This window comes from Ursus maritimus, unplaced genomic scaffold (genome assembly GCF_017311325.1).
Source record: "Ursus maritimus isolate PB19 unplaced genomic scaffold, ASM1731132v1 scaffold_18, whole genome shotgun sequence".
NCBI lineage: Eukaryota > Metazoa > Chordata > Mammalia > Carnivora > Ursidae > Ursus > Ursus maritimus.
This window is the reverse complement of record NW_024424230.1, coordinates 12,508,502-12,580,590: the sequence shown is the minus strand read 5'-3', so window position 1 is coordinate 12,580,590 and position 72,089 is coordinate 12,508,502. Positions and strand designations below refer to the sequence as shown.

General features: G+C 39.8%; 1 protein-coding gene across 2 annotated transcripts; it reads left to right on the top strand.

The window, feature by feature from the left end:
- The first annotated feature begins 36,539 nt into the window (after nucleotides 1-36,539).
- SERPINB7 (serpin family B member 7) lies at nucleotides 36,540-58,564 on the top strand. 2 transcript variants are annotated; one of them, XM_008704882.1, is made up of 7 exons: nucleotides 36,540-36,707; nucleotides 42,873-42,923; nucleotides 43,490-43,606; nucleotides 50,430-50,547; nucleotides 54,169-54,311; nucleotides 55,884-56,030; nucleotides 58,166-58,564. In XM_008704882.1, the coding sequence occupies exons 1-7, from the start codon at nucleotides 36,540-36,542 to the stop codon at nucleotides 58,562-58,564; spliced, it is 1,143 nt and encodes a 380-aa protein (XP_008703104.1). The 2 variants fall into 2 exon arrangements, with proteins under 2 accessions (XP_008703104.1, XP_008703113.1); XM_008704891.1 differs by lacking the exon at nucleotides 42,873-42,923.
- Nucleotides 58,565-72,089: the final 13,525 nt, after the last annotated feature.

The window sequence follows — 72,089 nt, the reverse complement described above, 5'->3', positions numbered from 1 at the left end:
TGATCCCCACAAGTGTATGTGATGACACTCGGTCACTTGGACTGAGACTTAGAGAATGTCAGTAACTTGCCTAAGGTCCCATTGTTGGTGGTAGAGCCAAGATTTGAGCCCAAGCAGCTTGACTTCAGAGTCTCTGTTTTATCCTCTGCACCATTGTTATAATGGTACTTGGTACATTTGTGAAAGTTGGAGGGAGGGTTGGATTGGCAATTTAGAGGCCTGGGTTCTAACTCTGCTTCTGCCACAGCTCCTCTTAAAATCGGTAGTCCCTAAACACTGAGCTAACGGACACTTGCTTAAGGGCTGTGGATGTGTTGCTGCAGCTCCCCGTCCCATCACTAGATGGCAGACTTGGTGGCGGGAGGGAGCAGAGGGTGTGGTAGGTATACAGTATTTAGTTTGTAAATCTGGTCTTGTATCCTACTAGTAAAATAGTTTATGGGCTATTTCAGTCATGCAATATAAATATTTATTAAATTTATACTCACTAAATTTGTTTCAGTTTGTATTTAATAGTTCCATTTGTTCTCTCTATTTGTTCAATGTATACAGTAGCTACAAAAGAAATATAATAAATCAGATAGCAGGGAATTTGGCTGCCTTCGTGACAATGACTAGAACAGTGTCTGGCCTACAGTCAGGACTCAACAATATTTGAGATTTTCTTTTCTTTTTTTCATGTTGTAAGGGTTTCATTTTCCTTTTGGTTTGAACAAATGTTAATGTTATAGAAAAGTTACAAACGTATTACAAAGAGTTGCCTTATATCCCTCACTCCATTTCCTGTGCTGTTAACATCTTATATCACCTTAGTAGAGATATCACGAATAAAAAATTGACATTGGTACAGCCTTATTAACTAAAGTAAAAACCTTATTTGAATTTTACCCCTTTTTTCCACTAATGTCCTCTTTCTGTTCTGGGACCATACTTAGGGTTTCGCCTTGCATTTAGTTATTATTTTTTTTTAGTCTCCTCCAGTCTGTAAAAGTTCCTTGGTTTTTCTTGGTATTTCGTGACCTTGACAGTTTTTATTGATCCATTATTTTACAGACTGCCCCTTAGTTTGGATCTGTCCAATGTATTCTCCTAATTGGAGTGAGATGATGTATTTTGGGCAAGAACACCAGAAGAATGATGTTGTGTCCTCGTCTGTGCACCACATCTGGGTGTTCATGATATTGATATGTCTTATTGCTGGTGACGTTTACCTCAATCACTTGGGTGATGCGATGATTGCTAGGTTTTTCTATTGTAAAGTAACTTTTTTACACCTTTGTAGTTAATAAATACCTTTGAGGAGAGTTTTTGGAGATAATGCGAATCTTGTATCTCCTCAAACTTTGCCCACAAACTTTAGTGTCTTTTTCTGCTTTACATTACTCTCTTATCCATTTGGCCAAATCACTATACTCTGGGCTCTATTCTTCATTCTTATATGACTCCATAGTCCTTACACTGAAGTGTGGATAAGAGACAGTGGAATGTGCATATGCTCTACAACTACTACTTATTGACTGGTTCAGATAAAGGTTTTTTACTGATCTATAATTAAATTCCTGAACTGGACCTCTCTGGACCCCACTTTGGATATTTTTAAAGTGAGAAACTGTGCTCTGAAAAAAAAAATATTGGAAGCAAATTTCAACAGTAATTAATGGAATAGGATCTACCCTCTTAAATCCATTGCAATTGTAAAGAGATGTTGTATTTATAAAAATTTGCCCAGTTGAATAAACATTAAAAATTATAGATAATTATAAAGAAAAAAATTCATTAATTCTTCCCTTAACTCTAATGTTTGTTAAGATTATGCCAATATCCTTCAGAATTTTCCCATATATATATATATACACACACACACACACATATTTTAATTTCTATTTTAGAAAGGATTATATTGCATATGTCATGTTAAGCTTGATTTGTGTACTTACTATGTTAAATAATTCTTAAGAGCAGTACAGTATTCATTTACAGGACATAGCAGTATTTATATAAATAATTCCTTATTATTGTATATTTTCAGTTGGCTTAGTTTTTAAATTTTAAGTGTGTCAGATGATAATTGGAGATACTATTTGAGGGTTACTTGTCCCCTTGATGTCTCATATCCACCTTCTAGACTTTCTGCGTACACTACCTTCATTAGGAAAGAGTATGCTATTGGACAGCGCTGAGGTTCCTCAATGGATTTTTTAGATAATAGCCTTGAAAGTCAAGCTTTTGCTTGCATATACCTGAATCTGGGAGACTAGGCTCTTTAAATTTCCAAGATTTGGCACAAAAAATGCAGGGTGCAAACTATGAGAGAAGCAGAATATGCAGTTAATTTGACACGTGTGTGTACACATTTCTGTTAAGTATGTATGTGGGTCTGAAACAGCTTATTCACAGACTTATAATCAGTTTCAGTAGTTTTTCCACTTTATACTTCCACCAGCAGTGTCTGAGAAGTACCTGTTCAAGTCTTTTGCACATTTTTCTATTGGGTTGTCTTTCCTTTTATTATTGATATATAGAACTACTTTATGTATTTGCATAACATTTTAATGGGAGGGGATGAGGAAAAGGGATGTACTTATACCCTCAGTCTAGCCTTGGCAATGAGTCTAATTTTCCTTTATCCATAGGGTGTGTGTGTGTGTGTGTGTGTGTGTGGTGAGGGCATGCGTGGGATGTTGTTTCTATGAAGGACTAGTGACCTTCTGATAGTTTATTATATTGTGCCATGCTCCCTACCTTTCTTATCATTTCTAACCTGGCAGTTAATCCATAGGCCAAGGCATCCAGTAAGATGGAGGCTGAGTATCCCCAACCCAGATAAATGGAAATAGAGAGTAGAAGTGGTTCTATAAATCAGTGATGCTGGCTGGCTTTATTTAACACGAACAGGGAGGTGTCCTTATTTCAGCACACAGATGTTACATTTCTATGCTCCACTGTCATGGGGCCATGGCTGTATTTAACAACAAAGGCAAAGTGACAATAATTTTGTGATGTAGATAGGATTTTCATTTTCCATACAGGTCATGGTGAAATGCAAACATGAAAAGTCTTTTTGTAAAACATAATTTAGAAAATGTCCAGGTGTGTATGAAGGATGTTTATAGTCATGGCCAATCAGAAATACTACTCGGGGGGCGCCTGGGTGGCACAGCGGTTAGGCGTCTGCCTTCGGCTCAGGGCGTGATCCTGGCGTTGTGGGATCGAGCCCCACATCAGGCTCCTCCGCTATGAGCCTGCTTCTTCCTCTCCCACTCCCCCTGCTTGTATTCCCTCTCTCACTGACTGTCTCTATCTCTGTTGAATAAATAAATAAAATCTTAACAAAAAAAAAAAAAAGAAATACTACTTGGACCACAATTAAGTACATATTTCTCAAGTGCTTACCAGGTTTCTTACAGTGTATTAAATCTTTGGGATTTTAAGGCAACATGGCTTGCTTTCTGTGCACAGGAAAAGGTCTTGCAGGAGTGACTTAGAAGTGACAATATAAAATTATATATAAAAAGTGGAAAATTCAGTAAAATACATGACGAAAGCATATTATCAAGAAAGGAAGAAATAAATATGGGCTCATGATAATATGGAAGACGGTGAAAATGGGGGATTTGAGGTGGACCTTGAGTAATACAAGAATCTTATAGGTACAGTTCTCATACATCCTAGATTTTCCAGGGCTGTCTCAGTCAGTTATTATAATAATAACTACATTTATTAAATACCTACTATCTACTAAGTACTTTCTATATGCTACTTATAATCCTCTCAATCATAAATTTTGTAAAATTCTCCCCATTTTTCAAACAAGCAAAGCAAGATATACAGAGCTTGCCAAAGGTCGCGTGGGTACAAGTTGAGGAGCTGGAATTTCCAGTACACCACACCCTTCCATATTCTGCCACCAGAAGCGTGCTTCTGAGAAGACGTATCCTGATGTTGGTTCTGAATATATGGTCTCTGCTATGTATTGGGCTGTCAGCATTTCTCCAGAGTTGCACATTGCCATCTGTTATTGGCAAGAACTATTCATGTGTTGCAAGCTTTTCCTGAGATCCAGGACTTGAGTTACTGCATCTTTCAGGGATACTATTCGAGCTCTAGATAACGACTGTTGTGGGAATGGCTGAAGCCCAGGCATTGGGTCAGTCCCGGGCAGATAACAGGATTGTCTACGTGTGCTTGGCCCCTCTTGGCTCTGGCTGACCCTTATGTTTCTCCCCTCCCTGTGTTCTATTCTGCTGACTCTGATTCTTGGCTCTTAACTGATAACCTGCTCTAAGTCCAAGTACACACAGTTTAGATGGGAATGTGAAAGGAGAGTCTTTAGAATGTTTTCTTTCTGTGGCTGGTTTGGTTTGCTTGCTCATGATTAAATGGTAGCATGAATAACAGACACCAAAGCACTGCTGTAGGCTTGCTGCTGAGCAGGGGGATGCCATGTGCCTTCCTGAGCTGGACAGGGAAGACTATTTGGTGTGCCTCCTTGGTGTCCCTTCCATGATTTTCTTTGTAGAGCGTCTGGGAGAGGGGAGGGGCTTCAGTGCTTTGCTGTCACCACTGCTGCTATTGTCACCAGCCTCTCCCTCAAGGGTTGAGCCAGTGGGAATTCTGGGGAACTTTCCCTGGGCCTTGGCAGAGATGATGCGGGAGGAGTGAGGACTCAGGAGGGAGGAGGCAGGAGGAACCTGAGCCCAGCAGTGCAGGTGGCAGATCAGCAGTGGGAGGAGGTAAGTGGCATTCTTATGCATGCTGGTTTATTCTAGAGTATTCTCAGACACCCTAAAAAGGATCAACAACCCTGAGGGCTGTCTGTGTGAGCATTCATCTGCCTTCAGAGTAACAGCTTTGCCTCCAGTATCTGGGCTTCTGGCAGTCAGACAATGCCTTGCTTGGTAAAACCGTAGTCTCCTGCGCTTCCCTGAAGGCATCATAAACTCCCCTATTCACTCTCTATTCTCTACAGGGTTGTAGAGTGATTTTAAGATTAGAATGACAGTGGATGGCAGCTTCTATCACGTTGGCCAACATTTAGATATAAGAAAATTAGCATTGTTCTTTACTGTATGTGAAAAATGCCTACCACCTGCTGGATAAATCCAAGCTTATAAGAGATAATTTAAACATTGAATATACTTAATGCTTGTGTCTGGGCTTCCTATCCCCTGGGCGTAACAACAGTACTTAATAAATGTGTGAATGAATGAGTGGATATTCACAAACTAGTCTTTTCTACCTTTTTTTTTTTAAATAACAAATGATCTAAGACCCTGATGTCAAGTTGCATGTCAGCTCCCCGATCCAAAACAAAAGCTAGAAACAATAATACATGATGATAAAAATTCCCCCCAAAATTTGCTAGGTGTTAGACACTCTCTGTTGGTGATATTTTCATTATTATCAATGATATTTGGCAACTTCAGCAACAGTGGGGAGAGGCTTGAGCTTGATGTTGTTTTTAGAAATGTTTTTGAGTACTTGATAAACTTATTTAGAATCAAAAGTTCTCAAAAAAAAAAAAAAAAGTCCAAAGCTGGGTGCAGCTGAGCTTTAGAATATCTCTGTGCTTTAAATGTTGTCTTCTATAGTAGTGTATAGCCTGGACCTCTCTGCTCATAAAGATGAACTAGAGCGTGGGCTTCTTATTGGGCCCCCTATAAGGCATGACACAGAGGAGAGGAAGGACAAGGACTATTTATATTTTGTGAGGCCCTAACATCTGTGGTGAGAATAGAAATGGTAGCAACAGGAAACCTTGCATTTAATCACAGTTGTGGCTGGAAGATTTTGATTCAAAGTCTGTGGTAGGGTTTTCAATGCTAATATATTAGTAGAGAAGCTTATATTTATGTTGATAAATAAAATAGCATTGATTCCTCAACAGGGATGAAGTAAAACTGTTCTGGAAGTTTTTCTTAAAAAAGAGGTATTAAGTCTCCCGTTTGTCTGAAAAGTGCTTAGAGATCTACATGGGGTGGAATGAAACCTAAGTTTCATAGTAGGGAAGTGTGCTGTTTTATTCATGTTTCATGAGTGAAGATGGGGTCTGGGTTTGCCCCAAAGCAAACACAGATTTCCTCCTTTATTCTTTGAGAACTAATCAGATTATGTTTTCCTGTCTGAACTGGGTTGTGTTGCCACGGGTGATGCTGCCTAGAACACCAGCAAAGAGATAAGAGCTTCACAAGTGACGTTTTATAGGGACAAGCCCTATAGTCTTAGAATGTTCCCCAGAGGAGCAAAGACAGGGATAGGTTGGTCTTCAGGGCCGTCCAGAGAGAGGCTGAAGCCCCAAGGACGGTGATTCTCTACGCCTGAGCCCTGCCCTCCAACTCAGTCGACCTCACTGGCTTCTCTCCTCACTTCTGTCAGAAAGAGTTTGAGCAGCATTTCTCCTGCAAAGCCTCCTGCAGCCACACCCGCTCCCCCAAAGCTCTTTCCAAGTATCTTTCGCCATCACAGAGCATGGACTACTAGGGGAGAGGCAGGGAAAATGTCTTAGGTTTCCTCCTGCCCACAGTGTTTAAACTGAAGTGTTGAATTGAGATGGCATTTCATGCCATAGTTAGAGGCTTTCTGTTTTTTTTTTTTTTTCTACTTCGGAAATGATGAAAAACACTTTTTTCTTTACTGCTTCTTTTCTTCTCATTGCTGCCCCCCCCCCTTTTTTTTTTTTCAATTTTTCTTTCCCTGTGAGAAGTCAGGATTTTTCTTTACTGCTTCTTTTCTTCTCATTGCTGCCCCCCCCCCTTTTTTTTTTTTCAATTTTTCTTTCCCTGTGAGAAGTCAGGAAATTTTTGGATGGGAAGAGGCATGAATAGGGATAAAAATCAGGGATGAGATGAGAAGGATCCGAGTTTCTTTCTACTGGTCCCCTTGGTATATAATTAGCCTGTTCTCGTGGCAGACATTGGAGTTTGCGGGGACAGACACTGAACAAAATTCACTGGCAGTAGTATCATTTTAAAGGTGAGTTAGTGTGGTGCCTGGGTGGCTCAGTTAGTTAAGTGTCTGCCTTCAGCTCAGGTCATGATGCCAGGGCTCTGGGATCGAGCCCCATGTTGGGCTCTCTGCTCAGTGGGAAGTCTGCTTCTCCCTCTCCCACTCTCCCTGCTTTTGTGCTCTCGCTCTCTCTCCTTCTCTGTCAAATAAAATCTTAAAAAAAATAAAGATGAGTTAGTGAGGCAAGCGGTGCTTAAAAGATGGGCACTTTGAAGAATTTTAAAAATCTTTATTCAACTGTGGATAAGAATTGTATCACATCACTAATAAAAGGATGCAGTTCTCTATGTAAGGCCATTGTTATGGTTGGACAGTATGTTATTACCTATCACCAAAGGTGGAAACAAATAGGGACAGCATTCGTTGAGATAAATATTTACATGTGAACCTTTGAAGTTTAAAAGTAGGATACTGTTGTCTGTGCACAAGATATTATGTAATGAAAGCATGCCTCAGGGAATACAAAGTAAAGACCAGAGCTCTTTTCTCACACATGTTGCTACCTGTTCAGGCTCAGATTATGAACTTTACTGTGTGCCAGGTCTCAGAAAATCATTATGCGGGGTGGGGGCATGAAATGTTTCAGCAAAGTGGTTGGGAGTGTATATTCCTACCCGTTGATGGTGACTGGCCGTTTCTGTCCATGGGGCACAGAGAACCGATTTACGAGTGGTTTGCTCCCAGTCCCTCTGGAGGATCCACCGAGGGATCCAGTGACAACACCAGAGTCTAAGAGCGATCCCGACCTGTCTCTTGGTAAAGATTATAAAAGCCACGCAGCCATTCATCTCATACGATGGAGTGGGTCTGGGCTTCCACTGCATCCCAGTTGAAATCAGGGTGGAGAATAAATGGAGATTCCTGCCTCCATGGTCAGAAATTTTTGAGGATCTGGTGAAGGAGATTTTGTGGGACTAGAAGGCATTAGGCAGTTAGGCCTGGCACTATGGCTTCCTCCAAGATTCCTGTCCTATATTTTAGATTTTGCCAATTGTTTCCAGAATCTTGGGTGGACTCAGTGTGTATGTGTGTTTGTGTGTGCGTATGTGTGGTGTGAGGAAAGATTTCAAATGTAAATACTAGCACCACACTTAGCAAACTATGAGTAGAGCTCCCCTTCAAGTTTATAGTCTAGTTTGCCTCTCAGTTAAGTTTTAGATTCTGAGGGATCCTTTCCTGTTTGTTGTTCATCCCTCAACTACAGGTGGCTTTACCAGGAGGGTGTGTTGCCCGTGTATTCTAGTAACCACTTCCTCAAACCTGGTGTCAGTGTCACACTGCCACAGTCTCACACCACCTGCCCCCTACTCCCTCATACACACACTTTGTGCAACTGCCATTGCTAACTCTGTGGTCCACACAGCAGGCAACAAATGGCATGACTGGTGTGACTTTACAATGTTCACAGATAGAGAGCCCCAGAAATTTTTACTAGTATCAGGACCAACGCTGATCCTAACTGCCTAGCCACACCCACAGCCAGACACCATCCACAGACATTCCTTCTTTTTCCTCTGATATTTGTGCATTTCTGGCTGGTGAAAAGTGGCACATGGGACTTAAATTGTATGGTGAACACGTTTTCACTGTCTCAAACAGATTAGTTAATATAAAGGGAAGCAAAATGTCATGAACTGCTTTCTTAAAGATGCTACCTGCTTCACTAAAGCACTCAGAAATATAACCACTGTTTAGAAACTGGCTCTAAATAACAGTGACTTAGCCATTTTCATCTAGTGTCAGATCTTCTGTATCCTCCACCCTGGAGAGAGAGTGGTTGACTGTGGAGAGATGTTTCAGGGACAGTTATAGGGAAGTGATTCTTTAGGGCCTGGGCCCCTTTACATGAACAGATGCTCATATCATCTGGATTTTTGGTAGATGTGACATCAAGAAGGCTCTCATGGAAATCCTGGTGCCTGTGTGTGATAGGCCCACTCCCTTCTAGCTCCTCACCCTCTCACCGAGATGAATAGCCACTGTGAGGCTCCCACTCCCCACTTTGGCACAAAGCCCAGCTCTTCAAAGGCATCCTCACAGCGTGCAAGTTCCCTCAACAACAAAGAGCAAGAACTTGGCCTTGTGGCCAGGGTCCAAGAGTCTTAGTATTAAACCCTAAATATGTAAGAAAGATTTCAAAGGGATGTCAAGACTTGGTTAGAATCATCACTGAGTGCAGACCCGCTTCTTGGTCAGTGGCTGTCAAGCAGTTGTTCTTCATCACCTGTGTGTGCACATGAAGTAATACTTGCCCTTACTGTGAGCAGTGCTCCATGATCTATTTTATTCTGTTTGTCTGTTCTTGTGTGTCCTGTCCTATTCTATCTTATCGTATACAACTGTATTTCAGTTTTTAAAAATACTTTATTTATTTTGAGAAGGAGAGAGAGAAAGATGGAGGGAGAGGCAGAGAACGAGAATCTCAAGCAGACTCCCTTCTGAGCGTGGAGCCCAATGCGGGGCTCAATCTCATGACCCTGGCATCATGACCTCAGCCATAATCCAAGAGTCGGATACTTAACTGACTGAGCCACCCAGGCGCCCCTCCTTTTATTTTTAAATGCTGATGTCCATCCACTAAATAGATTTCATTTCCCCCAGTGAGTTACAATCTGCAGTTTGGAAAGCAGTATTTTAGGTAATATGAATGTTACTGACTCTTGCCTACTAAAATTGATGGCAAGGAAACAATATATATTTTCCTTCACACAGAAACATGACACAGGGACCTAATGGAGAGCACTCAGGTCTCTCTGGGCATATGTATCTTTTTCTTTCACAACTGGATGGATTATTTTAAAGTCCTGATTTCCTTTTTATTTCATTACCTAGCTTTTCTCTTCCTTCCCCCCACCCCCCAGTCTGTTTTCTTTATGCCTTTGACCACTCGCTCCACCAGGCACTTGAAGAGCTGCCATGTTCTCAGCTGTCTCTGAACCCTTGTGTGTGTGGCTCTGGCTTCCTTTCTGCCCCTGTAGGCCTGATCGATTCTAGTTTATCTCTGCTAAGTTTCTCCGGTCACTCTAGTTCTCCATGAACTCTATTTCTTGGTTGTTTAGACAGCACCCCCTGTGGCACTTTTTGTGCTGCCTTGTAATTGCTCATAAAGGGTCTCCTTTCCAAACTTTGGGCCTACTGAAGTGGGACAGGGTTTTTAAAAATTTACCTACCACAGTATTCCCATGGTATAGCACAAGGCCCAGCATCTAGTAGGCTCTTGAAGCAAATTTGTGGGATGAATGAGTAGATGAATGGAACTACTGAATGGGGGAGGGGGAAGCCACTAGATGAAGGATTTGAATGGGCAACCTTATTAAAATAACTTCTATTATCATTAATATTCTTCTTTCGTTTTGTGCACAATGCCAAAATGTCCATGGAATTTCCTTCTGAAATAAGATCGTGAGGTTTTTCTCTTATCTCTGGTGGTATAGTCTTTGTATCTTAATTCAGATCATACCTGCCCAAGATATTACACTATTACTGAATCGGACTTATAGATTGTTATGTGCATTAGTATGTGTATCGAGTGGTAGGAGATGTAGTGACCTCCTAGACATGTTTATGGGCTGAAAGGAAATGGGACAAGATTGTATACATTAAGGATCCTAGCTTCAGGCACATTCATGAAAAGCTGCATGTGCCGGGGATCTGATCTGCATGGTTTTCATTGGCATGGTTTTGAACTGTGTATGTTGGCTGACGCAGCCACTGCATGTGGTGTTTGGTGCATACAAGCAATCACACTTGTTCTCCGGCAGATCAAATATTGAAGAGGAAGTTTTTTTCCTTGTAATGGCATTTTCAGCTCAAATCTTCTGTTGACTTAATTTAATTAATCCCATATCTGTGGAATATAATTCATTTTATCAATATTCAGTTAAAATTTAACTTTAATAGGGTTGTTGGATTTCAACTTACTCAACAAGGAAAAAGCCACTTCTCAGAATACTCGCCAACAAAAGGAGATTGTTTAGTCCTCTTTTATTTCTGTAATTTCATTTATTGAAGGACTATTTTTAATGTCTAGTAGGATATTGTGGTGATAAAACAGACACAAATATTGCCTTCTTGGGACCCAAGTGTAAAGGAGAGACACACCTTCAACAAGTACATAGATACATAGTTGGAAGCCCTTATAAATACTAAAGGGAAGGTCTCTGAGTATAGGAGGGAGGGCCGAATTTAGATTCAATGTTGAGGAAACCTCTTTGGAAAAGTGATATTTATGCCAGATATTTCAATCCTGGTGATGGAAACCTGTAAGAAATCTTTGAGGAGGAAAAAGTTAACTCTTAAATAATTAAAATATCACTATATTGGAGCTTAGGGCATGCATTAGGTTCCTAGAGCTGCTGTAACAAACCACCACAAACTTTGTGGCTTAATTAAAGCAACACAACTGTATTCTCTTAGAGTTCTGAGGATCAGAATTCTGAAATCAGGGCGCCTGGGTGGCTCAGTCGTTAAGCGTCTGCCTGCAGCTCAGGGCGTGATCCCGGCGTTCTGGGATCGAGCCCCACATCAGGCTCCTCCACTGGGAGCCTGCTTCTTCCTCTCCCACTCCCCCTGCTTGTGTTCCCTCTCTCGCTGGCTGTCTCTCTCTCTGTGTCAAGTAAATAAATGAAATCTTAAAAAAAAAAAAAAGAATTCTGAAATCAAAGAGTCAGCAAGGCCAACACTTGCTCTGAAGACTCTAGGGAAAATCCTAGCTTGCCTCTTCCAGCTTCTGGTAGCTCTACACTTCTTTGCCTTGTAGACTCCTCATTACTATCTCTCCACATGCCATCTCCCCCCTCAGTCTCTGTGGCTGAAATATCATTCTCCTTTGTCTTATAAGGGCACCAGTCATTGGATTTAGGGCTTACCTGGGTAATTCAGGATATTTCATCTCAAGGTCCTTAACTTAATCAAATCTACAAAGACCCTATTTCCAATTAAAATCATATTCTCTTATACTGGGTGTTAAGAGTTAGGTGTATCTTTTTGGGGAAGGAATATAATTCAGTCTACTATAGGAGTGAAGAGGAGAGTGTTGGAGAAGAAGTGGGCAGTGGGCATGGCCAGATCATGGCCATGGGCCTTGTAGGCAAGATCAAGAATACAGGAAAGTCTTTGGAGAGCTCTCAGCAGGGAAGTAACATGATCTACCTTATGTCTGAAGAAAATTGTCCTGGATGATGTTAGAGATCAGATCGGAGAAGGCAAGAGTGGAAGAGGTGAGGGCAATGAGGAACTATTGCCAGAGTCCAGATGGGAACTAATGGTGATTTGGATGAAGGTAGTCCATGAAGAGATGATGAGAAGCAGACAGATCTGAGATATATTTTGGAGGAGGAATCAGTAGCACTTGGCAATGGATTGCATAAGTATGGGGGAGATGGAGAAATCAAAGGTCACCCTCAAAATTTTGTACTGAACAACTGGGCCAGTAGGAGTTCCATTTATTGAGATGGGGAAGGCTAGAAAGGAAGAGCATGTTTGGGCATGAGGGCAAATTTGAAGGTGAGAAGTTTGAGATGAGTGTGTGATGTCTAGTAGATATTGGAATATAGGAATTAATGGAGATCTTGGGTCTGGAGATGCAACTTTGGGAGTCCCCCATGGTGGGTGACCATGGAAGTAAGGGGGTGGGTGAGATCTTCTGGAGAGAGTGTGGGAAAAGTGGGACTAGCATTTAGAGCGCAAAGCAAACAGCAGGAGCCAACAGAGGAGAGAGGGTGGGGTATGGACCCCGCTAGGCTTTCATCTGCCTCTGAAGATGTCCGAGGAGCAGGCACAAGTGCAGGAGACTTAAAGGGCTGAGTTTTGTTGGTACACTTGCCACTCACTTGTTCTGTGGTTTTGAGCATCTGTTCTCTTTACGATCAAATTCTATGAACAATATTACTTTTTAAAATAGATATGTAAAATAAGGGCATTATTAGTCTTTGCCTCTCCATGTATGAATATTCAGGAAGAGAAGAGTCATTTAACATGATGACATATTTCTCTACATTCAGTGGCGTGTTCTAGATTAATTTTTAATTTTCAATCATCACATATTTGATCATAAAACAAGAACTACATAAATAGAACGTTTTAAAATAAACATTGAATTCCTCTCATGCCTGTAATATCAGCAGATAATTGTGAATTAAGAAGTTCGTGATATTTGTTTGAGGTTAGGTCATATCCTTATTTTTAGATTCAGAAACCAAGGGAAGAGGGTCCTGCTTACTGTGGTCCAGCTACAACCCTGGGGGATGTGGTTGGTTAGTCACAGACTCGCTTTGCAATTGTGGAAAGGAGAGGAAGGATGGATGAAAATCCAGCTCTTAAAAGAAGACCAAGGGGCGCCTGGGTGGCTCAGTCGTTAAGCGTCTGCCTTCGGCTCAGGACATGATCCTGGCGTTCTAGGATCGAGTCCCACGTCAGGCTCTTCTGCTAGGAGCCTGCTTCTTCCTCTCCTGCTCCCTCTGCTTGTATTCCCTCTCTTGCTGGCCGTCTCTCTCTCTCTCAAATAAATAAATAAATAAATAAATAAAATCTTAAATAAATAAATAAATAAATAAATAAATAAATAAATAAGACCAAGCACCCGAAGGAATATCACACAAATCTCTGCTATATTTATTATCAAAATGTTGATGTAATTTGAACTGCTACAGAGAGTTGTTGAAACCTTTATGTCTCCTCCATGCAGCTTTGTGCTTCAAACTTTTTTGCTACTTTTTTTTTAAATAAACGTAGATAGTATGCTGACAAGTGGAAACAACTAAGACATCTTCCGGAAAGTAATTTGGTCACTAGACTAAACTGAACTATAGGCTCTCTGTGGTTATTAAATATTTAAAAATTTTCAGCCTGAAATGCTTTTATGTTTGGGATGATCTAATTTTTAATATTTTAAAAAATGGTAAATAATCCACTTTAAATTTATGAGTGGATCCAAAAAAAGCTTATTTTATTTTAAAATAATCCTGGTGAAATCACAACCAGAGCTAAATTTGGTAATGTTCAAATTCATCAGATACTTAACCTAAAGGATGATTACTTGTCCAAATTTTAAGGTGTTATGGGATGTTAAGGTGTTATGGGAATATAAAGCATTTATGTAGAACACTTTAAATAATAGAAAGTCAGAGAAAGAGGTTTGGGGTTAAAGAATCATAATGTAGGTGAGTTGCAGGTTGTAGGGATACACATTTGATCTGGGTTCAGTGAGGCAGAGATTAGTGGCCATTGGGCAAAGAAGACTATCTGCTTTCCTTTGTTAAAGATCATGTCCTTTGAACATGCACTAAGTTATTTTACTAAATGAAGGACTAATTTTTGGTGACTTAAATCCTGTCATCTCACCGTGCCATGCTTTGAGAATTCCATGACTTGGGAACATATTCCAGGCCAAGGAACCCAGAAAAGAACAAGTTTGACCTGTGTTTCTAAATGGGTCACTATAAATTGCATTACAATACAATTAGAGTTGTGTAGTATTTCCCAAGTTATGAAAACAGAAACTGCATGCCATTTATGTGGTATGAGCTGCATTGAAGGCAAGCCCAAGAGTGAAACTTAACCAGCCTTCAGGGTGAAAGAAAATTCTCCTAAGACTTGGACTCTGTTGAGTGATGGATGATCTGATACATTTGGATAAATTTTTCTCAATCACTTACAGCCGTGGTCCCAATATCTGCAGTAGAATAACGTGAACGCAGATGGGATTCGGTTAGCTAATCTGAGAAGATGCTACCTCTATTCTTCTGTAGCTCCTACCCCAATGACACTGTGTTTGGAGGTTTCACAAAGCCAAATTTGTTTTCTGTCTGATTCATATTCAAATAAGTATGGAGTGACTGAGTAGTTTGGCCCTCTGAAGGAAGTCAGGTCTCTGCTTGTTGGAATTCTGATTGTCCCTATCTCTTTCTACATTCTGTGTATGCTCTCTCCTGCTTCTCCTGAGCTGCTGATGGAAGTGTCCTGAGGAACCCTCATACTAGTCTTCCGGGAGTGTCTATATCCAAGAACCAAGGCTGTTCTCCTTAAGGAACGCATGACTCAATATATTTTTTAAAATTACAGAAATTAATTCCACTATACTTTGTAGTGGGATGTTTTTCTTGAAAAATAAATCTAAAATTCTGTAGAAAATTTAAATGAATAAAAAGTCAACAATGTTTTGAAAGTGAAGAGCAATTTGAAGGACTTGCCTTAAATACTGAAATATACTTTTATTAAACAGTTTTAGTTGACAAAAAATAAATAGGCAAATGAATGGCATGGACTGGAACTCAGAAATAGACTGTTATATAGTTGGAATTTAGCTTGTGATGAATGGGAATCACACATATTTGGAGGCAAGAGAGTTTAAAGAGATACTAGTAGGATAATTGGTTATTATTATTATTAAATATGTAGCTCTTCATTTTATACCAAAGGATCATAGAACAAAATAAAATAAAACAAATTAGCAAAAAACATGTGTAATTAGGTAGTGGATCTCAGAGCAAAGGGTTTCTAAACATAAGAGCAGTAGAGCAAATCACATATTTTTAATTGCATAAAAATTTAAAGTAGGAGTGGGAGGAGAGGAGGGATGAGTAGGCAGAGCAGAGAGGATTTTTAGGGTGGCGAAACTACTCTATATAATTCTATATAGTGGTGGCTACATGTCATTATACATTTGTCCAAGCCTATAGAATATACAACCAGCAAGAGTGAACTCTAATATACACTATAAACATTGGGTGATAATGATGTGTCATCATAGGTTCATCAGTTGTAACAAATTTACCACTCAGGTGGGGGATGTTGATTATGTGGGAGGCTAGGTATGAATGGGAGTAGGGTGTATATGGGAAATCTTGACCTTCCACTCAGTTTTGTTGTAAACCTAAAATTGCTCTAAAAGGTAAAGTCCGTTAAACAAAATAAACAAAATTTTTTTTGTATATGTGAATAATCTGTTCATGTCTTGTTTACATTTTTCTATCAAGTTTTTGGTCCTTTGCCCTTCACGTATTAGAAGTAGGCCTTTTGTCTGTGGTATATGTTGTTAATTTTTCAGCTTGACTTGGTTTTCAGTATTTTCTGACATGCATTAGTTTTTATTTTTATTTTTTAGTCAAATATATTAATGTTTTCTTTTATTGTCTCTGGATTTTGAGTCATCATTAGAAAGCTTTTTTCTTCACAGAAGTTAGAGAGAAATTGACCAATATTTTTTTCTAGTACTTCCATGATTCAGTTTCTTACATTTAGATCCCTAATCCGTTTGGAGTTTATTCTTATGTATGGGGTGAGATATGGATCTAATTTTATCTTTTCCTAAATGACTACCCCATTGTCCCAGAGTTGTTTATTTAAATATCCATCTTTATTCCATATTCTATGGAATAGTCTATGGATTCTATGGATAGTCCATATCCACCTTTCTCATATTCTAATTGTCCATAGGTATTTGGGTGCAACTGTAGACTTTCTATTGATTCTTGTATGTTTCTTCTATGCTGCTACTTCATCGAATTTCTTTTATTGTTTGATTTGCTTTTATCACTGATTATCTGTGGCTTTCCAGGTATACTATTACAACATCTAAAAATACAGGTAATTTAACTTATTTTTTCAATCTACTCTTATTCTTCTGATTGAGTTCTCTTGTCTAAGTGAATTTACTAATACCTTCAGTGCAGTGATGAGTAGTAGCAGAGTTTTCTTGAGCATTTAAAAATTTTTTCTATCACAAATAGGTATTGAGTGTTGTCAGTGGCTTTTTCGTCATGTGTTGAGATAATCATGATATTTTCCTTAGATTTATTAATATGGTGTATTGTAGTAATAAAGTTCCTGACATTGAACTAACCTTGCCTTTCTGTAATAAATCCCACAAGGTATTGATGTATTGTTTTTTTAATGTAGTATTGGATTGTATTTGTTAATATTTTGCTTAGAATTTTTGCATCAGTATTCATGAGTGATATGTGTCCCCTCCCTGCCCTACTGCCTTCATCTGGTTTAGGTATCAGTGTTACACTTGCTTCATAGAAGGAATTGGGAAGTTTCCTTTCTTTTCAATGTTCTAGAATAACAAGCACTGGGACTATCTGGTCTTTGGAAGTTTGGTAGAATTCTGTTAAACCATCTATACCTGATACTTTCTTATAGAGTAGTTCCTTAATAATGCTCTCTATTTCTCCGATGGAAATTGGTCTGTTTAAGCTTCTCAGCTCTTACCTAGTTTTAGTAATCTGCATTTCTTTAGGAAATTGTCCAGTTCATCTTGATTTTCCAATGTATCTATATCCACCTATTTATTTATTTTCTATTTCTTACAAAAGTGTTGGAAATTGCTAGTTGTAGCATTTTCTAATAGCTGCTTTAAAATCCTTGTTAGATAATTCCTACACCTGTATCATCTTGATATTGAAATCTGTTGATCATCTTTTGTCATGTGAATTGAGATTTTCCTGGTGTTGGTACGGTGACCAATTTTGTATTGTGACCTAAACATTTTGAGTATTATGTAATGAGACTCTGGTGCCATTTAAATCTTCTCTTTTAGTAGTTTTTAACATATTTATGATCACAGAGTACATCCTGGCTCACTTTGGTGGGCTGGATTTTAACGACAGTTTAGTTGTCCAACTCTTTGCAGTGCTATTCTGGTCTGCCCCACTTTTGCATTATCCAGAGGCCTGAGTGGAACTGCACTGGAATTCACTTCTCAGAGTATTTGCTTTCTTGATTCTGTTCAGTTTTACAGATGGGTGGAACAGGGGTGTGCCTGGGACTTCACACACAGATTTAAAGGATCCTTTTTTCCATCTCCTGCCTCCAGCTCTCTAGTTGGGAGGAGGAGGGGGGACTACTTGTTTGCTGGTTATTGTATTCTTAATTTTACTTCCTTTTCGGTGGTGATAGTTGACAAGATCCCACCTCATAGACTGTGTTCTCAGTGCAAGTGGGAAGGAGTGGGGTTCTATTATCTGTGTCTGCCGCTACCACCAGTGGCCAGGCATGTGGCACTGCTTGCTTGGTGTAGGGTGGGGATATTCACCGTGGTTTCACTCCACTGTCTCTGCAGCGACTAGACCAATGGTGGGGGTGGGAGTGGGGGTGGGGGTAGGGGTGTTGATTCTCTCATGACATCTGCCTATAATTGGATGGGTAGAGTCTAAAAAGCTCTGTCCTGCAGGGTTACCCTCTTCCTAGACCTCTGGCTAGAGAGAAAAGGCTTTCCTTGAAGATTTTTTTCCTGTCCCTGTTAGGAGTCCCAGAGTATTGGAACTCAGGCTGGGATGTACAGGGTGATAAAGAACCAGGAAATTTAACACTAAGTTGACCCTCCAGTCCTGAGGTTCTAGGCATTCTTCATTCATTTTTTCTCCTTTCAGAGTCTTCTCATAGTTCCCTTATGGCCTTTGTCCAGGGATTTTAGTTGTAATTTGTAGGGAAAAATAGGTTGTGGTATGTTTTTCCTATTTTGACTGGAACTGGAAACCATCGTCATTAATTTTTTTTTTTTTATAATGTCAGTATCAACTTTCCCTTTCACCCAGGAGTGAATGGAAGGATTTTAACTATCCGTGTGGAAGAGTCTTTTGTGCTTTGTTTTTGTTAGTAAACTCTAGTTTTGTTGCAATGTGATCAGAAGGTGTTGTTTGAAGTATTTTCCCTTATTGAAATTATTGATGGATGCTTTCTTTGTGATGCCATATATGATCAATTTCTATGGATAAGCCATGGGTATTTGAGATGAGTGTATTCTCCAGTATCAGGGTATAGAGTTCATAGATATCCATAAGATTTACTCTGATGACTATGTTGTTTTAATCTTTTAGCATCTGGCCTTATTTTCTTTTCATTCCTCTCTCTCACACACATGTACACACACCCCACAGAATGTTACCAGAACAAAGGGGATGATAGTCTCATGAAATGTAATCAGAGTGGGAGAAAAGCTGAACTTCCAAAAGATGTGCATGCACTTTGCATGGTGGGGAGGAGTGGGTGGGTCTCCTGTCACATGGTGTTCCGTGGATGGGGAGAGTATGGACTTATGCAAAAGAGGAAGGGGTGAATGGAAAGTGGGGCATAGTTGTGGTGAGGATTCGTGATATAGGGAAGGATGGTTAGCTGCTGCTCTGAGTGAAAGTTTGGAGATGGGAAGAGATATCTAAAAAGGATCTAGGAGGGACTTTTTATGTGGCATGCTTTGTGAAATCTTTAGAATGGTCTCTTTAAGGAAGCCTAAATACATGGAATGGGATGTGTGTTTTCTTTGAATGTGACTTTTTGCACAAATTGGATCCCAGTGGTCCCAGTTTTTATTCTCAGTTTGTTTATATTTTATCCATAATTAAATTAACATGATTTGAAATGAAATGACCATAACAAAAGAAATTTTAAACTATTTCCTTTATCTTCGTAGACTTGTCTTTCGTTTATACTCATTTAATATGTTCTTTATGTTTCATATACCCTGCACATAGTTTTTTTCTTTAAAGACCAGAATCTCTATATGCTTGACACCTCCACTCAAAAAGGCACCCCTCTTTAAAGGTTTACATGGATTGGGAAAGTATTACTCCAAAAATGGTGAGGAAACAACTCTGAGTTGAATTGGTTTACTTTAGTTTCCTATGAGATCATATGGGATTCTCTATTTCTCATAGACCCTTATGAGAACTGCTGAGCTGCTAGCTATGAAGCAGAAATCTATGTTGGGCACATTCATGCATAAATCAAGATGGCAGCCATATTAACTTCTGACTTCTGACTCAGAATAAGTCTCAGAGGGAGCAATGGGGGATGCTTGCAGAAAAGCCAGAAGTACCCAGGAAGAAATTAGGGTTCAATAAGAAAAAAAATCCCAAGCATCCTGGGATATAGTTCCAAATGTTTCTTTTTTGGGGGGAGGGGGCGGTTAGGGGCAGAGGGATAAGGTGAGGGAGAGAAAGAATCCCAAGCAGGTTCCACGCCCAGAACACAGCCCAACACGGGGGTGGGTCTCACAATCCTGAGATCATGACTTGAGCTGAAATCAAGACTCTGATGCCTAACCAATGGAGACACCTAGGCGTCCCCTGAATGTTTCTTATTTTAAAAAAGCACAAACTTCTGAGTCCCAGTTTTCTCATACTATAAAATGGGAGATTTAGATTTAAGTGATCTCTAAAATTTCCTTTAGTTCATTATGTATCTATCTTAAATAAAGGCAGAATTGGATTTATATTTACCTCCCAGGTCACTGAATTCACAAATTTAATTAAAATCAAAGTGAAGATCTTAAAATTACACGCAAGTAGAGGAATGTAGCTAGAATATAGTTTTAATGAGCCTAGTGAGAACCAGAACCATGATGTTAATGGATGAGAAAATAAAAGGTTATAGAAAAACTAAATACAGGTTTCCCTTGCCAACCTTTTGTAAGCTGGGATGGCCTGAAGCAAAGCAATTACATTAATTTATATGGAAAAATATCTGAGTGTTCCCTGATCCCAAAATAACCTCTCTCAGGCATTCCTGATACCTTAGGACACAGATGTACAAAATAAATGGAGACAAAGCCCAGATGCTCACAGATGCAGTTCACAGTGCTGGGGCTGCTGCTGAGATGCCCAGTGTGGTTCCCGGGGAAGGACCCTGTGGTACCCCTCTCCCTGCTGCTCAGGGTGGTGGTGGTGGGATGCCGGCAGGGAGGAAGCGGCGGTGTGCTGCCCCTACAGTGGCTGTGGATCCTGGAAAACAAACACTGAACACTGTTTTCATTTTTTACTTTTTTTCATAAAAAAGAAAATCCTCTTTGGATTTATTTTGGTTAGCAAAAACAGCTACTAATGCAGGTCTTTCATAAAGCCAAGTGGCTTAATGCAAACTTTTGAGAAGTGGGTGATGCCTATACATCATTTACATTCAACTTTGCCACTGAAATTGATCAAAGCTTAATGAGCCCGGGATTATATTTCATGAAAAATATTTTTCATGAAAGATGATGATATTCAAGTTAGGGTGAAAAAATAATTCAGGAAATCCAATGGGACCAATTATTACATTTATTTGGGAAGTTGGCATTCTTAGATGGAAAAGTGGAGTCTCATATGCTTCTTAAGATACTAGAACTGGGGGCATCTGGGTGGCTTAGTCGGTTAAGCGCCAGACTCTTGATTTCCGCTCAGGTCCTGATCTCAGGGTCTCAGGATCAAGCCCTGAGTTGGGCTCTGTGCTGGATGTGGAGCCTGCTTGAGATTCTCTCTCTCTCTGCCCCTCCTCCTGCCCCTCTCCTCTAGTGCACACATGTGCACTCTCTATGAAAAAAAGAAAGAAAGAAGGAAAGGAAGAAAAAGAAAGAAAGGAAGAAAGAAAGAAAAAGAAAAAGAAAGAAAGAAAGAAAGAGAAAAAAGAAAGAAAAAGAAAGGGAGAAAGAAAGAAAGAAAAAGAAAAAGAAAGAAAGAAAGAAAGAAAGAAAGAAAGAAAGAAAGAAAGAAAGAAAGAAAGAAAGAAACTAGAACTGGATTTTATTTGGGAAATCTCCCTGTCTCAGTCTGTTCATAAGTATCAGAGAACTTAGAGTTCAAATAGGAAAGGTTATTAATAAGCCATGATGATGACTCAGTTCTTTGGGAACTTACCATTCATTGTTCTGTTGTTTGTGGCCATAAGGATGTGACAAAATGACATGGTGCAAATGAGTGGAAACCGATAAGGCCTCCAATATTTGAAATTCTGATGAGAAGAGATTGTAGGAAGTTCCAATGACTGCATTCATTTAAATGTCTGAGGAGAATACTCCATCACGGTATTTATGGCCAGGTGAGAGCTAAGATTATTCATTTCGAAAATAAAAGAGGGAAGAAGAAAGTGGAGGAGGTAGAGCCAGAAGGAAAGATAGGGTAAATATTGACATGTGAATAGGAGATGTAGACTAATGGAATTCTTCTGTGCCCTGCCCATCCTGCAACAACGAAGACATCAAAAAATAAAAATAGACCTAACATTCAAGCATTTAGGATGAATTAACCATGACACAACATGAAATTAAGCCATGGAACTTGCTGCTGCAAGGTTTTATTCAAATACATAACTTAGATTAGAGGATTAGATTCGTTAAACACAGTCTGTAACAAAATATCCATGTCTGCAATTCAGAACGAACGAAAAAACACCAAACCAAAAGAAAAGCAAATGACTTAAGCTTCCAGAGAATATTCTAATCTGTTTTAGGATGTGTAGGAAATTTCCCTTAAGTGATATTTTATTGCTATTCTTATTGATGGTCGTTAGTAATAACCTCCAAAAGTAGCGTTGCTGAGTAAGAGGCAGAAGCGATGGAGAGTGAATTCATTGCTTTTCAAAGGAAGTAGCCATAACTCTATTGTAACACCGGATTTTCCCCATCTCACTTGCATAAAGAGAAACTTCAGGGAGAAAAGGTAAAACAATCGTATGTCAGTAAACAGGAGACAATTGAGTGTAGTGAGAAGAACAAGCATTTTGGAGGTCTGCAGGTCTTCCTTCCAGTTTTCCTCCTATTCTCTCACCTCTTGCTTCTGCCTTTCCACACGCCAATCTGTTCTTTCCTACTTATTCAATAGAATTGAATCCTTGCCAACCCACTAGTGAGAATTCAGCAAACACCTGGATTGCAGAATATAAACGTGAAATGAAAGGCAGGTCTTGATGAGACCATTTGTAGACCTCGGATTATTACCTGCATGCTCCAGGAGCTCACTGAGCAGTACCTGATGATGAAGATGATGACTTTTGTTGTGGGGGAGAGGAAACAGTCCAAAATACAAAAGCGCAGTCCTCAGGGGCCTCCCGCAGGCCTCTCCTGTTGAGCTATTGAACTTGACCTGCATGCAAATGCTGTAAGGCACCCAAACTGGTCTCTTTCCCCTTCAGGCAGTCAGGACATGAAATGTATATTTCTGTTTTTAGGGACTATTTATTCTTTTTTTTTTTTTACCTTGATTTAATTGTATGCTATTGCTCTCTTCATAGATTCTGTTTTTAGGGACTATTTATTTTTTTTTTTTTTACCTTGATTTAATTGTATGCTATTGCTCTCTTCATAGACCATCCTTCCAACTGAAATTTTTAAATTTTATTTTATTGTTTATGGAATTTTTCAAGCACAGGCAGAAAGAGAGAAAATAGTCTACAACAAACCCTCTATCCATCAGCCAGATTCCACATTAAGCAACCCGTGGCGAGTCTCGTTTCATCTGTATCCTTTGTTTCATCTCTACTCCTTTCTCATTCTGCCACAACATGGGATTATTTTGAAACAAATCCTTAACAAGGTATCCTTTTTAATGCTTTCGGGTCTTTCTGATGTGAACATCCTCTCCTGGAGTAGCCTTCCCACTTCTCTTCATTCTAAACGACTCTGTTCTCCAGAACCCGGCTCTTCCGCATCATCCGTGCTGCCAGCACGGTGCTTCAGCCTGCAAGGGTCTCAGCCTCTTTAAACTCTACACACTTAGGCTCTGTATAATTTGTTATGCCGCTCTCTAGTTCTCATTTTCTAAATGTATTTTCATGTCTTTTAACCCTAAGTATACTGAAAATTCCATGAAGACAGGGATTTTTTTTTCATTCTCTATTCATGTGCTTTTATAGTACCTACTTTAGTATCTGACTAACGGAGGGCACATGATAAAGAGTTTTTGTTCTGTTCTTTGGAAAAATCCTCACTAATCTCGAGGCCATTCCCCTTTCAGAGCACCACTCTAGATCCACACCCTTTCCTACACCCTTTAGTATTAGTATTCTGTCACCGCAGAAACGGTGTATTCTTAGCCCAACTACAGAGCTCTAACCAGGGTTTATAGCCTCCTCAACCCATACCTCATATAATCCTGCATTTACTCCTAGTACTTGCCTCAAACCCTTCTCAAGTGGAAGCTATTTCCTATGATCTCCTTGTCTGAGGGCAGGAGGAGAAGGTAAGAGCTTTTCTCTGGCTCCCCACCAACATTTTCAGAGCATTTTTCATCTTCTTCTATTGCCCTTTCTCCTTTGAAAATCTAAACACCTACATCCACCCTTTCCCTCCCAGCCTGGCCCATCTATCAGGCTCTTAGTTATGTCCTGAGAACTCTAGAGGACTTGGGCATCTGGGTCTTAGTTACTATTTGTGATCTCTCTTTCCAGGTGTCCCTGGCTTGAACATTCATGTTGGTATACCATCTGATACCTGGCCTCTTGTCTTCCTCCACAGGCCACTCCTCTGAGCGCATGTGGACCTTGTTAGCGGCTGGAGAGGATCCACTTCTAGAGTTTTGAGCTCTTTACCCCAGTCACACTTACTGACCTTTGTGTGGCCCACATTCCCATTAAACATGCTTAATAACATTTTGTCTTCCAGCATAATAATGTGCATAGTCTTATGGTTCATCTTCCAGGTAGCCTGCCAAGGCTCACCGTGCTCGCTGCAGGTACAGGAGTTTGGGGCAGGAGCCTCATGTGCTGATGTCCATTGTTCTGCAACCATCTCTGCTCTGGGAAATGGGGAAGAAGGTCATACTCTCTCTTTACTATGCTCTGTTGAACCTGGGCTTCAAGGTCCACCATTTAAACCGCACTGTCATTGACACTAAATTCAATTCAACATAACCTGCATTTATAATTCAAAACCCAACCTTTTTGTTTTTTTTTCTCTGTGCTGCTCTTGGGCTTCCTGTTGTTACTGCAGAAAAGTCATGTAGCCCTACTACTTGATTCTTCTTCAAATATTTAATTTTTAGCCACAGCTGATTGCGGGGCCTTTTTAAGTCCCTTTAGGGGTCTGGATCCTTGCTTTGCCTATCTCATAAATGTAGAAATTTCTCAGGGGGCCTTACCAATGAGCTTTTATTTTCCTTACCTTTGTCTGGTGATCTCATTCATAGTTTTAATTACCATCTAGGTGTCAAAGACTCTGAATTAGTGTCTGTCTCACCAACCACCTCTTTTATATACAGACCTGAATTTCCAACTACTTTTCCAGCTGGGTGTCCTATGGGCATCTCAAATTCAGTATATCAGAAGCAGACCCTGTTGTCTCTTCTTCTGTCCCATGTACTCTTACTGCTGGATTCTTTGTCTCTGTGGATGGCATTGTCATCCATCCAGGCAGCAGAGCCTGCCGTGCCTCCACCCCTCCACACCTCCTCACTAGGTGTTTGCCAGTTATTCCCAGAACACATCATGTCCACTAGTTCCCATGCGCCTTTACTCGGCTGTTCTCTCTCCCTGGAATACTTCTCATTCTCATTTCTCAAGATTCAGATCAGTTGCTTGCTCATTTGTGAGGCCTACTTAAGACTCCCACTTCCAATCAATTATTTCTCTCTCAGAGCTCCCGCTTGTTTGCTTTTCTGTCATAACACTTATTTTACCCTAGGTCATTTCATTAATTCAATAGCATTTATTAATGCTGAATATAATATCAGACACTGTCATATACTTGAGGGAAGAAAGAGGAATGACTTTGGTCAAGATAGATTACTTTATTTCCCAGCCCTCTGTTGGAAAAGGTGGGCATTTTATTCACTTTAGTGTATGCCTTTAAAGAGAAGATATGCCTAGCAGTTTATTTGAGGATAGTAACAGGAGAATAAGCTTCAGATAAAACCTTCATATAAAATGTTAAAGATTGAAAGTGCAGTAATAATAGTAAAGACAATGTAGACATATTTGGGTCATATTATGTGCATACTTACAATTGTTAATTTAATTGAGGCAAGAAGCCTATCAAAAGGATGTTTATGCATGGGTATCAATGGGCATCATGGGTGAGTGAAAAAGAACAAAACAAAATGGAAGAATCTCTGTTATTCACCTGGTCCCAAGGATAAACATCAGCCGAAGAAACTATTGAGATGATAAATCCCGGGAGATGCAGCTCTGCCAGGTGCCTGGTAATAAAGTATAGTATGAGTGATAAAGGGACCTTCTTCCCATTTCTTCATGGGACCAAATGAAGGTGTTGAACCCCCCTCCTTGACAATTGTGAGGACACCAGGAAATAATATTCTTGGTGGGGACATCGGTGCTCCTTCATTGAGCAGTAACAAAGGCGAGGGATCCTCAAGGATCCTTGAGACTGAGGATGTTGATGAAGGTACCAGAACAGAAGAGAAATACGGAAGGCTTATATGGTGGCTCTAGCTGGTGAGCAAACTTCTTTCCTTGGGAACCCTCAAACATCATACCAGGCTTCAGTCCTGGGTAAATAAGTGAGGACAAGAGACAGTCAAATTTAGGTTATTAAAATTCATGTGACCTCATCTGTACTCATGAACTGGTAAGGCCTATGGAAATTTGGGTTATCATTGGATGGCAAGGGAGGAGAATTGATGTGACATGCCAGTTCCCATGGCCGAACTTCCTTCTCAGACTTCTGTCACTTTGGGATTGGTTAGTTCTAAATAGACTATTGCAAACACAGTAGTAGGAGGGTTGTCTGAGTTAAGGTGGAGCAGAAAACATTGGTGAGAAGAACTTTAGTTATGGTTGACTCCTGGTAATTCCGGGAGGATTATCCAGTTTATGTGTCACTTGGATCCCTTACCTTTTACCTCCTGGCTGTTTTACCCTTGAAAGTACTTTATGCCTACAGTAGGCAGATGACAGAAAGAATATAGAGCTAAACTTATATTTCAGCTCCATGCAATCAGAACACGGAGAATAGGAAATCCATTTGTAATCCTGTTTTCTGTATTAACAACACCCTTCTCCACCAGAAAATTTATTGAAACTACTAAATCAAAATAAGTTTCAGGGATTTTTTTGTGACTTTATTTTTCTCTACTATTATGGCACTCATAAACCATCATGGAAGTAAACAATGACTGTTTAATTTTGGATAAGCTAGCTGGCTCTTCTTCCTTGGAAAGAAACAAAACTAGATAACATTGACAAGCCACTGTGAGATTGTGGCACCTTCGGTTTCCAGTAGCTTTTTAAAGTAGAAGACCCAGTCATTTGGGTAAGCATTGGCTGTCTGCTGGAAAACGTTCAGCCAAAAGAACCAGGCTTGCGGTTCCTTCCATGCACAGCAGATGCAGGTAGCACAGAGCTCAACCATGTGATGCTAGTACTGGGACTGGAAGGGATGGTGGTATGTTTGTTTGGCTTTTGTTTTGTTTTGTTTCTTTTGTTGTTGTTGTTGTTGTTGTTGTTGTTGTTGTTGTTGTGTTTGGTGGGCAGCAAAGCAAAGTTTATTGAGCCAGAGCAAAGTGATAGTACAAAGCTCCGGAGGAGGGAAGGAGGTCTGAGAGGGTTGCCCTGTGTGGTATGTTCTAATGGCAAAGTTGTCAGCAACCAATTGGCCCTAACCTACCTTTGCCTACACATGGCCACTTATGAAGGGGCAAACCCATTTCAATGAACTGTAGCCTGTATTATAGTGGGGAGGATCTAGATGTTGCAGATGTGGCTTTCCATTCATTGCCAGATCAGAAGGGTGGAGAAGAGTCTGGCCAGGTGACAAGAATGAACTAACACCCCAAGTTTCAGCTTCTCTCTGAAGCTGCTCAGTTCAGGTAAGCATCTAGAGAAGCCAAGTGAGATTACAAACCCAACACATGCGTTTCTGGAAAATTCCAGGCCAGAAAAAACTGGGATGAAGAGGAAGTAGGAGAAGGATGGAGGACAGTACAAAAAGAAGCCAGTTAATATAGTTTGAGGTCCAGATGAACATCTGAGTTTGAGGAATGATGAAGATACTGTATTAAATTCTATTTTAGGTTCTTATGCTAAGCACATCTACACAGGATAAGGTTGAAAGGAATTAGACTACAAGAGGTCAATGACAAGTTGCAATAAAATTTCATACAAAATTCACAGAAGCCCCTGATATCTTGCTTTAGTTTACTGAGGATCCCTCTCACAAACAGAGGGTATGTTTTGAGACAGGCTAATGAATACTGTAGATCCTGAAATTTTTTTGCATACTTACATTAAAAACATTGGCATTGTAAAGAAGAGAGATGAGCAATTCCCCCTTTAAATCTGATTTGCATACAAACTGAGTGAACCCCATAAAGATTGCCTTAGTCACATACTATTTTGAAACTTGGTGCAAAGGCTTAATGCTTAATAGCTTCTTTAGGGACCGTGCTTACTCTGAGTCACAGGAATCCATCCCAGAAGCTAAGTCTACATATCAATAAGCAGTTGCTGGGGCAGGGAGGGTGTAGACTGCACCTATGGACAGGCTTTAAAACTAATTCTAAGGTTTCTAGGAAAATATTAAGCTTAGAAATGCTTGTTTCTTTTTATTCGACAGTGGTAAATCAGGCTTTCAGCACCCCTCTTCTTTGTCCCCTTCCTAAGTGCCTTGAAAAACATGTAGGCCTGACCGGTCCAGAGTGGTGTGGAAACACTTTCTTTGTGAATGAGAATGCATCACTTTGAGAAAGGAGATCAGTTTCATCACTCTGTGTGTGTGTGTGTGTGTGTGTGTGTGTGTGCGCGCGCGTGCGCGTGCGCCAGGGGGCAGGTGTGAATGCATTATTGATTTGCATATTCAAAGGCTGCCTCTGTTTCTGCCGCTGTAGGTGAGAGGTACGCTCACTGCTGAATCTCAAGAAACATGTAAAAAATGGCCGATGATCACATGCCGAGGTCTGAAATCTCTCCAGGTCACTTCTCTGGAGGGATTGCTAGGTTTGGGGGGTTCCTGGAGGGAACACTGGGACGCCTGGTCTCCCATCATGCACCATGTCTGTCTGGTCTGTCTCCAGTCTTATTTCGCATCCTATTCTTTACCTCACTGCCACTGTGTTTATCTTCAGCGCAGGGTCCCCTGCCCATCCTCCATCAAAATCTGCCCTCAGGAATAGACCAGTTATCAGTTATAAGCAATGCACTTGATCCTATTTCTGAGATATTTTATTTCCTTATATATTTTGATTGACTTTTTAAAATTATGAAATATAACTTGGATACATAAAAGTGCATTCAATATGTGCATACAATTTAATGAATAGAACATTGCCAATATCTCTGAAGCCTCCCTCCTCATCCTTTTACCAAAAACCTTCCCTCCCCGTAAGAGGTAAGTAGAGCTTGTAAAGACAATCATTCGCTTAACATAGTCTGCCCACTTATGTAAGCATCCTTAAAAATACAATTTTGCCTGGCCTGATCTCATAAAGAGAATCGTAATGTGTGTATTCTTTTGTGCTTCTCTTCGGACTGTGGCTTGGGACCCCATGTGTCCTGTCATGGTGATTTCAGGCATGAGCAGATGAGGATGTATTTTGGGTGTCAGCAATACATTTTGTGTGTCTCAAGATAGTTTGAATTGAATGACCATGACCTGGTGTGGAGCACAGTTTTGAGGTGTGCTAGATAAGCAGTGGTCTGCGAACTGTGGCTGAAGGGAGGAAATGTGTCCCAGTGGGTGTCCCACTAGGACTGAGGGGGTCCTGGGATGTGGGACTTCTGGCGCTCAAACCAAGAAAGTCTCAGGCAAATTGGAACCAATTGAGCACCCTGGTTCTTTGTTCACACCTCAATCTCCATGCCAACAGAGGTCCCTTCCCCACCTCTTAACTCTGAGCTTGCACTCCCAACTGCCCATTATTCCTAAAAGCGCTCTCCATTCCTCCCATGATGAAACTGCCCATGTATTATTTATCATTGTATTATTTTCAGAGGGATAGAACTATCACACTAGAGAGATAATAGCAGGGAAACCCCAGATTCCAGAAGGTAAAATGCTATATTCAAACAGTTGAGGTGATCCAACTTCTTATGTTGTATGTAATCACATAGAATATAATAGAGCCAGGACAAAGTGAGCGTGGAGGGGATTAAAATTATTGAGGGCCTCTCCCACACCATACGCTATGGTGGTATAGATACACAGTATATATGGTGTAGTATACAGTATCTCCAGATGTATGCATACATTCATATGTCTTTAAATAAAGATAGAATCGAACTGAATTCTGATTTTATGGATAGAAAAATGGGGGCTCAGAGAAACTGAGTTATTGGCTCAAGGTCGTATGGCTAGTGGAGTTCCCAAGCTGGAACTTAACCCTAGATCTAGTATTTTATCCTTCATCTATTGGGAGTTTAGATATGACTAAGCAGTGAGGAGTCAAAATGAGACCACAGAGCTGATCAAGTAGACCAGCAGTGCCCTCTTCCCTCCCCCTCCTACCCTGCTTCTCACATAACAGGAAAAACAACTCTCAATGCTTTTGTTTTTAAAATCACTTAATTGAAGTATGATTGATTGTGGTGGTGATTTCATAGGTGTATACTTATCTCCAATCTCAAGTGCTTTTAATGCTGGTTTGTATCTTCCTCCAGACATCTAAATACCATGCTAATGCTGCTCTTTTTTGCATTTTATTTTAAAGACTAACACTATAGACTTCCTTTCATGGAAGGAAGATGTGCGTCTTGGATACCCTATATTCCCTACCCGACTCCTACCCACAGTTTCCTCCAGGTATCCTTACAGAGACATATCATGAGTCTTCTTTAGCTCAATACTTCATATTTAAATCATTACAACTAAGAGAATATTACCCTCAGCTGAGCTTTAAAGTGTAGTAGGCTACACATTTCACTGTGTAATCTTTGTTTTCCCTTAAGTTAGTAATTGTATTTTTTTCCTAATTTTTTTGTTTGTTTAGTTTTCAGTGTTTCTATCACTAGCTTATTCGTCTTCTGGTGGAGGTAGGTCTCTCCCCATGTGTTCAATATGTTCAAACACATCTATCCCTCTAATAGGATATTCACCTTAGAGAACCTTAAACGATCAGGGTATTCCCTTCTAGCATTAAAACATGCCATTAAAATGAAGGCAGGGCGGGCAAACGCTTGTAGGAATAACGTATAAGGTAAAGTCAGAAACACTACATAAAGTAAAACCTGGGGGGTTGTGAAAGAGTGAGCTCACCTGCTGCCCTCAAGTACAGGAATCATGTCTCTGAGCCAGAGCAGTGCTTGCTGCTGCCACTCTGTCCCCCAGCTCTTTGCCTGTCCCCTTCTCTAGGGGGCTACTGAGGCCCTTCTAGGTGAGTCTCTGCAGTATTTCTTGTTAGATACCAAAATCCGAGGAGGAGGTGGAATCCAACAAACAGCAATAACAAAATCAGTGGTTGAATCTGAAAAGCATGCCTTTCTCTATAGAAAAATACCAGGTGTAGCACATGTGAGTATTTACATATACTACATAAAAATACTGATGTTAATATCAAATTAAATAAAATTTCATGCTAAATTATACTTACTAAAACATCTACTTTGACTACTTTGACTTGGATCTGTAGCACATAGGCTACACATTTCTCTTAATTTGCTTTATAAAGGACCTTAACATGATTACATTTTAATGCCATTATTTAAAACTTCCATGGTCATCACAAAAGGAAATAGGGAGTGTCTGCGTCAGAGGCTTTATATTTCAGAGTAATGCAAGGAACTCTCAGACTCACCCAACCAGCTGCTAACTTCCTCTATGAAGAGAGAAAGGTAAATATTTCTGAAGCCCGTAACTTAAAGTCTGGCCAGACACTTTGAATGAGAGAGACAAAGAGGGCAAGAGAGACACAGAGAGAGAGAACAATGGCTGTTTGTACCTGAGGGTCTGAACTCAGCAAACAATATCAGAATCATTGCCTAGTCCTGCCCTCAGCTTTCTCTGTCTTAGGGCTTGTCTACGGCTGACTTTGTGTGGTGTCGCCGGGAGAAGGGCAGGCAGCACCGTGCAGGGGATCAGAGACAGCTGAACACCTCATATTCCATTCTGGAATAGATAAATAGCACTTGGGGAATTATGTACAGATCTAGATTCTGTATTTCCAGTGTTCTTATTTTAGGCATTATAGGTTAGAATTTTTAAATACAGCATAGGAAAAGCTAAGTTTTGAGATTAGAATTGAACTTTAAAAATCACATAGCATGGTGTTTGTCTGCTTAGGGATTTATCTAAATTTGAAACCAGATTTTAAGAGAAATGGAAAGATTTGAAAATACTTCTGCAGAGAAGTAGATATTGATAGCATTACATTTGACTTATATGATAAAAATGAAAATTAAGCATGCTCGATAGTAGTTACTCACTTTTCCCCCAATATGTGTATTTAATTCAGTAAATACAGGAGTTTTTGGTGTGTTTTTTTCCTTCAATAATGTACCATGAAATAGGATTACTTTTCCTTGTATGGACAAAATTATCCTGAGATTAGGTAATATTTTGATCAAACACTAAGGGCACATAATTTATCAATCAAGTATAGGATGTTTAGATCCATAAAATATCATTATAATTTCATGGACTTTTTTTTATTGTGTTTGTCCCTAGTTTTTCCTATGCTTTATTTAAAAATTATTTTTCTTGCCTTTTGTTAGACTTTTAAAAAAGCTTTAGTGAGAACATATGTATTCTTTTGTTTTGCCGTGAAAAATGTTGACTATAGGAAGGAAGGGGTAAAAAATCTTGGATTAAAATATACCACAAGTAAACAAATAAGCTCTGAGTTCCCGTGGGGTTTTAGATTCTCAAGGTAGATGCTTGGGATTTAAAAACCTTCAGGAATCTTTGTTAATTTGTGTTAACTTGAAAATTATATATTACATATCTGTATAATAAACTACAATATTTGTGTAAAGAATGTAAGAATACAGTATTTTTTAGTGGGATGAAAAATTAATCTGGAGCCAAGTTCTTAACTGATTTGGAAATCGTGTTCCTTCGCTGCTGTGTCTGGACAATGGCTTCCTGGGTCCTGGGTAGTATCATACTGATACCTTCTGTGGCTTAACATAATTTATTTTCCTTTTTCATTTCCTTTAGTTATTTAACTGGGACCCAAATCATTGGATACTTTTGGATGGCTTGTTTGAATTTAATTTATTTCTCTTGGTGCTTGCTTATTATTTTCTTTAAAGTTGCGATAAAAAGTAATTATAGGAGAAAGGAAAAATCACAGTTTTGGTACTAATGCTAATATTTATTCATCTGTCACCTGATGGAACCTTGGGAGCGTAAAAAAATAACTCACCCTTAAATACTGTTTATCTATTCGCCAATGGGATTTAGACTTTATATCAAAAGAGAAGGAAAGAATCTTGCAGCGCACCTGCAGAGAGAAAGATAAAAACAATTATGTGAAGTGGAACATACTATTTGGTATTTATTTTCAAAGTGCATAAACACGTCTGTACAGGAATGTTTAAAGATATATGATCTAGTACCATTTATCATTTTAAAAGTCATTGCTTGAGAATTTATATTGGTCTAGGAAAGTCTCAGCTCATTTTTATTTTTATGTTTATCTAGTATGGTGTCTCTGCCATAAAATTGATCTAACTCATAAAAATGTGTGCTCCGTTGCCTCAATAAGCAGATTCCTGTGTAGCTTCTCCTCTCTCCAATACAACCATAAGTTTTATGAAGTCACCAGGATGATTAAAAAATTAGAAAATGAACATTTGTAATTATTGCTTAGAAAATGATTTAAGGAAGTTTTTAAAAACATGAAAGATCTGTCCCCCTTGCCCAGGGGGTAAAATAGTAAGATATACTTTTTTATTTTTAAAAATTTTTTAAAGATTGGGGCACCTGGGAGTCTCAGTCGATTAAGCATCTGCTTTTGGCTCAGGTCATGATCACAGGGTCCTGGAATCAAGCCCTGCATCAGGCTCTCTGCTCAGTGGGGAGCCACTTCTCCTTTTGCCTCTCCCCCTGCCTGTGCTCTCTCTCTCTCTTTCTCTCAAATAAATAAAATCTTTAAAAATAAAAAAAATTAAGATTTATTTATTTGAGACAGAGAGAGAGCGTGTGGGATGGGAGGGGCCGAGGGAGAGGGAGAGACAGTCCCAAGCAGACTCCATGCTGAGCATAGAGCCTGTTGCAGGGCTCCATCCCAGGACCCTGAGATCACTACCAGAGCCAAAACCAAGAGTAGAACATTTAACCCACTGTGCCACCCAGGTGCCCCAGTAAGACATACTTTTGTAAAGCATCAGGAAGAATTGGGGCTTGACCAAAGAAAAGTGCATTGAAATTTTGTACTTTGGGATATGAATACTAACCAAGTAGCTTCCAGACTCCACTGGCCCGCACAGGCAGGTCCCCAAACAGGGTTATTTTTAAATCCTGTGGGTCTTACAGATTCAAGTTATATTGAATATATCATATCAAGTATATCAAATAATTATATAGACTGTATTAAAGTAAATCCACAATCCTCTATTAAGTATAATTTTCACTGTAAGTATTTGGAAATGATTACTATAATTTTGCTTTTAAAGTTACTTTCCTAAGAGTGATTGATTTCAGTCACTATGCTTTTCAGCAATCAATATGAAGTCTTGCAAACTGAAGAGACAGAATCTAGCACACAATTTCTCTCTAAAATTAAGGAACTCCTTATGAGTACAAGATTTAATATAAAAATCAATATGTTTCAATTTAAGTATATGTTTCAATTTCAGTATATTTACTTATATATTCACTAATTCCAATTTTGTCATTTTTTTCTTTTCTTTTCTTTTTTTTTAGAAGCAATACTTATTTTCCAATGTAGAATGTGATTTTGAGCCCTGGAAAATTTGGAGGCCTTAGTTCCTGCCAGTATCACTCACTGGATAAAGCTGCCCTGCATCTCTCATCCTGTGTCCTCTCCTTCTTCTGGTTCCTCCTCACCTTTACTTGGAGGGGTTTCTCCGTCCAATCACAGTGGCCACTGTGCATCCCCTTAGTTTACATGGATTTGATAGGAAATCATTAAATTTTCTGGATAACCATTAAAAAAACATAGATGTTCTTTCTTGGAGTGAAAAGTGTTTGGAGTGTGAATGATGTTTTCACCCTGTATTTCTGGGGGCATAACTGAGGAGTGGGACCTGCAATGAATTGAAAGTAGCTGAATTTGACCTTGCAAAACAGCATCATTTATGGCCTTGTACCTCAGTGATGTTCTCAGGGGTTGGAATTCCAAAGTGCAGAATACAGTTTCCTCAGAAATACTCTGGAAATGTCCAATTTGTGGTCTTTTAGGAAGAGCAAATTTATTACCATTTAATAAAGAATAATGAATATAGGGCAGCTTCAATTGATTGACTGTTTACAATGAGTCAGGCACTATAGTAGATTGTTTCTCATTTTTTTTTAAACTCAAGCTTCCATTTGATAAAATAAAAATTGAAAACTTATTTTAATGTCATTTGTAACTTTGAAAGACATTCCTTTTTTGTGACTTCAACAAAATCAACACAATGGCAATTTTAGAATATTATTTTTTCAAACCACACATATCTCCCTCCTCTTGACCTTCTTCCTTTTCCATACCATGCCCCCATTCCCCTCCCCAAATGCTTTGATATTATGCGGTCCTTTTACAGCTGTAAGGGTGGAAGGACATACGGTTTTCTGTACTGTAAATTGATCATCTCCCTGAATAAGATGCAATTTAGAAGCTTAGAGAAGTTAAAGACTTGACCCAGATCACACAACTTTTAGCAACAAGGTTGGGGTTAAGAGCCCCTTAAGGGTCCTACCACACATTAGGCATAATGTCACAGAATATTCAAGGAGAATAATTTGGAGGATCTGTGTAAATTCATTTAGTCTATGACAACCCCAACCGTGGTATTGGGATCAGTTTAGTATCGTGGAAAAATTCTGCAAAGAAATACCAAAGCAGATTCCTAAAGAATTCCATGCTGGTGGCAGCCCTCTATATTTCAGAAACGACATTCTCAAGAATTTGAAGACAATCTCATCTTCATTCTGGATTCTAAATTTGCTATTATACCTCAGGTTCTCCAGTAAGAGGTAGACCTCTGTGCTGGAAAATTATGTGCATGTTTGTGATACATAATGTGGTTAATCACCCTTTCCATTCCAAAAAAATTAGAAAGTGGTGTGAAAACAATACAGAATCAAGGATGCATAATATTTGAAATTAGGACAGTCCTGAAAAGAGTTAGGGTGTATGATTACTCTAAGCACATGTATGGCAGCTATTCTAGAGAGAAGGAGTGAGGAAATTGTGTTAAATCTCCAAATGTTAACTTTTTTAAAATTACAGATCGAGAGCAAGGACTATAGCCCCTTTAACAGACCATCTAATGTTGTAATATTTGTTTTACTGCAAAGAGCACTTTTGCTCTATTACAGCTTAGAAAGCTGGGGTGATTTGATGAATGGTAGACCCCAAGAATGTGTGTCTGCTTAGGAGTTGAAAACAGAACTCTCAGGGGCCACTGATGATAGAAATGCGACATCAAGAAGAAGTGGGAGTATGAGTGTGAGAGCATAGGCAGAAACACAGAAACATTGCACTAAAGATCACCAGTGTAAAACAAAGTGAGGGTATCATGATGTTGGCAGGAGAGAGTTTTAGAGTGTTGGTCATAAGGACCAAAGGAAGTTTTTCTTTTTGTTCTAAGTTACTTGATGGTTACATCCAAGGCTGAAGAAATGAAGCTTCAAATACAAAAATAAATGAATATAAAAACCATCATAAGCACCGAAAACATGCTTGGAACTCATTCCATTTCTCTTTGTCCTCTAGGCGGCGCTCCATTCCACAATGGCCTCCCTTGCTGCCGCAAATGCAGAGTTTTGCTTCAATCTGTTCAGAGAGATGGATAACAGTCAAGGAGGTGAAAATGTGTTCTTTTCTTCTCTGAGCATCTTCACGGCCCTGGCCCTGGTCCGTTTGGGCGCACGAGGTGACTGTGCCTCCCAGATTGATAAGGTCAGTCTTGGTTGTGCCACCGCCATGGTTTCTGCGATTAATCAGTTAGGGCAAATTGTTTCCTACAAGACAGTATTCTACTGCAATGGTCCCATGTAAATGAAGACATCTCAGTGAGTCCCTCTCTGGGTGTGAAGAAGACACACTGCTTGTAGCACTTGTTTTTGAGGTGGGAGACAACAGGAATATTCTCAGAACTGCCGCTTTGACTCTTTCCTTAGTACAGTGGTTCTCAAAATGCGTTTCCTAGACCAGCAGCTTCAGCATCACCTAGAGAACTTGTTAGAGATGCAAAGTCTTGGGCCCCACCTGAGACCCACTGAATCAGAAACCATGGGGCTGGAGCCCAGCAATCTGTGGTTTAATAAATGCTCCAGGTGCGTACTAAAGCTTGGGAACCACTGCACGAGTAGACGTAGATGAGGAAGAAGAGCAGCAAGAAGGTACCAGTGAAGTCCCACTTTCAACGTGAGTGACGTGGGCACCAGTGACATAATAGTACATTCCAGATAATAGCAGCCTACCTGAATGGTTATCATGTTGTCGCCAGCACATGTAGAAAGTGCTTTTTAACTCACCCTTGTACACTACCCTGAACCAGGCTGTGCAGGGAAGGGACACAGTCACGGAACTGTAGTGGCTCAGTAGCAGGTGAGATCCCAGGTCCAGGCTGCCTGTGGAGGTCTTTGGCATCCCTTTCTGCCCCCTGGCTCCCCCCTTTATTTTAGTTCATAAACGAGAGCTAGAGGAAGATTGTCCGTGTTGTAACTTTTCACAGCTAATCACTTTTGAAGATTGTGCAGATAATCTAAGCTAGGACAATTCGTTTCTCACTCCGGATAGCTTGGTGAATATTTGTTGCTAGAGAGTAACCACCGAGTCCCAGAATGCCATTTTCCCAAGAGCTGGAGTGATTCACAGCCACAGTACGTTGAACACCTTTAATGAGATGGCAACGACTAACTGCTGAGAACTTCATCGGTGTCCTGTTCTGGGAGAAGCTCTACGGGTATCTTATTGGCGGCTCACAATAGCAACGAGTAGGCACTGTTATCCATGCCATCTTAGCTAGGGAGTGGCAGCACTACGATTCAAACTCAGGGTGATCTTCTAAATCAGGGTTTCTAAATCTCGGTCCCACTGACATTTTGAGCCCGATAATTCTTTGTTGTGAGGGGGCTTTTCTGTGCATTGTAGAAGGGTTAGCAGCGTCCCTGGCCTTTCCCCACTAGATACCATTACCTCTGTCCAGTCATGACAATCAAAAATGTCTCCACTTATTTCTAGATATCCCTCAGGAAGCAGAAATAACCCACAGTAGAGAACTGTTTGCCTTAAAGCCACCAAACGGAAATGCAGCCCGAGGTATATTATTGCAAAGCCTCATTTATTTTAAAGTTAGTATTTTGGTAAACAAATATAAAGCCTTTGGGGAAAAAAACTTAGCACCTAATAAAAGTGTATTCATTCGCTAGTATAAGTACATAATGTTTTAGAACCAAGTAAAGCAATGTGGTATCATGGAAACAGAACACTGCTCTGGGAGTTAGAAAATCAGATCCAAATTCTGATTTGGGAAAATTAGTTCATCCATGTGGGCCTCAGTATCCTCACCTGTAAACTATGGAGGTTGATTTCATGGTATCCACTTAACAAATAGCTTAAAAGTTGTTCCTGTTCCATATGTTAGACAAAGATGTGTAGGCTCCACACCTATGAAAAACCCCAAGCCTTTAATACAACAGAAGACAGAGTTATTCATTATTATATGATTTCAGGTTAGGAACATTCTCAGGCTATTGCCTGGTTCATTTCCTGAGGTCTCCTTGCCCCCCAGCTGCCTGGTGGACAGGGTCAACAGCTCATGGGAGATGGGTCATAGTGAATTCAAAGAGCCTATCTTACTGAGGTCTGCTCTTTTACTGTCACTGCTGGAATCAGTGACTTTCCTGAGTTACTTTTTATACCTCTTGGCTATTATAACCTCCTATAAGAAACATCTAAGAGGAAAAACATGCAACTGTAGACACAGAAACATTCATATAATTCATTTGTACAAATATTTAGTCATCTGTAGGATACCTTCTTGGAAATTAATTGTTAGCTTCCTCCTCCAGTCCCCAAATTCTCTCCCAGTTAGTTTCTGCTTGTAATACCCAACATTTGACACTGTGGGTCACATATGTATATTTTAGAGAAATCAAGCCTCAATCAGTTTAGTTGTAATTTATGGCATCCATCTATCCCTCTCTTAAGCATTGCCATGGACTAGTGGTCATTCTTGTTTTCAATCCTGAGATGGTCACAGTTGGGCCAGTAGAAATCTCTTTAAAGTTGTCGTTTTCAATAATCCTTCAGATGACTCTGTATCTTTGCTAACTGACAACATGATGTTCTGGGCCTGTCCCGAATTTTCTTGGCTTAAGACAGTTCAGGTCACCCACTCTCAGCAAAACCCTGGTTCCTTTACTGGATAATAGCATTGAAATCCAGAGTCGGCAGGCATGAGGTTCAGTGGAGTTAAAGTGACACATCAGCTGCTTGCCATTTGAGTGAAAGAGCAGAAAAGTATGTTTATTTATAAAGTTCTGTGTTCAGGTTCATATTTTTTCATTTAGTTACAATATTACTGTACCTTCTTATTTTAATACAATGGTTTGTATTTTAATATTTTTATTTTTGGAGGAAAAGCTAAACCTTATTTATTTTTTAAGACTGAAACACTTGGAAGATATGTCAGAGCCTTGAAACACCAAACATAGGTTATGTTATCATTTCAAGTAATAAGTCGGTAAAAAGAGAAAAAGGTCTTTATCAAAACGATCAGGTGCTGGAGCTGGGGCAGGAACACTGCTTGCTGCAAAGGCCCCAGGCAAAAGTGGTATTTGGTGGGGGTGGGGGTGGGGTGGTTGCTCTTCTATTTTAAAGGAATCCTAGCTCAGCCCTGAGTTGCTTACTTTTTCTCCTTTGACCTTCCTATTGCCCAGGGATCGTCTCAGTCGGGCTGTGTTATTTCAGGGGGCTCAATAAGCAATACTGAGTTTAGGCTTTCATTCCACCCTGCTCTGTAAGAACAGATTTCTTCCAAATCCAGGACTTAATAACTCTCTTAATTCAGAAGACAGCAATTCGTCCTTCAATCTTCATTCCCGGTTCCGGTAGACAGTGCCGTTAAAGCCCCCTTTCCCTTCAAGGGAGGGTGTCACCACAAGATTGTGCTGTGGCTCTGCTGCTGAGAGCCTCAGGGCTCGTTCAGGCAGCCAGTGAGAGAGAAGGGCTGCTTCCTATAGCCATGCAGCACCACCTCTCACATTTTTGCAGGGTCTCCTAGTTGAAAGATGTAATGTGTAATTCAAGAAATGCATATCCACATCTCGCTGGCCAGAAACAGATATCCACAAGGAAGTGTTCAAAGTTCTTATCCAAACCACCTCTCCCAGCTCCACATCTTAAAAACGAACTTCATGCCCTTGTATATAAAACAAAACCAAGCAAAACAAAGACCCAGAAAACTTTTTTTCCCTTCTAATGTGACCTCGTGGATTTTGTTTTACAGCGTATGGAAAATGATTTGGTGATCCTTCTGGTAAACAGGAGTTTGGCAAGAGACAGAAACACCTCTGCTTACACTAATACCATGCTTTTTATAATGTATTTTTCTTTTCTCTCCCATAGAATTTCATTGAAATAAGCTATGTCATAAATTTTTATCTTAAATCATATTTTTACATTACAGTGTTATTTAAAAGTTATATAAATTTGAATTTTCTAAAACAATTGGGTTTTACCAAAAACATTTCAAAAAATAATCATTGTACTATGTTACTTATTCTACCACTTTTGTGTTCTCAAAAACGTAATAGTTTTATAATTTGGTATGAATACATAGGGAGAAGGCCATTGGGATGCAATGATTCATAGTTTTTTTTTTTTTACCTCATTCCAAAGATCCTAAAATTTCTTACATTGTGTTGACCCATGATTTTCCTTGCTTACCATTATCTGAATATGTTACCAGTTATGAACAAGAAAAAGAAATTCTGATTTTCCTACATAGGGTCAGTCAGGGGATATGAGGGCACAGGACTGCTGGCATTTTGAATTGTGATAAATATGCCCTTTGATAGTTTATTTAATACCTATTACATTTGAATATTTACTGGTATCACTATTCATCTTTAGTCATGGTAGTTTTATTGTTGAATGTGTAATATCTTAGAATTTTTGAAAATATAAAAATATATGTGTGTCACCTCAATATTGTACCAGTCCAGTTTACTAAAAGCCAATTAGGAATGTCAGAAGAGACAACCAGATAATATCAAAACAGAGTAATATTTTGATAATATCAAAACAGAGTAAGATAGACATGATCAAAAATGATATAAATGTTTATAGTTGTTAAAGTTTTTTTCAAAAAGTTAACAAGAATGACTTCTGGGGATTCATATACTTTTTATAATGTTGCCTCGGTTCCACAAGAGTTAATTCAGAAAATACATTTGCATTTTTGAGTCCTGACACTGTACCATGATATTTTATGTTTCTGGTACATCCATATATTCCCGAATACCAGTATATCCAATGCCAAGGCAAAATGAGAAAGGAGCCTGATATTTTCCATGCTTCACAGTGGCATCGAACTTGGGGGTGGGGGGTGACATCTGGGGTGCCAAGCATGGCGCCTCAATGCCTGCAAAGGCCCCCACCGGTGAATTTTAAGTTGACTACTAATTTGTCTATCAAGTTTGCCTTGTTGCCTTTGTCTTATCTCCTAATCCATCTTGTATTAGTTATTATTTCAGATTTAGAGAGTGTAGGAATTGAGGTAGGTTCCAGTTCTCTGTGACCTATTAAGACTAATAGTGACACTCATAGCCTTCATATGTTTTCATATATCTTACTGAGTTATTCCATTTCCTCTGAGCCAATAAGATGGTGCTATTAATTAGGGGTCCAAAGTCTTGAAAGTTGAAAGCCCTCACAGAGGCCCTGATAGCAACATTGACTTAATTAGATTCCCATCCATAATTTCTTTACCTAGCGTCAGAGTGTTCCCTCACCCCTTCTCCCTACTTCTACCTCCCACCAGGGATATGGTTCAAATATAGCACATTTGACCCCCCCTTTTAAAAAGATTTTATTTTTTCATTTGAGAGAGAGAAAGAGCACAAGCAGGGGGAGAGGCAGAGGGAGAGGGAGAAGCAGACTCCATGCTGAGCAGGGAGCCGAACAAGGGGCTCGATTCCAGGACCCTGAGATCGTAACTGGAGCCAAACACAGATGCTTAACCATCTGTGCCACCCAAGTGCTCCCACATATGACCCCTTAAAGAAAACCTACATCTTTCTACAGAAAATCTTGCCTGTCTCTGTGTATCATCTATCCATGCCTGGGAGACAGTGCACATTCATTTTGCTCCAGACCGCTGCATAAATGATCATGTGCATAGTACCCTTTATCACTTCCTAGTAGAGAAGCCATTTTGCATTTCAGATCCCATGGACATAAGGGCCTGGGGAAATTCAGATGAAGTGCAATAGAAAATTAAAGCCTGGGCAGAATAGCAATTATTAGAATAATGGGATTATGAGAGCCGCACTGGAAAAGGAAAAGCCTGAAACGACTTAATTTTAAATAATTGCAGGATCTTTTTTTGTTTGTTTCAAATAATCGCAGGATTTTAAATCACATCTCTCAAGTCCCAATTTTACTTCACACTTAGGATTTTCTGAATATTAGGTAACTACGTCTCCCTTTTATGTCTTGGTGCCTACATAATTAGCCTTAATCTTGCCCGCCGTGTGGGTAAATAAAATTTTTCATGATCCCATGATCATTTTTTTGATCCCTGTCGAGGTTTAATCAGTGAGTAATTGTTAAATTGCTCCACGAGAATGAGCGAACCAAAATAATTAGTAGACACAATTCATTTTGTAGCCACCGATTTATTCACGCTGCCAGCCTGTGGCGCTTTCCCCAATGAATAATCTGTATTTTAACCAAGTCAAGAGGATGGCTGCACCTGTCACGCCTGCCCTGTGTGCTACCAAACACACACACAAACACAACCACTAACAGTGAAGTCTCTTCCTTCCTTTATTTCGTGGGGTCCCTTCCTGTCAAGCAGGACCTGCTAACTGCTTTCTTGTTCCCTGTTTGCAGATGCTTCACTTCAGCACAGCCTCGGGATGGGGAGGCTCTTCTCACGCTCAGGTAAAGACAACACGTTCTTTCAGGGAAAGAGAGTGCAAGATTAAATTTAGAGAAGTTACTATCGTGCCAATGTACATAATTATGCTTACCATCCTTTCAAAGCAAAGGAATATGTCTCACTCAGATTTCCATCTTGTGGCATCTCAAAGACAATTTTTGATAATTTACTTGTTAATTATTAATTTACCAATATTTTACTTGTGCGTTGGCCAGAATTTGGCAAGATAGTGTGGAACTAAATGTTTTGCTTTTATCCTTTGATATTCACAGCCAACTTATGTTGGTAAAATGAATTATTTAGTATACATGTGAGGCAAACTCATTATCTGCTGTTAATAATTTTATTCTAAGGTTAATTATTTTAGTAAAATTTGTAATCAGCTTTGATCACTGATACTATTATGAGAAAGGCGAGAAATTGTAAATAGAGGTGGCATTGCTGCTTTTACAAGCATCATTTTCAGTTCTTTCATGGTATAATATACACGTTTTATTTCATGTGTAAATAAGAGTGCATATATATCTACAGTCCTATAATACATTTTTATAAATTTTTTTAATAATAGCCAGGCCTTCAGTCTCAACTGAAAAGAGTTCTCTCTGATATAAACACATCCCATCAGGATTACAAACTCCACATTGCCAACGGTCTTTTTGCAGAAAAAGTGTTTGACTTTCATAAGGTAAGTGTGGCCTCCCCTATCACAGGTCATTTCCACTCTGGACCCTAGTCTTGTTCAACTCATCATCTGCAAAAAGGCTTGTCTTTCTACAGAGCGATACAATGGTGATTCTTTTTTCGTATAGGTGCTAATTATGTCCCCAGATGTCTTCGAAATTTCGTCTCCCTGTTTCTAGAGTATAGCTGTACTTGAGCTGAGTGATCCCCATATTCAGGGTGCCCAGACTGAGGGGCTCCAAAACAGAGGAGACCATGTCCTCTGGCAGTGATGCGGGGCTGTAATGGGGTGGGAGCAGCCGGTGGCCCATTTAGGGTTGTCGGTGGGCAGCTGAGGAAAAAGTCTACCTGCTTTTCCTCTGAACTTTGTGTCTCCTGGGATCGTTGTGGATCCCCAGGGCTGAGTTCACCTCCTCTGTTCTCAGCCACGCCCTTTCATCTCTCCTGCCAACAGTAACTTTGCAGTGAGATCACTTACGGAAGAGCCCTTTGTAGGGGACATAGGCAGATCCGGCCAGCCACTGGCAGAGGAGCTGCTCAGGCTGGACAGTAGGCAAGGGACTGGTTCACTTGAGGTCAGCAGGTGAAGTTTTCATGTTCCTGTGCACTGTCTGTGTTATCAGTTCATTCACCATGGCTTTCTGCTCACCCAAAGACCAGTGAGACCCAGACTGCTCCCTATATGCTACTGGGCTCAGCCCATGCTTTAGAGCCACTGTCTCTGTGACAACCGGAAGCTGGTTAGTACTGTTCAAGCAGGTGCAGTGGCCATGATTTTCCGGGCACGTTTGTTCTCCCTTATAATTCTCCACTTGTCAGACAACCATAAAGCTTTGTTTCCGTGACATTTCTGGGCTAATCTCCATTTGTGTCTTTGCCAGCTGTCTGTGCTCCACCCAACCATTATTTTCTCCTCTGTCTGTCACCCACACAGATTCTTTGCCCCTTCCTACACCGCGCCCAAGCCCTTTGGCAGCCTGGCAAGTATGAAGCATTAGGCCACTTTGTTTTTGAATCTTTCCAAAAGAATCCTGCACAAGCTTTCTAGAGGCCACCTTGTATGTTCAACTCCACATTTTGTGTCTCTTTTCCCACACATACTGCAGAGTCCCCGAGGGACTGCTCACTCTTTTAACCTGGAAGTTGATGTGTCTATCATGTTACTATTTATAGCACATTTCCATGTTCCTTTATCTGGCACTCAGCATATGCACCCAGCACAGGAAAGGTCAGATCTGATCACCAACATGGAAAATAGACGCTGCCATTTTCTTCCTCCCAAATATTTACAAACACAGTTAGTTATTCTAAAAACTACTTTTGATTAAAAGCATAACTGTTGTCAACTTTCAGTTGTCAGATCAGTACAAAGATAGATCATCTCCACATTTTCTACATTTTGTTGTGTAGCAGCTTTTTATTCATATTTGAATATGGGTGAGTCTAACTGAATTTATGAGGATAATAATAATGTATAAATTGTCTTTACAAAAAGTATGTAGAAGATCCAGCCACCATCTCTGATACCTTCTCCGTCCTCCTCCCCAAATCTGTGCTCAACCTGTCTTGGTCAGACCTCTGTGAATGTCATTCCAAATTGCCCCAAGCTCTGTGACCATTTGGGGTGACTTCAGTGTCCCTGTGACACCCAGCTGTGAGCTCAGCTTCCCTCCTTAAAGTCTCCTCACCTTCTCTCCCTATTCCATTACAGTAACAAATGCCCAAGCCACACCCTGAAACTCATCAACACCCAGAACTGTTCCACTCCTGAAATCTACGACTGGAGTTGCCCCGTCAGTGGCCACATAATTCCATGCTTCTCGTTCTTTCATTATTTCAGCCCCACTCTACCTGTTCTTCAACTGCATCAAGTTATGCAATTTTTCCATCTCTCCATCGCCTCTCAACTTATCAGCTGTCTCTTTCCCCTGACAAAGCCCCACCTAGATCTGTCCCATGACTTGCCTCAGCAGCTGTGCCTCGGCCACTGAGCCACACTTGTGCCAAGCCTTGGCGTTTATGGTCACCACCACGATACCACAGGCTCCCAGACCTGCTAGATGTTCTCTGTGCTGTCTAGCAGTTGGCGCTCACAGTAATTTCTTTCTCTCATTCCTCACACCAGTTGCTGAAAGCTCTTCTGCTTCTCTCAAGTTCCCAGCAACCCTTTATTGCCACCATCAGTTTCAACTAGGTCTGTGCCAGGAGCTCTAGGTTTCTGCTGCCTTAGAGTTGTCTAGGTAGTTCTGGAGCCGGAGAAGGGCCCAGTGCCTTGGGAGCCAAGGTGAGGACGGGAAGCCATGGGGTTTAGTGGAAATATCCCTGGGTTTTCTTCAGTGCACATCCTGCTTCCTCTGGTCATCAGAATCATGACAGTAACAGGGTGTCAACAACTGCCTCCGGGTGCGGGAGGTGGGCAGATGTCTGGGTCATCCAGGATAGCCTGAGACCTCAGGTTGATACCCCTGTGCTCCTCAGAATTGCTGCTCGGGTCTCCTGGGTGACTGGCCAGGGGAAGGGACTGGCTGCACTCCTATTGCTCTCCGCCTGGCCAAGACCAAACACTGGGACTTAGTCCTAAATTTTACAACCATTTGTCATGTTCACCTCAAAAATAGAGTTTCCATACTTGGCACAAGCACTTTCAACTTTCAAACTACTTTTTCTTCTTCTTCTTCTTTTTTTTTTTTAAATAGGAACTTACTTTAATACTGAAATGGAAATGCATGTTGTAGTATACATAGGATGAATATTGTAGTTCTGGATAAGCCGTTTGATCTTCTTAAAATTAATGGAAGAATTTTCAAGAGACAAAGCAACAGTTGTCTCTTTTTTAAAATGTTACTTATTTTAATTTTTTAAAAAAGATTTTTATTTATTCATAGGGAGAGAGAGAGCACAAGCAGGGGGAGAAGCTGAGGGAGAGGGGAAGCAATGTCTCTTTCTTAAGGATGAATACATTATATAAGTTCATGGAACAAATTGTATCTAGAGAAACTGGACTTGAGTTGTCTTATATTCCACCTTCTCTTCTATAGGTAGAAGCACATCTGCCTCAGAATAATGCATTTTCTTATTTAAGCAATAAATTCCCACCTCCACTTGTCTTGTACTTGACAAAGAAAATAGAGACCATCAGGGCGATCCATATCCCGACTTTTACCCTGCTCCCTTTCCCTTTTCCCTTCAATTTCAGAGGGAATACTTTGTTTAATGGATAATTCCTCCATTTCTTCTTGCCACCTCACCCCCTTCCCCGCCCCCAATTTCTTGGTGATGTTTCCGTCAGTATTTTTCCTGAATTTCTGTCACTCTACTGTCTTCTTCCTCATCGCATATAAATGTGCTCCAGATACCTATCTCTAAACTTTTCACTACTTTTTTTTGAAAGTTATCCCATGATTCTCTTCCCATTTCTGTGTTTCTCACTCTGACAGTCTAAACTTGACAAATCAAGCTTCTTTGAAGAGTGATATGTATAGGCAGAATCCGTTTTTTCACCCTCTCTCACTGCTCTATATATTGCAAACAGCTTCTGCCTTCCTTGTTCTCCTGAAGCCACTCTTGCCAAGGTGACTAATGGCTTCCAGTGGACACCACGCTATAGGCACTTTGCAGTTTTGGTCTTACCCACCTCTTTAGTATTCAGCACTATTGGAGCTTCCTGAAACTTTCCCCTCTCATTGTTTCCATGGCATTGATTTCTCCTGGTTTTCTACCTTCTCCTTCATTTCAGTTTCCTTTGTTTATCTTCATTCCTCTACTCATCTCTGAAATACTGGTGTTGTTTAGGGTTCCGCCGTCAGGCCTCTTCTACTTTGAGTCTGCCGTCTCACCAGGGAGAGATGGTCTACTTGGAAAGTTTCTAGTTCCTCGACGCTGTCCTCCATTCCTCCGCAGCTCTCCGTGGTTGTGTGATGAGTCATTCCTCACCCTCAGTGTCATGCTCATCTCTCTGCCTGCCTACTGCAAGTCCTCAGGTGGGCATCTACAGGTTCTCCAACACACCATCTCTCCTGTCCCCACACATTCTCTTTCCCCTGGGTTCTCTTTCAGTGAAGGACCTACCAGGTATTTTGATCAACTTTGACTTCTCCCTTTCCCAGAGCTTCACAGTCCATCAGTGAAGAAGCTCTTATAGGTTTTCCTTCTATTTTCAAAGAAAAGTCATTTGAAGTAATTTCAAACTCACATAGAAGTTCCAAGTATTGTAGAAAGAACACTTCCCCCTGAACCATTTGAGATGCTTTATCGTATTTGAATACTTTCATGTAATTCCTACAAACAATGGCATTCTTCTGCATAGTCACGATAGAGCCATCAGGATCAGGAAGTTAACAGTGTACATTACTGTCCGCTCATCTTCAGCTCCTTTTGAGTTTCACTAACCAGCCCAACATCATCCCTCATAGCAAGGGATTTAGTTCAGACTCATGCATTATATTCTGTTGTTGACTCACTTTTAGTCTCCTTCAATTTGGAACATTTCATAGCCTGTCTTGACTTTCATGATCTTGACACTTTTTATGATGATTCACAGTGTCCAGTTTTAGGCCAGTTGTATTTTAGAACGCCCTTCAGTGTGGGTTTGTTTGATGTGTCTTAATGATTAGAGTCCTGTTTTCTTCCAGCTTTACTGAAATATCATTGATATGTAATATAGTACAAGTTGTACAACATATTGATTTGATATACTTACGTATTATGCAAGGATTATCACCATAGCACTAGCTAACACTTGCACCAGATTTTATGGAAACATCCAGGTGTTCTGTCGTCGTTGTGTTATCCCTGTGGCACACTAGCAGGATTCTGATTTATCCCGTTGCTCATCCTGCCATCCTTGGTCACGTGATTACAGGGATGTCTGCTGGGTTTCTCTGCTTTGAAGTTACTCTTTTTCCCTTTGTTGTTAAATACTTTGTGGGGAACTGCTTTCAGGCTGTGTAAATATCACATTCTTGGTAAAACATATTTATTTGTTTATTTATAACAGTATGGACCCATGGTGTCCTGTTTTAGCCAAAGGGTTAGCTCAAATGGTCCCTTCTATTGGTGCCTGTGTTTCTTTGACTTGCCCCCCTCATTTGAGGACTTTCTTTCTGGCACCATGAGATGTTCCAATCTCACCTTCTTTTCCTGCCTCAGCCCTAGAATCAGCCATTTCTCCAGGAACCCTAGTTCCTTTTTAGGAAAATACATGCACATATTAAATTGATGTTCATCTTTTTACCTAAATCTAGTGAAACCCACAGGTTCCTACTGATATCTCCAATTTTCATCAAACACCAACGGGGTTCATTTTTTGTTTTCTCTCTTTCTGTTTTTGTTTAACTCCCTTCTCTAACAGTGAGAAATCTGGCTGCCATTATTCTTACATATTTACTTGTTTGATCAATCTCCCTCTATGTAACCCATCTCCTATCACTGATGCTGTTGCCCCTTCCAATGTGAAAACACCTTCTTCATCCCATGAGAGATCTGCCCCTCCATGCTAGCTGCCTTTCCATGAGTATACCTCTTCCCTCCACTTAGTCCCCCACACCCCATAGTAGTCTGCCCACCACAGCATTGTCCCTCTCACTTTTTTGGGCTTTGACACCCCACAGGGATGCCCACCTCACACTGTTTTAAGATCTAACACCTACATGAGGCCATCCCTCCTCAGGGATGCCTCTGGACCTACCTGAGCTTGCATTCCCGAGCTCGGCTTCCCTGACAAGGCAATGTGTTCTTCGTTTCCTTTGGCCCCTAATACTTTGTGTTGAGTTGCTCCTCACTGTATAGGGCTCTGCCCTCCAGCTCTGCCATACTGGTCCTCCCCACTCTGAGATGTATCCCTACCTAGATTTGCCTCTTCTAATGGCTTTGAGTCTGAAGTGTTCAAGAAGGAAATGGAAGGGTAGGGGATAAGAAGGAGCTACCTTCTTAGTGTAGCTCTAAAATTTGTTTTGTCCTCCCCATGGCCCTGGAAACTGCCAGCACCTCCGTTCAGGACCTCTATATATCCCTCAGGAAAAACTATAAGGACGTTCCCCTATTTCCAATCAGTTTTTTTTTCAATGCTGATTTCAGAGTCCCCTTTATGAAATACACATTTAATTGTATTACTCTCCTGCTTAAATCGTTTAAAGAACTCTCCCTAAAATAAAAAGAAATCACCTTGTCAAGGCAAATAAGACACTCATGCTCTTCCTCTGTCCTGGCTTATGTCCTCCATTTCCCCCTTTCACTACATGCTTCAGTCATCGCAAATTCCTGCTGGTCTCTGGAGTGTGCAAAGATCCTCTTACTCCACTGGGGGTACTACTGCTTGGAGCGCTCGCCTTTTCTGCTTGTCCTCTTCAACTTGACTTTTCTTTCTTTCTTTCAAATGCTGGCCAGGTCCAGGGGCTTGAACTTTATCTAAAGTACAGGAAGTAGCCTGGAAACCTTCTTAATGCTTTCAGTAGGAAGGGTGACACAAGCAAGGGAGATGAGCGAGGATGCTGTTGAAGTATTTATGGTGAGAAAGCAGTGGTAGAGCCAAGGGAGTGGGCTTTAGTAGTAATCCCTATTAGTCCCCCCCCATCCACTTCAGATAAACTTAAATTCAAATAACGTGTTTGCTGTGCAAATTCAGTTTCAGGTTCTCCAGCAACCCTTCTAGCCATATTTTCCCACTTCTAGCCATATTTCCTCATCTTTGAGTGAGGAATGAGTCCTTGAGTAAGATGGCGGAAATGAGACAAGTTCAAAAACAGATTTGTTATATGCTTAGTTGATGGTGACTTGTGACTATAAGAATTGTGTATTACTTATAGAACTGTAATTATTTATATTTATAGAACTATATTGAGTGTGCTGAAAAATTATACAATGCCAAAGTGGAACGAGTTGACTTTACAAATGACGTAGAAGATACCAGATATAAAATTAATAAATGGATTGAAAATGAGACACATGGTGAGTGCAACCCTATTTTTCTACAAGATTTGTCAGTGATATCTGAATATTGAGAATGGTCAACTTTAAAGCTGGACGTCTTTTGCAAGGTATGCAAGGAATAGTTCCTCCTAATCCAAAGTAATGAGTGCTGCTCATTATTTCTCATGCACTGTTGGTGGTAAGGCAAACTGGTGCAGCCTCTGTGGAAAAGAGAATGGAGGTTCTTCAAAAATTAAAACTAGAATTATCAATATGATCCAGTAATTCCACTACTGGGTCTTTATCCAAAGGAAATGGAAACACTAATTTGAAAAGATATATGCATGCCTGTGGTTATTGCACCATTATTTACAGTAGCCAAGATGTGGAAGCAACCCACATGCCCATCAATAGATTAATGGGTAAAGAAGATGTGATATGTATCTCTATACTTAGATAGATAGATAGGAATATTACTCAGCAGTAAAAAGGATGAGATTTTACCATTTGCAACAATGTGGATGGACCTAGAGGGTATAATGCCAAGTGAAATAAATCAGACAGGGAAAGACAAATACTATTTCATTCATATGTGGAATTTAAGAAACAAAATAAACAAAGAAAAAAATAAGCAAACAAAAACCCAACTTTTAAATACAGAGATAAACAGGTGGTTACCAGAGGGGAGGTAAGTGGGGGGATGGGTGAAATAGGTGAAGGGGATTAAGAGTACACTTAACCTTGATGAGCACTGAGTAATGTATAGAATTGTTGGACTACTATATTGTACATCTGACACTAATCTAACTGTATGTTAATTATACTTCAGTTTATTATTTATTTATTTATTTATATACTTCAGTTTTAAAAAAACAGAATGGTGGTTACGAGGGGTTCAGGGTTGGTGTGCGAAGGGGAGTTGTTCGATGCATTTAGAGTTTCAGTTTTGCAAAACAAAACAAGTTCTGAAGATGTGATACACAGTAAGGCGTATATAATAAATACAACTGATCTGTTAAGATGGTAAATTTGATGTTATATGTTTTTTAATCACATTTAAAAATGGCGAGCAAAAATTCCTCACAATCATAGCACCTCAACAGATCACTGCTTCCTTTTCCCATTTTCTATTCTAGTCTTCGGCCTTATACACAAAGAATAAGTTGACCTAGTTATCTTCGGAGCCTACATTCACATCTGTGTCTAGATTTTTTTTCTTCACATTCTATCTCCCACTTTTTACATACCACTTTGCAATTTTCATGACCATTTAATTGCATAGACCAAGTATGAAATAAAGAATGTAAGCATATCCTTAATAGTTTTTTATATTTATTATATGGTGGAATGATAATATTTGGGATATATTGGTTAAATCAAATATATTATTAAATAAAAAAAGAAAGAAAATTGCTTTAGTATTTGTCATTGTGGTTCTGAGTAATCTTAATAATTTGAATGCTTTATACTTTTCAGAAATTTTACCTATTACATTATCTCATTGGATTGGGAAACAATCCTATGAAACAAGTATTGATTTCATTATGATCATTTCATAAATTAGTGACAAGCTGAACTAATTTACTCAGTTATCCTCAATATCTTATATCTGGTTAGTGAACAAAGACTGGAAGCGGTTTATAGGACATTATTTTAAATGACCACAACATAATATTTCATTCTAATGCTCAATCCAGTATCTTACTGTTTTTTCTTGAAGAAGCTTATTAAACTTATGACATCCTACTGTGTGTGAAATACATTTTTATATCATTGCTTCTTCTAAAATATGAATAATTTATCTTTCATTTTAAAATCCTCTTCATTTATCAAAATAATCTATGTGGCAAAGGTAGTACCTTCCAGAAGAAGTACATTGCCTTATTGGTAAGTGTCTTTCACACAGCTAAAAATTGAATTCCAGCTGATGTTCTGGTTGAGTTCAAAACAAATAATGAAATGTATTCATTGCTATTTTGTTAATCAATTGATTCCAAACCTAGTTATTTCTTTACTTAAGGCTTGACCTGGATTTATACTCGGAACAATATACATGTATTTGCTGAGTCTGGTTCTGTCTCAAAAATATGAAACATGTGACTTGCTGACATTCAACATACTACAGTTAGTTCTGGGAGCAAGAATACAGTGTCTCAGTTTTCTTTTGTTTGTTCATTCATCATTACCGCAGTAGAGGCTTACTTTGACCATTGGCCACCACATGTTTCAAACACACTCTTCACAAACCAAGATGAACTATGCAATTGCTTTTCCTAATAGCTGAATGGAATTCTATGTAGTGTGTAATTCTTAAGGGCATCAAATTGCTGATACCTTTTTCCATCTGGACCAATTATTTCTTTTCCTTCTTTTTTCATGAAAATATATCTTAAAATTATTCTTATTTTGACAAGCATTTGTTCTCAATACTCATTTTGGGGGGGGAACACTTCAAAATACTGTAAATATTCCAATAAACCCACCCAGGTCTTATCATCCTTTCCCCAACTTCCACAAACTACCAGAGCAGTCCTTTTGAAAGGTAAATCTGCCCCATCATAACCGTGTCCTTTTTCATCTTCCAAGGAATCCTGAACAATCATTTTCCATTGCCTTCAGGATAACCCAAAATTATTACCAGAAGTTCAAGGCTCTTCATTATTGGCCCCTGCCTCTAACCTTTCCAACCCTACTTTTCCTATGCATTGAAACGAGTTAGTGTTTCCCCAAATACACTATGCTCTTCCAGGCTTCCATGTGTTTGGGTAAACAGCCTCTGCTCTATGCAGCTTCTCTCTGCCTCCCACCTTGCTGTCAGCTCAAGCAGAGGGCCAGATCAGAGATGGGTGCCCCTCATCTGTGCTCCCCCAGCACACTCAGCCCATGGCTGTGGTACCAGTGTGTACAGCTGCTCCCCAGTGCTGGACCATGAGCCCAATGATGACAGGGACTGTGCCTTTCATGGTTGTGATTCAAGTATTGAGAATAGGGTTGACATCCAGCAAAAATCTTGTTAATGTGGAAGGAAGGAAGGAATTAGCCCAACAGAATGGGGTTAAATTATATTTGGATTCCTGTGGCCTTGTCAAGGCAGGAAAGGCAGTTTGGTGCTTACCAGCAAGGAGGAGCTTTGGGAATTGTCTGTCTTGGTCGGCATCCTGGTGCCTTAACTTTCTTGTGTGTGATGTTGTACAGATTACTTCATCTCTCTGTGTTCTAGCTTCCTCAACAGGAAAGTGCCTGCCTCACAGAGATTTTGTGAGGAATAAACCAAATATTGCAGATGAAGTGTTCAAAGACTACTGGACAGAGCAATTGCTCATAGGTTATTACTAATATCATTGTTATTATAATTATGTCATAAGGAAAATACGTTCACCTTGTGTTTTTTAAAAAATTACGTTAACAGGGCACCTGGGTGGCTCAGTCAGTTAAGCGTTCGCCTCTTGATTTTGGCTCCAATTGTGATCTCAGGGTGGTGAGATTGAGTCTCAAGACGGGGTCTGTGCTCAGTGGGGAGTCTGCTTGAGATTCTCTCTCGCTCTGCCCCTCCCCCTGCTCTCTCCCTCTCTCTCTCAAATAAATACATTAATCTAAAAAAATAAACAATAAAAAATTACATTAAAATTTAACAATTTTTCTCCATTTGTTTTTCAAAAGGCAAAATCAAGAACGTCTTACAAGCAGGTAGCATAAGCTCCTCTGCGGTAATGGTGCTGGTGAGTGCTGTGTACTTCAAAGGCAAGTGGGAGTTGGCCTTCACCAAGAATGAAACAGTAAATTGCCATTTCAAATCCCCCAAGGTATGGAAACCTTTTTAAGGAGATTTTTTTGGCTGGGGCCTGGGTGGCTCAGTTGGTTAAGCATCTGCCTTTGGCTTAGGTCATGATCTCGGAGTCCTGGGATGGAGCCCCGCATCAGGCTCTTTGCTCAGCGGGGAGTCTGCTTCTTCCACTTACTCTCCCTCTGTGCTCTCTCTCCCTCAAATAAATAAATAAAATCTTTAAGGAAAAAGAAAGTTTTTTTGCCATAGTATTCCTTTGCAGAAATTATGGTATTTACATAGACAAATGATGGATTCATCATTTCTTTACTTATTTCTTCGACTGCTTACCAACACTCTATGGTGAATTGCTTATAAAACAACCTACTTTCCTGATAATGCAGGTTATGGTACACAACTGGAGATGTCCCATAAATTGATATTTCTTAAAATATATTCAAATTTGAGAAAGGTAATAAAGTATGAATTTATTTTAAGATATTCTAGTTGGATGCCTATATGAAGAAAATATGACAAATGTATGGTTTTTATTTTTTGTGATTCTAACTGTGGGGTGTATAGTTCCATTTATTTAATATCAGTGATTTTTCCTGAGTCAAAGCAAGGATGTGTTTGCTTTTACAAAGGAAAAAGTTATGTTTAGTAAAGTTATGCATTTCCAAGTGTCAGTCTTAACCAACTTTTGTAAAACATATATTCTTGTGTGTGTGTGTGTGTGTATTTTACCAATTTGTACACAATAATCTTATAGAATAGTAGAAACATCAAAGGCTTTGGAGTCAGAAGTGCTATGTTGGGGTCCTTGCCTTGCTTCACAAAACCTACATTGTCTTAGGCAAGTTAACTTAACCACCGTAGGCCTATCCTCACAAATGAGGTAATTCCACTAATTGACCTCTTAAGTTTCTTTTAATCACTCAGCCTTTTGTGTTTAGACAGAGAAACTCAGGTTAAACTTTTAAACTTAGTTTCATTTATTGAAATGTTTTTCCGCATTTTTCCACATCAAAAATTTTAGACATAGGAGGGCTGAGAGCTGGTAGAAATCAAAGATCAATGAATGAATGATAAATCTTGTTATGAATACTATGGATTTCTTTCTTTCATCAGAAGTAAAATACGGACCAGTACTATCAAAATCACACAATTTAAGAATGAGGTCTTATAAAAATAAAAAATCTATAGCATTTATTTTTAATTATAATGCTATTTGATAATTATTCATTACTTATCATATAGACATTTTTAGATAAGACGCTAAGTGCAAATCAATATGCCAAGTGTTAGGTATATTAACTCACACAGTCTTTACAACAGTCCTATCCAGTAGAGACTAGTTTTACATCCATTATATTGATGGAGAAATGGAGGCACAGAGAGGTGAAGTAACTGCCCAAAGTTGCACAACTGGAAGTTTTAAACTCAGGCAGTTAATCTCTGGGCCCGTTCCCTAAGCTGTGAGCCACTGCAACCCCTACTGCAGCAAGTCAGGAAAAACCTGTAGGATCAACCAGACAGACACCGAAGCACTATTCTTACAAGTGAAATAAGGTGGGCTAATAAAATGTTTTGTGTGTGACTTGACTTTCAGTGTCCTGGGAAAGCAGTCGCCATGATGCATCAAGAACGGAAGTTCAATTTTTCTGTCATTAGAGACCCACCCATGCAGATTCTTGAGCTCAAGTATCATGGTGGCATAAGCATGTTCATTATGCTGCCTGAGAATGACCTGTCCCAAGTAAGTTGCTACTGCCACTTTGACTGTTGAGGATATTATTCATTGTGTTTTTATGCTTCAACTTGACGATTTCAGGCTGTAAGAATTAGAGATTTGCCCTCTTATTCATTTATTTGACAAATATTTAAGGAGTACCTACTGTAGTGCCAGACACCATTATAGTTACTGAGATTAACTTCAGTTTAACGTAATTTTAGTTGAATAGCTATGAAGTTGGAACCCTCTCAAACCTCAGCCTTGAAAGGAAAACTGCATGAGTTTAGGTTTTTGCACTTGGCCATGAAAATAGTCTTTTATGTATTTATGGAATTTTGACAGACTAAGCACTTTCAGGCAGGAATGATACAGTGGGGTCCAGGGTCCTGGGGCTTTGAGCACTGAAATGTATGGTCTCACTCTGAGCTGCTGTGTCTGGAAAAAACAGAGGTTAGAGACTGCCCTGTGACTGATCCATCCTTTTCCTGATTTAGAAACACGATTTTAGAACTTTGGAAATACAATTTCTAAATGGACAAAACCACTGAATCATTATAAATTTTCATTTAGTTTCATTTTAATTACCTTTTTTGACATGACTAGCAAGAGGAATGTCATGAAGTTGCTATTGTTAAACCTTAAGTGACATTATAAAATATTGGTACTCATTTTAAACCAGTAATTCACTTGATAACCTTTATCGCAATTAGATTTTAGCATACATCAGTTATTTTAGCTTCAAATAATCTGTGATAACAGAAGAAGTAGCCCATATAAAACAAAACAGCAGATAACTCAAAAGATAGATTTGTTCTTGTACTTATTGTCTAAGTTTTTCTTTTCTGTATTAGATCTTCCTAATAATGTTTGGATCAGATGAGTATAAATCTATATTCCTACATTATCCTACAGACCTACATAATCCTATGTAACTAAATAATGGGGAAGTTGGCTTTACAGTGAGCTAAATGAGGAAAAAATTCTAATTCAGAAATGAGAAGTTATTGTATATTAACCATAAACTGGATAATTTACACACATAAAATTTAAATTAGACAAAATTTGTTTATATAAATTTAGGTCTTTGATTATGGTAGCTGTGAAAAGCTCTTTAGAATTCCAATGAGACTCAATTTGAGAACAAATATCTACATATAAGATTTGTAAATAATGTGCATGAAAAATCTCCCCTGTATAAGTCTAGACTAGTCTCTGATCAATTCTCAGTATTCAGGAGTTGGTGAGTTCCATTCGTGAATCATTGGGGGCAGCAGTGGTGCTGGAGAGAGAGCCGTGAGCTCCTAGCTATGTAGCCGAGGTGCCCAGCTATGTAATTTGGCACATTTCTACAATGTCTTGAGCTTCATTGTCGCATGTGTTGAGTAGGAAGGAGTATTTGGATCCAAGCCCCCCAGATGGTGTAGGTGACTGTGCTGAAAGGTGCTGATCACCTAAACCCTGGAGGTTAGAGCTCTGGGTTCCTTGCCCTGGGCCACCTGTGGTTCCATTGGTTATTCCTGCAAGCTATGCAAACATTGCCATTTTCTGTGTCTTTCCTGATGGGAAATGGTCAAGAAATGCTGACTTAAGTGACCACTGAGCTCCTTTCTCCCTCTGATGATCTCTGCTAACCTAATTCCTTCACCTGCCTATTGTTTCACTTTGGCTGTATTTGTTCATATGTGCTCAGAGAACAGAAATGCCTTGAAATGCAAGTAAGTCATACCTCGTCATAGCAGAGCAAATTAAACATGATTTGTTAAAGGGTGCTTGGGGCGCCTGGGTGGCTCAGTCGGTGAAACGTCTGTCTTCGGCTCAGGTCATGATCCCAGGATCCTGGGATTGAGTCCCACATTGGGCTCCCTGCTCAGTAGGGAGCCTGCTTCTCCCTCTCCTCCCTCCTTGTACTCTCTGTCACCATCTCTGTCTCTCTCTCTCTCTGTCTCTCTCTCTCTCTCAAATAAATAAATAAAGTCTTTTTTTAAAAAAAGTGCTTCAACTATTTGTGTTAATAATTTCCCATTTTCAGACTCCCCTGGACCCATTGACATACACTCAAATATCCAGGAGAGGATAATTATGGAAAACCATCTATCTTTGTAGTTGGTGTTTTATCTATCTCTTAAGAATATTGAATTGCCTTTTCAATATTCCTACAGATTGAAAACAGACTGACCTTTCAGAATCTAATGGAGTGGACCAATCCAAGAAAAATGAGCTCTCAGTATGTCGAGGTGTTTCTTCCTCAGTTCAAGATAGAGAAGAATTATGAAATCAAACACCACTTAAGAGCCCTAGGGCTGAAAGATATCTTTGATGAATCCAGAGCTGATCTCTCTGGTATAGCTTCAGGAGGCCGTCTGTATGTGTCCAAAATGATGCACAAGTCCTACATAGAGGTCACCGAGGAGGGCACAGAGGCCACTGCTGCCACAGGAACCAACATCGTAGAAAAGCAGCTCCCTGAGTCCAGGGTGTTCAGAGCTGATCGCCCCTTCCTCTTCGTCATCAGGAAGGATGACATCATCTTGTTTAGTGGCAAAGTCTCTTGCCCTTGAAAATGCAATTGCTTTCTATTATAGCAGTCCCTGCCACATCAAGGAACCACCACAAGAGAATAGATATGAGTGTAATCGAAGCAGTTGGGGTTTCCTTTGTGTTTATTCCCTTCTAATATTGGTCCGCAGAGATTTTGGAGACTTGACCCTTCGCAGACACCTGGTTGATTGTCCTGACCTGGGTTTAGCCTTTCTACCACCGTGTTCCTCACTTATTTCTAAGTTCATTCCCTTTCTGCCCCAACTCATTTACACCATCCCCCTGCCGCACGTCCCCAGAGCCCCTTGCACCCGGAACTGGGCGTCACATCTGGGAACTGCTGGTAATGACAGTGTAGAAGCAGCCCTAGGGATTTGTCTGAAACTCTATAGTTAGCCCAGTTATTCCAGTTTCATTGTAAATGAGCGTGGAAGGAAGCCCAGCTACTGAATGTAGGTGTGAAGGATAACCTTTCCCTGCTGACCTAAGGAGACACTGTAGGGTTTCCTTTCACACATCTGATTTGAAATCAGTGTCGAATTTAAATGCCAAAAAAATATAGATTTGGGATTAGAGGACAACTAAAATATTTCATTAATAATTTCAAGTTCATATCTTTCGGGCTTTCCTTGATACTTTTTTTCCTTGATAGAGACTTAACAAGTACATAGTTTTTCAAATATTATGTATCTTTGAACTATTGCCGTTTGTTGTTTACAGAATATATTTCACATGCTGTGTAGTTTATTCTCCATCAGAATAAATAAATACAACATGGCTGTACAGTGTGAATTTTCTCCTCTGACCAACTGTGAGACTACCAGCACTTTATTTGCTAGGCCAAGCAAATTAGCAATGAAAAGAAAGAATGCTGTTTAAATATAAATATGATTTGGTTCAATGTTGCTAGCTTATTACACGTGAAAGTTACCTTTAGAGATACATAGGCTGATAAGGTAATTTTAAGTACTAAGATTTAAGTTCATTAGGGAAAGGGTTTGCATATATGATTATTTATAATAAGATACAAGTAACTTTACAAAACAGATCAAAAATAAATTGAGAATCAATAGACCAAGCTTAGCATTTTATAAACAGTAACAGTCTATTAGTGTGCTTTTACCACAAAAGACTTTCGCCAAATAAGAACTACATAAATCTGGAGTAGTCTCTAGCATGGCACTCTGGTGCATGATACTAGATCTGGCAGATATTTGATTCTCAACAAATGTGGAATCCATGACTTTGGCATGAATGAGTTAATGTGACATGATTTGAGAGATGTAGAAAAGCTCCCGACCAAAATAATTTAATTGCTAATCTGCCACACCTGAAATAACTATTAAGTCTTTCAGAAACCTTTGTGGGGGGGCGGGGGGAGTGAAATTAACCAGTATGCAGTGGTGTGTGTGTGTGTGTGTGTGTGTGTATTTTTTTTTTGAGGAACTGATTTTTCTGATTAACCCTATTCCCACCTATTGTCATTCAAAAATGACATACTTCTCAACTCTGTCCTTAGGTGGTAAAGATATAAGAAGGGGGTACAGGAGGACACTGTATTGTCTAAAACTCTGAGCTCATGCCATCAAGATTATCTTTGTACACAGGGACTGTTCATTGGTGTTACCACTAAAACTTCTCTTGAATTTATCTCCTTTCTTCCCATCAGCACTGCTCAAGTTTAGACTGTTCACATCTGTAGTTTGTTTCTTATCTGTTCTCTCTGCCTCACGTGACTTGCACTTCCCTCTCACTCTTAAGCCCAAAGTCATGAAGATTTCTATGTTTTCATCCGTAGATGCCAGTTACCTTCCTGAAACATAGATCAGAACAAGTCACTCTCTAATAAAGCACCAATGGCCCTTTACCACCTAAAGACAGAGTCTAAACTCCAGCATGACCTTCCAGGCCTTCCACAATTTTCCTTATCCTCCTCTCCACCTGGTTTTGCCACTCCCTGCCAAAGACACCGAGCTCAACATACCTTGGACTAACTGAAAACCCAATCTAGTATTTTGTGTTGTTCAACCTGTCCTCTCTGAGCAGCATACTCTCTCCATCCTTGCTTAATACCCACTGAATTGTTCAAACAGCTGACCACATTCATGTTCTCTGGTGAGAGCTCCATTCACATGGACTCAAAAAGCATACTGTGCCTCCTTTTGTGAGAGCTATGATCAAATTTCCTGCTACGTTCTGTCTGCGTGTATGTGTGCACACGTGCATGTGGGTGTGCGTGTGGCTTGCTAGAGTATAAACTCTCTAAGGGCAGGGTATGGCATACAGTGGGTGTCCCTTCTTCATTTTGAATGAGTAGATTCCCTTAAGGTCCCAAGAAAGGACAGAAATCAACCCGAGAGTGTAGTGCAGATGGAGACTCTTATCAGATAACATGGGCCCTTGCTAACACTTGGTCCCATCTCCATCAGTGCCTCCTTGAAAGCATGCTGTTTTCTGCCAGTCACATGCCACAGCCCACATAAGGGCAAGGTCTCCAAGGCAGGCAAAAGAGTATTGTTGGATCTTCTGTCTTTGCAGGAGCAGGAAGAAGCTTTTTTCCACCCATTTTTCAACGAAGCGGAAGAACATTATTGTCATCTTCACTGTCATCGCTGCTTTATCATTTACAAAAAGTTTTCACAGATTTCATCTCAATTCTCATTACTGTCCTGTAAGGTGGAAACTATTATGATTATTAATGTTATTTTCATTTCATAAGGAAAATTAGGGTCAGAGAAGTTGGGCAATTGCCTGAGATCACGTGTGCTCTTTCCATTGTAACCTGCTGTCTTGGACATCGTGAATCTCACTTGTGCCTTGGGTCTACTCAGAGTCCTCTCATCTCATGCTCCAATGCCTCACATGGCTCACTCCTTCTTTGGCATGCCTGCTGGCTGACACCACATGTCTCTGATGAGCTCAAGCTTTCCTGAAACACCACACCTCTTATAAATTTGGGCAAATCCATAATTACATGACTCTGTGTTCTTATATTTGGGTCATTTATGCTTTTATGATTTGGGTGATTTGACTACATATTATTTATCCTAATAATAAATTTTTTGAGAGCTTATATAGGAATGATAATGATAGTACAAACTCTTCTAATCATAAACTCTCCTAAGCGTAAACTCTCTGAAACAAGAGACAGTTATCTTCTGCTCACTTTGTAATTTCTCTCCAGCACATTCTATACCCCTTCACTGACAGACAGGTTCTACTCCTCAACAGAGAAAGGCAGCATATGTGTCTGTAATCATCTGGTTATCTTTTGACACTAATATTTCATTTCTGTCCCTACAGACATGGTAGAATTTGTAAAAACCCGGGACTAGGAACAGCATTCATAAGCTTATTCTTCACTTTAGATGCCAGCAGCGCCTTGAAGAAGAGAAGGCCACAGTGAGCTTACCTAAAAGTGGTAAAGGGTTGGCTATCAGAACTTAATTGTGTCATGAAACATTCCTTTTCTTCCCCTTGTTTCTTGCCCGTGGCATTGTGAACCAAAACAAGAATACCATTGAACTTGAAACATGAAAGTTCTTTAGTGAAACCAAAGATGACTAACCTTTTGTAAATATTGAGTTTTATTACTGGCTTGTAATTTGAACAAAGCAAAATAATATACCTTGATATACTCAGTGTGTTGGGAGGCAGAGAAAAGGGAAAAGAATGGAAAGCGTATGGAGGCAAGAGAAGACAGACAGGAATACTTTCTAGATATTTTAAAAAACAGTCCATTCTTAAATGTAAAATTTCTCTCCAAGTGCGTCTCTTCAGACAGGACTTGTCAATGCTGCTAAGAGTTTGAATCTTAGGCTGGATGGAACTATCACAAGTTTTTCAAGTTGTAGCAGGGTGATAAGCTCTATGGATGAGGGCAGAGATACTGTGGAAGGGTGAAATAGGGGCTTTTAAACCAGTCCTAGAAGGATAGGAAGGCTTCCTGGAGGAAGGACTGCTATATCTCAAACCAGAAGGAATGAAGAGATAAAGGGACTGGGAGGAGAGAGGAAGAGGGGCTCAGTAGAGGCACCAGCATGTTCCAGGGCCCACAGGCAAAAGACCATGAGCTCCTGGAGAGAAACGAACTTCTAATGAATGATCTACAAGGGTGACCACGGGATGCAGAGGGCAGAGGGCCGTGAAAGGTGGGCTGGGAGGAGCGGGGAGCAGGTGCTGGCCCTGGGCACTACTATGTGGAGTTCGCCTTTGTTCTAAGTTTGGTGCAAGGGCAGGAAGGGCTTCAAGGAGGGGAGTGACACTTTCAAGTTTGCCTTTTGAAGGATTGTGTTTGGTGTGTGGATGCTGAGCTGGAGTGCTATAAGACTGTTAATGGGCAGAACTGGGCAGTGGTCCATCTGAGAAGTGACGATGGTCTGCATCACAATGCAGGTCATAGGGTAGACAGAAGGGAATGAACCTGACAGATTTAGGAGATAGCCTTTGATTGAATGAATGTGGGGTCAGAACTTTGTGACAATGAATTCGAGAGCAAAAGATAAGGACTTCTCAAGATTCAGTCTGGTAGTCTTTAAATGATGGTGACATCCAACAGCTGGAACAGAGAGGGTGGACATCAGAGAAAGAGAAATGTGAAGTGCAGGGGCGCTGTGTGAGGCCATTGGGAGATTTGGTGGTCGCGATCCTTCACTTTTTGAAGTAAATGCTCCCTTTGAGAAAGTATCGAAACATGCACATATATAAGGATTGATGTGTGCAAGTTTAGGTTCAAAGACCTCTTGAATCTCATCCACAGATCTGCTAGATTAAAAGTCATTGTTATATGTACCTAAGTTAGTGCACTCGGGCTGGAAGCCATCTGCTGTAACACTAAGAAAACTACAAGAACCACGGTCCCCTAGATGGGTACAATTTCTGTGGAATGAGGGCTCCAGGGGTGACCATGGACAGTGATCTGTCCATTTAAACATCTGGGACAATAGGCAGGAACACACACCCTCACTCATGTCTGTGAATCAGAGTCTTTATAGAGAAGAGGCTTTATGTGCAAGAGAAGCCAGTAAATGTTCTTTTGTTAATAGCATTTCTAGGTAATAATAGCACAGAAGTCATTGAATCCGCCCAGCCATCTCTTTGCAAATGACCCCCTGGTTCTGTCTATAGACAACCAGTGAATTATTAACTTAAAAAAAAAAAAACTATCTGTTCCTTGGGTCTCCTGGGGAACAACATCTATAGATGAATCAAAGTCCTGTGAGGTTGGTAGAATTCTTTTTTCATTGTGAACCCCTTCTTTTCCTTGAATCCAAATTCTCCTGAGGACTGTCTATGAGAGAAGTGAAGTTCTCTATATTGGTGAGCAAAATGATTCAAGGTATATTTCTTTGAAAGCCTAGAGATTTGAAAAGTCATTTAGAAGTTCATTTCTCTCCAGGAGCGTGAAGAACACTGACCCTTTCCCTGGCTCCAGAGGCCCTACACAGGCCTTCCGCTCCTCAACGGTAACACCGTGTCTCCTGCATCCCTTTCGGATGGCTCTTCACCCAGAGGGAGGACTGCAAGCTGGAGGTGAGTGGACTCTTGAGAATATAGTCCAAGCATCCAGGATGCCACTTGCTTATGTTATAAGTACTTAAGTTGTTTCATTTCTTCCCTTTACCCTCTCAGAATCCAAGAACCCAGTGGAACAAAGGGACATTTCTTGTGTGCCACTGCCTTTTCGCACTCAGTAGGGTGAAGCCAAACACTGCCTAATGGTCTGATACGGCGGGCATTTGACAATTCTGTTTTGTTTAGACCCCAATCCAAGTGTTTATTCCTGTGTGCAATAATTTTATAAAATTCGCTACAAATTCACTATAAAGTTTTATAAAGGGAACTATTGGATTTGTGTCGTATGGTAACTATATTTGGTGTCTGTTTTTGTGTTACCTACACAAATCAGGGGTCATTTAATGGCAATACAAAGGACCTAAATCCTGCCTTTTTTTTTTTTCCTTTCATTGCCTTGAATCTTTTTCTTCCATTAATTAGCCTCTTCTTCCTCTGGACATGTTTGTAGTTTGGATATCATTCCTAAAAAGTAGAAGCTTTTCTATGTGTGTATATGTGTGTGTAATTTGATAAAAAGAGTTAGTATAAATGACTGGATCTGACTTTAATTGAACCCAAGTAATGCTAGATAATCATTTATTGGGGGATTCTTTATGAAAAAGGCAAAAATATGTGCTTTTATTTTAGCAAAAAATACTTTTGTAGCGTAGTAATTTTAATCTGTAGGGGTAAAATGAAAGCCAAAAGTGTTTACGGAATTCAGATGAAATGCATGAACTCAACCAAAAGGCCTATTATAAATACATAGATGAAATCTACGGTTGAACAGAAACACCCAGAATTATCTTTTATATGTTACTTCTCTGTACGAAACAATTTGAAAACACTAATCCATTCTAGCGTGCACCGTGTTAAATGAATACGTAGTTATATTAGGGCTTAGATTCCTCTTTTGCAAGATGAGACCGTAGGCTAAATCAGCATTTTCCAGCTGCGGGGTGGGACCAATTAGTGGGTTGTAAAACAATTTAGTGAATGCTGTCAGTGTTTAAAACATGAAAAAGGAGAAAATAGGAAAGGAAATATCAGAATGCGTCATTAACCCTAAGGGGAAGTATTCTTTGCGAAACTCTTGTTTCCGTTTTGAATACGTGGTCTGGCTCACAGTGTAAAAAGTACTTCTTTGTTGGGGTTAACTGTCTCTGAAGAGATGCTGTCTACATTGTCTCCATCTTGCACACTCCAGTACACCACATCAGTCTCTGTCTGAGTTAGAGCTACAGCTGATCTGTAACTTGCTTCCTGTGGGAATCCTGCTGGCCTTTGCCCTGAGATCCGCACTCAACAAGGGTTACTCCATCCCTGGGTGCCTCTATTCCAGACAGAACAACATTTCATCATCTTAGGAGTCAAGGAAAGAAATCTGTTTCCAGTTCCCAAGACAAAAAGCCTCCTCTCTGCCTTTTAAACATCGATAATATGTTGTTTGTGTAATATATACATGCAAATTGATTTTCCAACATCTAATATATTCTGTAATTATAAAGTAGCATTCAATTTATTGTTTAAAATCCACAGCATTAAATGTTCATTACGTTTTTCCACATCTCTTGGGTCACTACGTTGACCAAGGAAGCAGTGTATTTTACCTTGCATGTATCAGGTCTCACTCTCTACCCTTGGTATAAATACTTTAAATCACTTTACAGTGCAAGGAAAAATGACCTGTGCAACCAAATTCTGAGAAGACAAGAGGAGCAAACTCTGAGTGCCGAGTACTCTGTGTGTCTGTGTGTTGCAGGCGCAGCTGTGGCTCCCAGAGTGGAATTTCAGCCACCCTGAAGACAAGGTAAAAATGCAAACTCTAAATCATCGTACCTTCTTTGACATGATTTTTGTAACTGGTGATGACTTGTCTCGGAAAGTATAGGAGAAAAATATTTAATTGTAGTTAAAGGAAAAGGGAGGGGAGAAGCGCCGTGGTATGGGAGACGGTGGTAGGGAGGCACGAATATAAAACCAGGCAGTGTGGTTCTCTTCTCCCCTATTCACACGCACTGAGGGAGCTTTTTGATGTCATGGTTTCCGGTACTGACAAGAGCCATTCCTGCCATCAATCTTTATTCCCAGGTCAAGGTGAGGACTTTCATGATGCCTGAACTGAGGCTAGGTGAGAAAGTTGCTAGTAAATGGCTACAACACCGAAGAGGAAACTGTGCTACGTGGTACCAAATTTAGATCCTCTTTTTCTAGATTGTGTCTCTATCTGGTAAATTAGAGGGAGAGATGCCGACCGTGAGTCAGGAAAACCAGGTGTTCATTGTGAATTGGATGTTTTCTAGCTGTGCAGACTTGAGTAGGTCATGTAACCCTTACTAGGCTCACTTCAGTTTGCACATTTGTAGAATTAATTTTGGGACCTGATACTTTCCTCCTCCAATCTATGACTCTTCTTTGAGTTCAATCCATAATCCCTAGAAGGGGGAAGGAAGATAATAGTATTGAATAATGTTCCTATTTAGAGGCTTTATATGTATTATCACATTTCACATTCACAATGACCTTGTCAGGTGATTCCTATCTTATAATAGGAGATTTATTTTTTAGATAGGTTCAGGGAAGTCAAGTAAGTTACTCACATGTGTAGCAGAAAGCAAAGTTCATGTTAGAACTCAAACTGGTCCGATTTAAAGGCTCTCTGTTACCAAGACCCATGCTTGGCCATTTCAACTAATTGTCCCTTCAACAGAATAATCCTATTTTTCAGATTTTTTGAATCCAGTTAGAATTAACTGATACAGCCAGAGGATGCTTTTTGATTGTAGGGTGGCTGTGTGGGTCACCAGGAAGTAGACTCCCCAAACAGTTGAGTGAGGGGGAAAAAACAAACAAACAAACAAACAAAAAAACAACGGGTCAGCGTCTCACAAATTCTGGGGAACAGATCTTGGTATCTCAGTTTGTGCATCTATTGCTATTTTCTTGTGAACTTGAACCCCATCTGACTCTCATTTTTCTCCCTTCCCCCACCCCATTTCCAGAATATACGGGAATATACTGGTGGCTTGGAGGATTTTACTTCCATGTTGATGGGAAGAGAGCGGTAGCTTTTAAGCGAGTGGTAACATTTCCAGTCCCTATGAAGTGTCCGCTCTCTAACCAGCCACATTATTCAAACTTGATCTTGTCTGAGTAGGAACTCTTAAGGCTGTTTTATTGGAACCACACCCCTGGGCTGGGAAAGTTGCTTCTGGGCCTCTGGATTTTGGCAAGACATTGTATAAGTTAAATACTTCAGAAAAAAATGATGACTTTTCTATTTGTATCCTCACTCAAACTCAGCAACAACACGTTTTCCTTTTCAGGTGCTTTTTAAGGAAATGTACCACATTGGGTTCTTTCCCCTTTTAAAATGTACAGGACAAAGAAAGCATTTTCTTAAAACATTTGGTCTTTCCTACAGTTGAGATACTCCATTTACATGAACAACAGATGAAGGGAGAATTTCACTCTGATTTGAGTATCTTAACGGAAGACCCTTAAGGTGTCCATAGTGCAATGTAAGTACAGCCACCAGAAATAGAGACCCGTAGCCTCCTGTATCCAAAACCCTGACCTGGCAGCCCAAGCAGGGCCAGGAGCAGGGGCAGGCAAGCAAGGTTCCCAAAGGAGCAAAATATAAGGAGGCAGTCATTCTTAGGTGCCGGCCCTATGTCTATATGGCTCTGGGTGCACAGTGCTTTCTGAAATTTTGCTCAGTGGGTGAATCATTCTTAAGACTGTGCTCACTTCCAGGGACAAGGTCACACAGGCAGAGGGTCAACACAATAAAGTGAGTGCTTTCTTAAATCTGCACCCTAGGGTCTTTCCTCATCCAGTCCCTACAGGGATCCTAGGAGACCATTAGATTCCAGGTGGTTCTTCAAAATAGCCCCATACAGAACACAGAGATGCAGAACATGGTTCTATAGTACATGGGGTCCCATTACCAGATTCTACCAAGCACCAGGTAGAAGCAAAAATGCTGATGATCCCTATTATTCTCTAACCCCGTTCCTCCAGACACTGCCCAGGGCAAGGGAGAGTTTAGTGAATGAAGAAGGAAAGGTAGACCATCCTTCCTCCAGGAACATTCGATTTACTTGACTTTGCACACCTGCCTTGGAGAGATGCAGGGCTTCTAAGACCTGGTGTGGTTGTGAGCAGCCCCATGAAGGCACCAAGCCAGTGTAAACTCTGCCAGCCCCAAGACCTTAGACAATGTAGAAAGTTCTTCCTAGCCTTGAGCTCAAGTCTACGTCTCCATAACCATTGCTCCTTTATCATTTTCCTGTTCTAAAAAGACGTACACAAAAATTATATCCTCTTGCATGTGTATTTTAAGTTGAAATATCTGCTGTGTATCAGCTACTTCTTTATCCCATTTCTACAAAGCATGTTAAATGTACTCACCCTTTATATATTTGAAGAGAGTTGCAATGTTTTATTTCAGCTGTTCTCTGATAAAAGTCTTAGGAAACTATGGTTTCACCTTGGGTTAGTCAAAGGACTTTAGGAAACTTATTAACTCTTTGTGGAGAAAATGATAGAAGGTGCTAGAATCTCAAAGGGATACTGTGAACATCAAATCAGATACCATTTGTGAACATAACTTGACAATAATTACCTGTTATAGGAATTTAATGATTATCTTTGCATGCTTGGTGAGTAACCAATGGTATTAACTGCCTGCAAATCATGTTAAGATCTATTCATTAATCCACACGACCATTCATTCTCCATTCAACAAATGGGCTTCCTACTATGTTTCACAACTGAGGATGTAGGGATGAACAAAATGAAGTAACAACACAAATGAATAAGCCCATTCATTGGGCTTATTGTTTTTAAACACCTTTTAAACCTATCTTGCATTCTGTCACACACACACACACACACACACACACACACACACACACACGTAAGTGCCTACACCCTATCCCTAACACTGTAACACTCAGACTCCTGCTTAAGAGCACATGAAAGATTTTGTTTTTCAAGCTCACCTTTCCTCTTTGAAATATTATCTTTTTTTTTTTTTTTTTGCGGAACAAAACTAAGAAACAGATAAGAGAAAGGTGCAATGAATAGCAGAAAGCTCATAAAAATATAAACAGCTTAACATTCATGGCAAGAAATTGATTTCCTATCTCACCATCTGGTCTCTTGGAGTAGCATCTGAATAACCTTTGAAAATAATTCTTTGTTTCCCATTGTAGGTGCTTCACTTGAATGAATTAACAAGAACTGAAAATTCTTTAAACACAAAGTTATGTATAGTTCCTACTTCTGTATTCATTTCTCTTATGGCAGTTTATCTTTAGTCCATGAGGACTAAAGGTTTAAGGCAATAAAACAGAGTATTTATTCCTCATGTCCTTTGAGTCTAGACTATAGACATGTATAGTCAAACTCCTGCACATGCTGTGTTAAAATAATCATCTTGAGTTTTGGAAACAGGAGATGATGAAACTGTCAAAAAATTGAGGGAGAGACAGTATTTAAGAAGGGTTATTCCGTTCATTGGACAGTAAGTGCAGAAGGGAGTTTAGGGTCAGACTTCATAATGGAACCCACAAGTCACCCAGACAGTAGAAGTGCCTGGACCACAGTGAGTGCTCAAAATATATAAATATATTATTTTTTGAAAAGGTAACTAAAGATGGCTTATCTTTAAAAACTTTATTTTTTCAAGATTTTATTTATTTATTTGACAGAGAGAGAGATAGTGAGAGAAAGAGCACAAGCAGGGGGAGCAGCAGGCAGAGGGAGAGGAAGAAGCAAGATCCCTGCTGAGCAAGGAGCCCAGTCTGGGGCTCAATCCCAGGACCCTGAGATCGTGACCTGAGCTGAAGGCAACTGAGCCATCCAGGTACCCCTATAAGCCTTATGGTTAAATGCTTTTCCGTATTAGTAATTTCTAAAGAAACAACGTAATGTATTCCTTCATTTATCTAAGGAGGTCTATACCTTTTTAGATGTGACTTTCCCACTGTTATCTATGGTGGGCTACTAAGACCAAACTTAATTGCCCAGAATTCTTATTTATTACAAAATGTAGCAAACACATTTTTCCCTGATGCCAACTATACTAAAATTAATATGTCTGTATGAATGCGTGCCCTGGACCGTCTTGTGGAGGAGACAGGACAAGCTCTGCCCAGGGCATGGACTGTGCCTTTGTCCCTCACACCCATGAGGTGATTGTGACATGTTGTGGTGCCTGCTCTCCGAGCGTGATCTCATTGTCAGACAACAACAGTCAGTGAGAGGCAAAAATTTCAATATGTCCAAATGGTGAAACAAGTGGTCTTTGATTCCATTTTTTTCTGAAATCTCATGTCCTAAGGCAAACATAAGATGCTCTTGTCTAAACTCAGCTACACTTCAGTGGGTGATACCAAGGTCCCTGTTTTCAAGTATTTTCTAACTTCATCCTAGTGTGAACAAGAAACAGGGGTCCATTCACACATTCAAGCAATTCTCTCAGAAATCACTGTGTCCAGTCAAGTCCACATGGCAAGTGGGATGTTTGCAGAAGTTCTTCCTGGGGAGTTGAAGTAAAACATTGTTTCTATAAGTAAGGTAGAAGCCTTTCCTTCCTTCCTTTATTTAATTTATTCTAGCACTGTTTGTGTTTTCAGAACTGTAGGGAAATAAAAAAGACATAATACATATTGAGATAGATATTGCTATGTAGAGAACATATAATGTATTTCATATATGCATTTATTTCATATAGAAGGGTTTAGGATTCTAATTTTCAGATGTTAGTTTGTGACATGTTGTCCAGTTGAAACATAAAAAGAATACACTTTACATAGTTTATGACTGAAAACAACACTGAAAAAATTTTGATCTCAGTAATAAAAAAAGAATTGATATCTTGGAACTCAAGCTATCTGACACTAATTACTGAGGACACTAATTCTCCTGTCAGATTATCCTAATTATGCAGTGCACCCTCAGAGGCTGAGAGAAATGAGAAATGTCTTTGTCATTGAAGTAACATCCTATAGTAATTTGTTAATTTTACTTCACTATATGCCTCAAACACGACAAATGTATATATTTTTACTAGCTGGGCCTGGTCCTGCATACTTGTATTTTACCTATTTCTGCCTTAATTACATATGATTTTTACCATGTACGGCCTAAATGTATGAAAATTGTAATGTATTTGCTACATCTCTTCTTTTTCTATGCTCACTTTACAGGAATATTTAGAGTGTATTGAAAAATTATATAAACTGAAACCTGAAAATTTGGATTTCAAAAATAATTTAGAAGAAGCCAGGATGCAGATTACCTCATGGATTGAAAATAAGACAAAAGGTAAGAGATCTAAGACTTCTTTTCCTCAATCTTCTCCTTCTTCTTCTTTTAGGAATAATTTACCTTCAGTGAAATGCTCTGATTTTAAAAAGTATACTTGGACAGTTTTGGCCAATGCATATCAAGACGCAGAACATGTCCATCATCCTGAAAAGTTCCTTCATGCAACCGCTGATTTGGTTCTATCATCAGAGGTTAGTTTTGTCTATTCTAAATTTCTAAATAAATGCAATACAGTATACACTTTTTTGTGTACTGCTTTTTTTTCATTTAGCATATTATTTTTGAGATCCATTCAGGTTTTTGGATGTATATATGGTTTATGCCTCTTTATTGCTGAGTAGAATTGCATGGATGAATACACCACAGTTTGTCCATTCTCGTGTTGATAGACGTTTGAGTTGTTTTCAGTTTGGGCTTATGATGGATAATGTTGCTGTGAACGTTTTTGTAAAAGGCATTTTGTGTACATATCTTTAAATTTCTCTTGTGTACTTAGTAGTAGAATTGCTAGGTCCTAGTCTAGAGACATGTGTAACTTTTTAACAACTGGCAAATAGTTTCCCAAAGTGGTTGGACCATTTTACATTCTCACCAGCACTGTATGAAAGTCCCAGTTGCTCCAAATCCTCTCCAGTTTTTAGTGTTGTAAAT

Coding starts and splice junctions, on each gene's coding strand:
- SERPINB7 (XM_008704882.1), top strand. CDS start 36,540: ATGGCCTCCCTTGCTGCCGCAAATGCAGAGTTTTGCTTCAATCTGTTC. Junction 36,708..42,872: donor GTGCCTCCCAGATTGATAAG/GTCAGTCTTGGT, acceptor CCCTGTTTGCAG/ATGCTTCACTTCAGCACAGC. Junction 56,031..58,165: donor CTGAGAATGACCTGTCCCAA/GTAAGTTGCTAC, acceptor ATATTCCTACAG/ATTGAAAACAGACTGACCTT.